The sequence below is a fragment of the Blennius ocellaris genome (genome assembly GCF_963422515.1).
Source record: "Blennius ocellaris genome assembly, contig: SCAFFOLD_110, whole genome shotgun sequence".
In the NCBI taxonomy this organism is placed as follows: Eukaryota; Metazoa; Chordata; class Actinopteri; order Blenniiformes; family Blenniidae; genus Blennius; species Blennius ocellaris.
The window spans coordinates 15,222-87,310 of record NW_027662203.1 but is presented as its reverse complement, the minus strand read 5'-3'; the positions used below and the strand labels follow the sequence as shown (position 1 = coordinate 87,310).

Below are 72,089 nucleotides of genomic sequence, written 5' to 3'. Positions count from 1 at the left end.
AGAACTTCAGACTCTCCTGAAGTTAAACCAGACGAAGCTCCACAGACACGTTCAGCCTGAAGAACTTCAGGTTCTCCTGAAGTGAAACCAGACGAAGCTCCACAGACACGTTCAGCCTGAAGAACTTCAGGTTCTCCTGAAGTTAAACCAGATGAAGCTCCACAGACACGTTGAGCCTGAAGAACTTCAGGCTCTCCTGAAGTCAAACCAGACGAAGCTCCACAGACACGTTCAGCCTGAAGAACTTCAGGTTCTCCTGAAGTCAAACCAGACGAAGCTCCACAGACACGTTCAGCCTGAAGAACTTCAGGTTCTCCTGAAGTTAAACCAGATGAAGCTCCACAGACACGTTTAGCCTGAAGAACTTCAGGTTCTCCTGAAGTTAAACCAGACGAAGCTCCACAGACACGTTCAGCCTGAAGAACTTCAGGTTCTCCTGAAGTCAAACCAGACGAAGCTCCACAGACACGTTCAGCCTGAAGAACTTCAGGTTCTCCTGAAGTTAAACCAGACGAAGCTCCACAGACACGTTCAGCCTGAAGAACTTCAGGTTCTCCTGAAGTTAAACCAGACGAAGCTCCACAGACACGTTCAGCCTGAAGAACTTCAGGTTCTCCTGAAGTTAAACCAGACGAAGCTCCACAGACACGTTCAGCCTGAAGAACTTCAGGTTCTCCTGAAGTTAAACCAGACGAAGCTCCACAGACACGTTCAGCCTGAAGAACTTCAGGTTCTCCTGAAGTTAAACCAGATGAAGCTCCACAGACACGTTGAGCCTGAAGAACTTCAGGCTCTCCTGAAGTTAAACCAGATGAAGCTCCACAGACACGTTGAGCCTGAAGAACTTCAGGCTCTCCTGAAGTCAAACCAGACGAAGCTCCACAGACACGTTCAGCCTGAAGAACTTCAGGTTCTCCTGAAGTTAAACCAGACGAAGCTCCACAGACACGTTCAGCCTGAAGAACTTCAGGTTCTCCTGAAGTTAAACCAGACGAAGCTCCACAGACACGTTCAGCCTGAAGAACTTCAGGTTCTCCTGAAGTTAAACCAGACGAAGCTCCACAGACACGTTCAGCCTGAAGAACTTCAGGTTCTCCTGAAGTCAAACCAGACGAAGCTCCACAGACACGTTCAGCCTGAAGAACTTCAGGTTCTCCTGAAGTTAAACCAGACGGATCACTGCCGTCGACATTCAGGGAACTAAAGCACTGGAAGCGTCCGGTTCACCTCACATAGCCAACTAGCTTTGCACACAGCTTAAAGCTAACTGTGAGAGCTAACGTTACTTCAGACAAACTTGCAGCCTCTAATAATATGAAATGTGGTTACAGCCAATCATAAAGTGACACGTCATGGGAAGGCAGGACACATCTGTCCTCTCGTCATACATGGGGGACGTAGCGGTGGAGTTGTGCCTCTCAGAACGATAACAGAATAATTTTCCCTCCATTATATGAATTTTAAGATTGTCTGGAGCCAATATCATAATCACACTTAAAATGTGATTGACTGAGCAGCCCTAGTACGAGGGTGAATCGTCACTCTCTCACTTTGATAAGTTGCCGGCCGGCGTGCAGTTCTTGTCCTCACCACTGAAGTGTGGGGGCGCTAGACTTCAACGTCACTTTAAATCACGAGTCAAACTCAAGGCCCGCCACGTTATTCTCCATGGCCTGCGAGGGCTTAAAGGCCTGAGTGTGTTCAAATAAATCCGGTATGCAGTGCACGCCATGGGGTGAGCGTTTATTAGGAACAATACCGTCATTACATGTGTCTTTGTCGACACGGAAGTCGTTCTGCACTTCAACATGTTCCCCTCCGACGGCGTGGAATCTTACCTTCCCCATGAAGACTGCAGTGGAGGAACATCGATGAATTTTCAACAAGTAGAATTGAGAAATACTAACGATCCCGAAACGTCCAGGAAGAGAAACATGGATGCAGAAGAAAAACTGCGACTTGACGAGAACGACGGGAAGGTGAAATCACGTTCGTGCTTCAAGGAGGAAAAAACGTTTGTCTGTTCTGTTAAGAGGCGTGTCGTTGTCAAAGAGACAATATAAGTCCACATTTTGACACCCAGTAGACCTAAATATGACAAAATTAGACTTCACAGAGCAACTAGCAAATATAGATTTTTATATCTCTGCATATGTAATATTTGTAATATGAATAAGTAATGAAGTCAGTTATTTAAAATTGAGAAGCAGTTACATTTATTTTACATTATATTTGTTAAAATGTAGTTACATTCATACTGTCTTATGGTTAATTTGGCCCTTTGAGGGCCGCCATGATGCTGATGTGGCCCTCGGTGAAATTCAAAACAGGGCAAGCTCGGAAATGTCAGATTTCCCAATGAAAATAATGTGGGGAATCTGAGGAGCAGCAACAGAAGCTGATCCAGGTCTGTTGATTAACTGTTATTAATATTCAGCACTGTGTTGTATCTGACTGGATCTCTGCTGGTCTGGAACATATATTCATTCTGATGGTCATGTGTGTTTGGTGGTTTGATGATACATGTTTAACGTATTTCAGAGGTTTTTTTGTGCCGTTAATTGGATTTGATTCCCGGTGGAGTCGCACTTTTCTTTCTTTTTCATTGACGCTCGTACGACTTTCAGAGCAGACATCAGGCAATGTCCAGGAAATTCATACAAAACTTTAGTTGTGGCGTTTTGTCTCGTGGGTAAAGTTAATTCTGGCTGCTTCAAGTGTCAGCAGTCAGTCAGGTTCAGGCAGTCCAGTCCTGCGATGCTGCTCTTACAGGACATTCACATGTAAAGTCCCTCCAGCGTCCAGCAGAGGCCTCAGGAGGACTGCCTGCTCTTTCACCATAATGCACCATCAGCCTTTACTGTGTCCAAGCTATGAAGCTGCAATATAGGATATCATGACATGTTCAACTAATATAAAGTGTTTCTGTTTAGAACTCCTAGATTTGAAAACCACAGCAACAACATTCTGATAAAAACAAAGTGATGCTCAAGGCTTTTATTGACTGACAATCTGATACCACAGAGATGATTTCAGAGTCAACGGTTACTTTTTCCTTTCTTTGGTGACGCTGTCAGAAATAGTGGTAAAAACATGATTAGCTGAATTGGTGGTGAACAATATTAATACTTTGCGTGATCTCTTAATGGGCGCTGTGTAAAGCTGTGCAGAAATATGGAGCCAGAAAAAGAAGTTCCCACATTAAAAGCAGTGTTTTCAAACTCTCCTCTTATTACTTGAACACGTCAGTCCTGTTAGATAATCAGACTCACAGAAGCACAAGCACGTGAAACTGACCAGAAAGTACTCAGTCCACAGAAGTTTCTCAACACATTTTCAATGTGAACGACACGAACATCTACAGCAGATCTGTGTGTTCAAGTCAATAAGTGAAGATTCAAGTGTCTGTATTGATGCGCTGGTCTGAAATGTTCAGTGTCGACAACCAAGACATTCCAGTCCAACACGTACATTGACCTGCTGTAAAGATCTGAACATGGTTTAACCTCAGTACACAACTCAACTAAACAATTCTACATCTCAAAGGTCCAATCAAAGCTTAGTTTGGCTGTAAAACACAGACAGAGAGAAGTACAGAGATACATTCTCAGAAAGATTCAACAGCTTCTTCGTCTTCTTCTTCAGACATTATTCATTCCTGAAAATAAATTGCAGCTTCAGTCTGAGTAGTTTGAGATGATATAGTTAAAACATCAGTCACATGGACATGAACTAAAACACACCACAACCAATCAGAATGAAGAGACTGATCACCATGGAGGACCTTCACCTTGGTGTGTCTCCGGTTCAACCTCACAGCTACTGTATGTCTTCTATTACACACCTTCACCTTGGTGTGTCTCCGGTTCAACCTCACAGCTACTGTATGTCTTCTATTACACACCTTCACCTTGGTTTGTCTCCAGTTCAACCTCACAGCTACTGTATGTCTTCTATTACACACCTTCACCTTGGTTTGTCCCCAGATCAACCTCACAGCTACTGTATGTCTTCTATTACACACCTTCACCTTGGTTTGTCTCCAGTTCAACCTCACAGCTACTGTATGTCTTCTATTACACACCTTCACCTTGGTTTGTCTCCAGTTCAACCTCACAGCTACTGTATGTCTTCTATTACACACCTTCACCTTGGTTTGTCCCCAGTTCAACCTCACAGCTACTGTATGTCTTCTATTACACACCTTCACCTTGGTTTGTCTCCAGTTCAACCTCACAGCTACTGTATGTCTTCTATTACACACCTTCACCTTGGTTTGTCCCCAGTTCAACCTCACAGCTACTGTATGTCTTCTATTACACACCTTCACCTTGGTTTGTCTCCAGTTCAACCTCACAGCTACTGTATGTCTTCTATTACACACCTTCACCTTGGTTTGTCCCCAGTTCAACCTCACAGCTACTGTATGTCTTCTATTACACACCTTCACCTTGGTTTGTCTCCAGTTCAACCTCACAGCTACTGTATGTCTTCTATTACACACCGTCACCAATAATACACTAAAACAGCATAAACACAAATCTGAGTCGTTACCTTCATTGTGTTATCACAACAAATCCTTGATTCCAGATTACAGAGAGGTCAGCAGCTCACCACCGAGGGAGAGAGGGAGAGAGTGAGAGAGGGAGAGAGAGAGAGAGAGAGAGATGAGAGAGTGAGAGAGGGAGAGAGGGAGAGAGAGTGAGAGAGTGAGAGAGAGAGGGAGAGAGAGAGAGAGTGAGAGAGGGAGAGTGAGATAGGGAGAGAGAGAGAGTGAGAGAGAGAGAGTGAGAGAGAGAGGGAGAGAGAGAGAGAGAGAGAGAGTGAGAGTGAGAGAGGGAGAGTGAGATACCGAGAGAGAGAGAGAGTGAGAGAGAGAGAGGGAGAGAGAGAGAGAGAGGGAGAGAGAGAGACTCACGTCTGCAGGTTAAAGAGCTGAGCAGCAAAGATTCCTGCTCTACATGTGGAATTAGAAGGATTTGGTGGCATTAGTGCACACACACACACACACACACACACACACACACACACACACACACACACACACACACACACACACACACACACACACACACACACACACCCCTTAAGGAATGTAAAGCTGCTCAGTACAAGGTGAATGTTGTGGACCTCCTGCTGTTACGACCAGAGAAGATCTGGACCTGCTGGTCCAGACATGAAGGTGAGTTACAGTTACAGTTACAGTTACAGTTACAGGTACAGTTACAGTTACAGTTACAGTTGGGTGGTTCCCACCATCGGACACCATTCAACCAGGGCAATGTATATTTTGTGATATATGTCAAAATGACTGTTTGTGAACACAACTCACATACAGAAACATCTCAGCAGAATAAACACTTAAAAAGCACAGAATGATATTTTAAGAACATTTATTGTGTAAAACTTGTTTAAAAACAACTGTAAGAAACGACTTCACATAACCATACAGCTGCAGCGTAATGGCATTTCTAACATCAAGCCACTGAGTCTTTTTGTCATGCCTTTAGAAAACGCTTGTAAAAGATCATTTTTACTGGTGTGTCGGGACTTTTGTCTTTCCACGTCACTGTTTGAGGACTGGACAGCGTTTGCCTGTCTTCATATTCCAAAATCTCCTTCACTGTGAGATCAGGACACTAATGTCTGGTATTTCCTCTCCGTTACCGTCGACCTGCATTTCTATACTTTGTGTTTCTCTGTTTAACCTCCGACTCCTTAAACCAGAACCTGGTCCTTATGACACACGGAGCACCAGTCTTCTTCTCCTTCTCCTCCTCCTCCTCTCCTCCTCCTCCTCTTCGTCCTCCTCCTCTTCCTCCTCTTCTTCCTCCTCTTCCTCCTCCTCTTCTTCCTCCTCTCCTCCTCCTCCTCTCCTCCTCCTCCTCTCCTCCTCCTCCTCTTCCTCCTCCTCTCCTCCTCCTCTTCCTCCTCCTCCTCCTCCTCCTCTTCCTCCTCCTCCTCCTCTCCTCCTCCTCTCCTCCTCCTCCTGTAAGCAGCCGCTGCCATGCTTTTGACCAAAACAGGCCCATCTTGATGACATCATCAACTATTGTGGTAGACCAGTATGGTCAACATCTCCACCGTGGGTCAAATTCCTATAGTTTCTATTGTACCGTTTATATTTCCCACCCCGACATTAAGCCTCCACACATTTCCCCAGAATATACGGTATTACTGCGACGGATTAAAAATCACTTTACTTCTACAACCATTTCCACATTCAAACATCCATCATCATCCATCCATCATCCACCCATCATCTCCCTCTTATCCAGGCCGGGTCACTGAGGCAGCAGTCTAGCAGAGTTGTCCAGACTCTTCCTCCCCCAGACGCTTCCTGCAGCTCTTCTGGTGAGACCCCAAGGTGTTCCCAGTCCATAGAGAGACATAGTCCCTCCAGGGTGTCCTAGGTCTGTCCTGAGACCTCCTACCAGAGGGACATAGTCCCTCCAGGTGTCCTAGGTCTGTCCTGAGACCTCCTACCAGAGAGACATAGTCCCTCCAGGGTGTCCTAGGTCTGTCCTGAGACCTCCTACCAGAGGGACATAGTCCCTCCAGGGTGTCCTAGGTCTGTCCTGAGACCTCCTACCAGAGGGACATAGTCCCTCCAGGTGTCCTAGGTCTGCCCCGAGGCCTCCCGAGGGACATGCCTGGAACCCCTCCCTGGGGAGGCGTCCAGCTCAAACAAATCCCCGAGCCTCCTCAGCTGGATCCTTTGGATGCTCCTCCCCCTATCTCTAAGGGTGACTGAGCTCCTCCTCCTATCTCTAAGGGTGACTGAGCTCCTCCCCCTATCTCTAAGGGTGACTGAGCTCCTCCTCCTATCTCTAAGAGTGACTGAGCTCCTCCCCCTATCTCTAAGGGTGACTGAGCTCCTCCCCCTATCTCTAAGGGTGACTGAGCTCCTCCCCCTATCTCTAAGGGTGACTGAGCTCCTCCCCCTATCTCTAAGGGTGACTGAGCTCCTCACCCTATATCTAAGCCCCTCCCCTATCTCTAAGCCCCTCCCCTATCTCTAAGCTCCTCCCCTATCTCTAAGGGTGCCTGAGATCCTCCCCTATCTCTAAGCTCCTCCCCTATCTCTAAGGGGGACTGAGCTCCTCCACTAGGAACATTCAAACATCAGTCTCCATTATAACAATATAAGTCATCACATATGAAAAGTGAGACATTTCACTATATAACACAATAAATACTGTATTGTTGTGTGGCTGTTGGTCTGTAACAGGTTGATGTCAGTTCAGTGATGAGACTCTGCTCTGATAGTCACAATTCTGCTTTTACAGTTCATGCTTCTGCTGCCAGCTGTGTGAAAACGCCTCACATCTTTGTCAAAAACTGCATCCATACAATTCCAAAAAATGTTTAAAGAAAGATTTTGAAGACTTTGATGACCACATTGTCTGTAAAGTATATTATTTGAAACAGATAAAGAGAATGTTTGTGCATAAGGCTAAAGGCTGGAGGACAAACTGAAAGGTGCATTGAAAACAAACGTATTCCTCTACTGGATGTCACTGCAAGAACACTTCAGAAATCACAGGTCCCTCTTTAGTCCAAGTCTTCAAGAAAACTCGAGGATCCACTGATGTAAATGATTGGAGACAAGAAATTCTCATGAAATATTCAGGAGGAACTCAAAACAATTGGACCAAAAGTACCTATAACTAAAGGTTCCAGAAACGTGTTTTCAAGAAATGAAAATGATTCCTGTGTTTCTTGTCGTCTGTCCAAGTCCAGGAAATATCATAGCAATGAAGTGGACAAAGGAAGGAGCAACTTAGATCAGTGAGATCCATTAAAGTTCCATCCTGACGACCAGAGGAACAAAGTCTGAGTCCGTTCACCTCCGGGGTTTGTGTGAATTACAGCAAATGATCTTACGGAGTTCTGAAAGTGTTTGTGGGCTGCAGGTCGTTTCATAAAGTGAAGAAGCCACTGCACTGTGGTTCCTGTCCAGCCGAGGCACAATGCAGTGGAACAAACTCAAACGTCATGAAACCAGCAGAGAGTTGAATCTGTGTAACATGACGGAGGTTCTACACCTGTTGGTCTTGATGGTGTTTGTTGCTTTGTGAACTGGTTCATACATCACAGTACAGAAAATACAGTACGGAGAGTCGTAGTCCAATCAGAAATGTTCAGCAGCATCACAAACTCTAGAAGAGTCGAAACCTTCCCTGAACTCACTGAATACAGAGCCTGGCTCCAGAGCTCCAGAGCCTGGCTCCAGAGCGTGGCTCCAGAGCGTGGCTCCAGAGCTCGGCTCCAGAGCATGGCTCCAGAGCCTGGCTCCAGAGCTCCAGAGCGTGGCTCCAGAGCTCCAGAGCGTGGCTCCAGAGCGTGGCTCCAGAGCATTCCAGATCATTTAGCCAGTGTGATACTACATCCTGGCTCACGGAGCTGCTTTGATTCTTCCATGTTGAAAATAGAAGAAAACAGTTTCTATGTCCAGGAAAGAAAAACAAGCATGGAGGAACATATGAGTTGTCCAAAACACAAACAGGTTCCTGAGGTGGGAATGGAACTTAACCTCTTCTAGTACTTTTAATCAACACTTAAAGTATAATTTGAGGATTTATAAACTAGCAGCCATATAAGAAGAAAAAAACAATTGTTCAAAATTGCCATTTTTCATTTTCACTGAATTAAAACTCCTCTAATTGAACAATTCCTCAGTGGCCCTCTGCTCCAGATATCCTCTATGGTCCACGACCACTGGAGCCTTCAAACCGACCATCTGGCCGAGGTGTGACTGGTTAGATGATGTGACTGGTTAGAATTACTGGTTTGGAAGAAACAGACACATTGCAGAAACTCCAGGTCTGCTCACAACACGAGTCCTTCTTCCAGAGCCAACCATCCCCTCCGTCTGCAGTCGACCTGCTCCTCATCTCCTGTAAAGTCATGACTAGTCGTACTTGTACTGGTGACGTGACGTCAGAGGTAGTTACCTGCAGAGCAGCAGTCAGGTGGTCCTGGACGTCCCAGCCTGAGCGCCGTGACGTGCGGCTCCTCCGCTCCTGAGCGCCACACGAACAAACCTCGCGTGGGGCTTCACGTGGACTGGACGAGGAACTGCAAAACTCCACACAGAGCACAAGACGCCACTTCCTCCGGGGCCAGCCGTCCTGTCCGCGTGCACGCGAAGCGTCCTGCCCACGTGCACGCGAACCGCGCTCCAATTCAGACGGAGCGCCGGTGGAACGACGGAAAACGACCGATGGACAAAACGATCTGCTCCACGTAAAGGCGTGAACTTTTTTTTTTTTTTTTTTTTAAACCAAAACTTTGTCTTCTGCTTAAAGTATTTAATTACACCACAATGGTTACGTTACATGGACAATACGGTCGATTAAATTGTTCTTAAAATGTTTTCAAATATATGGAAGCGTATTGCATTCACATGGAAACATTTAAATGACTCTGTTTGTTCTGAATTAATGATATAATTATCTCAGAATTATGACCTAAAATAAATTATGAAAAAAAAATTGGCTCTGTTTTTCTGAATTTAAGAGATACTGTTTTCTGTTTAACAAAATAAAAATCATCTCTGTTTTTACTACTGAGCTTCACCTGCTGATCCGGGATCACGTCTGCTGCTCATTCTGCGTGTGGAGTCAGAAGGACGGAAACAGGGAAGACACACTGGTTGCAGCAGGCGCACATAGACAGAATAAAGAGTAGATACCACATGGCACTGGCGAGCGGGGGCGCCGCCATCTTGGTCCGGTCGTCGCTCCGCTCAGTCTCGTCTGCTTGACAGGAGCAATGAAGTGTCAGAGACTTTAACCAATCAACTCGCTGGACACTGAACTGATCTTCTCTGCTTTTCTCTCCTGCAGCTTTATACAAGCAGGTCTGATGCTGGTTCATAGTGGAATTAACAATAATACAATGTTCTGATTTGTGATCTATGATAGGTCCTTTATAAAACACAACACACACACACACACACACACACACACACACACACACACACACACACACACACACACACACACACACACACACACACACACACACACACACACACACACACACACACACACACATAGAGAGAGAGTATATATCCATCCATTATGTCCGGGTTTCAGAGGCAGCAGGCAGAGGCAGAGGCAGAGTTGTCCAGACTACCCTCCCCCAGACTCTTCCTCCCCCAGACTCTTCCTCCAGCTCTTCTGGTGGCACCCCAAGGTGTTCCCAGGCCATAGAGAGACATAGTCCCTCCAGGTGTCCTAGGTCTGTCCTGACACCTCCTACCAGAGACATAGTCCCTCCAGGTGTCCTAGGTCTGTCCTGAGACCTCCTACCAGAGAGACATAGTCCCTCCAGGTGTCCTAGGTCTGTCCTGAGACCTCCTACCAGAGAGACATAGTCCCTCCAGGTGTCCTAGGTCTGTCCTGACACCTCCTACCAGAGACATAGTCCCTCCAGGTGTCCTAGGTCTGTCCTGACACCTCCTACCAGAGAGACATAGTCCCTCCAGGTGTCCTAGGTCTGTCCTGAGACCTCCTACCAGAGAGACATAGTCCCTCCAGTATGTCCTAGGTCTGTCCTGAGACCTCCTACCAGAGAGACATAGTCCCTCCAGGTGTCCTAGGTCTGTCCTGAGACCTCCTACCAGAGAGACATAGTCCCTCCAGTATGTCCTAGGTCTGTCCTGAGACCTCCTACCAGAGAGACATAGTCCCTCCAGTATGTCCTAGGTCTGTCCTGAGACCTCCTACCAGAGAGACATAGTCCCTCCAGGTGTCCTAGGTCTGTCCTGAGACCTCCTACCAGAGAGACATAGTCCCTCCAGTATGTTCTGGGTCCGCATAACTGCAGACGCTGCACCGATCCGCCTGTCGATCTCACGCTCCATCTTCCCCCACTCATGAACAAGACCCAGAGATTCTGGAACTCCTCCACCTGTGACAAGGGCACTCCACCGACCTGAAGGGGCAAGCCATGTTTTTCCAGTCGAGAACCATGGCCTCGGATTTAGAGGTGCTGATCTTCATCCCAGCTGCTTCACACTCGGCTATGAACCACACCAGTGCACGCTGAAGGTCCAGGTTTGATGAAGCCAACAGAACCACATCATCTGCAAAAAGCAGAGACAAAATCCACTGTGCACGAGATTCTTGAGTCAGCTGTAATCTTAGTCTGTATTGTGGTTCCTGTGCATGTTGGTATAACCGGGATTGAGAAGGCCGACAGGCTGGTTAACAAAGCAACAACCAAAACTATAAACATCATCCAATCCAACAACATGATGTAAATCTATAACAAGAAGGGAAGCACAAGAACATGGCAACAACAAAGGGACAAGGAGGAAATCTGTTCACTATTCAAAATAGAGTGGGAGGGAGGAGTGGAGGAGGAGGCAGGAGGGATTACGAGAGGAGGAGGCAGGAGGGAAGAGGAGAGGAGGAGGCAGGAGGGAAGAGGAGAGGAGGAGGCAGGAGGGATTACGAGAGGAGGAGGCAGGAGGGAAGAGGAGAGGAGGAGGCAGGAGGGAATACGAGAGGAGGAGGCAGGAGGGAAGAGGAGAGGAGGAGGCAGGAGGGAAGAGGAGAGGAGGAGGCAGGAGGGAGGAGGAGAGGAGGAGGCCGGAGGGAGGAGGAGAGGAGGAGGCAGGAGGGAAGAGAAGAGGAGGAGGCAGGAGGGAAGAGGAGAGGAGGAGGAGGAGGAAGAGGAGAGGAGGAGGAGGAAGAGGAGAGGAGGAGGCAGGAGGGAGGAGGAGGAGGAGGAGGAGGAGAGGAGGAGAGGAGGAGGGAAGAGGAGAGGAGGAGGAGGAGGGAGGAGGAGGAGGAGGAGGAGAGGAGGAGGGATGAGGAGGAGGAGGAGGAGGGAAGAGGAGAGGAGGAGGCAGGAGGGAGGAGGAGAGGAGGAGGGAGGAGGAGAGGAGGAGGGAGGAGGAGGGAGGAGGAGGGAGGAGGGAGGAGGAGGAGGAGAGGAGGGGAGGAGGAGGAAGAGGAGAGGAGGAGGCAGGAGGGAGGAGGAGGAGGAAGAGGAGAAGGAGAGGAGGAGGCAGGAGGGAAGAGGAGAGGAGGACGCAGGAGGGATGAGGAGAGGAGGAGGCAGGAAGAGGAGAGGAGGAGGCAGGATGGAGGAGGAGAGGAGGAGGCAGGAGGGATGAGGAGAGGAGGAGGCAGGAGGGAAGAGGAGAGGAGGAGGCAGGAGGGATGAGGAGAGGAGGAGGCAGGAGGGAAGAGGAGAGGAGGAGGCAGGAGGGATGAGGAGAGGAGGAGGAGGAGGGATGAGGAGAGGAGGAGGCAGGAGGGAAGAGGAGAGGAGGAGGCAGGAGGGAGGAGGAGGAGGAGGGAAGAGGAGAGGAGGAGGCAGGAGGGAAGAGGAGAGGAGGAAGGAGGAGGGAGGAGGAGGAGGAGGAGGAGAGGAGGAGGGAGGAGGAGGGAGGAGGGAGGAGGAGGAGGGAGGAGGAGAGGAGGAGGGAGGAGGAGGGAGGAGGGAGGAGGAGGAGGAGGAGGGAGGAGGAGGAGGAGAGGAGGAGGGAGGAGGAGACACATATACTAGATTAACAATGGACCAAACTTGGGGGGGGGGGGGAGAAGGAATAGGATGGAGGGGACTGAGGAGAGAAAGATAGAAAGAGGAGTGAAAAGAAGTGGAAGGAGCAGGGAATGTCTAAACAGATTCCTGAAATCAACGAGGTTATTGGGAAACATAGTGGAGGGAGGTGACATAGAGAGGTTCAACCAGCAGGGGGCGGTAGTGCAGCAGAGGGGGAGGAAAACTAACGGAAATCCACACAGAAGAAGAAGAAGGAGAAGAAGAAGAAGAAGAAGAAGAAGAAGGAGGAGGAGAAGAAGAAGAAGAACAAGGAGAAGAAGAAGAAGAAGAAGGAAGAGAAGAAGAAGAAGAAAAAGGAGAAGAAGGAGGAGGAGGAGAAGAAGAAGAAGAAGAAGAAGAGATGGAGGAAGAGACGCTGCGGGAGGCTTCATCTCACCAAAACATCTCTCTTTTTCTTCTCATCTCACGGTCTGTACTGAATCTACGTCTTTATCTGTGTGTGTGTGTGTGTGTGTGTGTGTGTGTGTGTGTGTGTGTGTGTGTGTGTGTGTGTGTGTGTGTGTGTGTGTGTGTGTGTGTGTGTGTGTGTGTGTGTGTGTGTGTGTCCATCCTGTCAGGCTGCTAGAACAACCTCATTCTACAATAACACTCAGAACGTCCTGGTTACAGTAAACTGTCAGCTCTTCAGCTTCTCAGCGTCTAAACGTGATCAGAGAATCACTAATGTCACATCCTTCATAACATCTGGCTGATCATGTCTGCAGGAGGATGGAGAGAATAAAGGAGGAGGATGGAGAGAATAAAGGAGGATGGAGAGAATAAAGGAGGATGGAGAGAATAAAGGAGGAGGATGGAGAGAATAACGGAGGATGGAGAGAATAAAGGAGGAGGATGGAGAGAATAAAGGAGGATGGAGAGAATAAAGGAGGAGGATGGAGCTTCACATGGACAATGTATTTCCTAAATCCCATTTCACCAAGTGTATAAACCAGTTCTTCTTATTGCAGCACCCACGTGACCCAGCAGTGGCTGAGATACGTGATTCAACATGATTCAATATGAAAGAAAGGTGGAAGTAATTTCTATATAAAAATATTAATAAAAAGCCTGTTCATTTAATCGTCATTTAATCAGCTGGTTACAATTTAAAATATAATGAAACTGGCAGCCCTGATTTATTTATTTCATAGTTTGTGGCCACAGAACAGAGAAACAAACATCCATTAAAATTAGTCTCATCCCTTTTTTTCTCACATTCATTATTTTTCATTTTCCTTGATATCCTTTATTATTTCTTTATTTATTTTATTATTTAGAGAGAGAGAGAGAGACATGGACATAGTTAGAGAAGGTCAGAGTCACTCAGCTGGTCTGAATTGTCCTTTATTTACTGTTAAAACACACATTTCTTTGTCCAGAGAATATTGAGAGCAGCTGATGAACATATTCAGAAACAATCAGTTTCACTAACATCCTGAAACGTCCTGCTTTAGTCGTTGTCGGTTGACAAAACCGCTATTAAATAAGCACAACTACATTATTGTTGGTGCAGCTGCTGCACGCTGGTCTAGTCATCACCGTACTTCAGATATACTTCATGAATTATATCACGTCTCTGACTGAAGAGCTTGTCCTTCATGTCAAATGTATTATCCGTATTTTAAAGAAAAAAAAATGCTTTAAGGTTTAAGGTTCACTTTAATGTTCCTGTCTGTGTTTGTGCTGCTGAAATAGGAATCCTGCATGTTTTTGTTTGTTTGTTTTTTAACGTATTTCATCCATTATCCTAATACCAGTCTCATAAGTTGTAGTGCTGTTGACGGTTGAATTCTTCTCTCATCTATGTCTCTCTCTCTTTTGCACTCCGTAGTAATGTGACGCTGTGAGAAGAGTCGTCTGCAGCTGGAAAACATGTAAATTGGACTGAATGCCACGTAAGTAAGACTCATTTTCACTGGATTCATTGATCTTCATGTGTTTTTTTCACATTTTGTGAGGAAAAGTGAAACTTAATGTTCAGAAAATCTCATTCTTTGGCAGCTTGTGCGTCATATATTATATGAGGGGTGTTTGTAGAGGAATCCGTGCTGGAGAGGAGGAACACGATGGTTTCTTTCCTGACCAGAGTGGGGGTGAGGTCTGTCACTGGTCCAGGTCCTCCAGGTCCTCCAGGTCCTCCAGGACCTTCGAGAAAGTAGAAAGTTGTGGTCCTGAGAGAAAACAGTTTGTTGTCCAGCAGCTGGTTGCCGCCATCTTGGATCCTGCACTGCCTCTTGGGAGTCGGAGTCACAGCATGAGTCCACCAACCAAAGTCTTTCTTGACAGATTAAGACCATTTGAAATCCTACTTTAACACAAGAATCGACTTTAAAGCGACTCTGAGAAAGGAACATTATGTTCTTGTGTGATCAGTCTAATTTCTGGAGATGAGTTTTGTCTTTATTGTTATTCGTTTGCATTTCCATTACATTTAGTTTCCTTGTGGTGAGGAGGACGAACATTCAACTGATTCTATCTGACGTCTGTTATGGAAACATCATCATGTGCTATAGAAGAATCTCTTCTTCTCTGTATCCTGCTGAACCGTTTTTATTGTAGTGTGTGTGACTCCGACCTTCTAGTCTCATTGACAGACTCAGTGGACATGAGGTCTCTTTGCTTCATGCAGCTGCAGCAGAACGCTGAGAACCAGAAAGGTTCCTCACCTACAGGTGTGAGAACCAGAAAGGTTTCAGGTGTGAGAACCAGAAAGGTTCCTCACCTACAGGTGTGAGAACCAGAAAGGTTCCTCACCTACAGGTGTGAGAACCAGAAATGTTTCTCACCTACAGAATGCTGAGAACCAGAAAGGTTTCTCACCTACAGGTGTGGAACTGCTTGTGGCTCCTCCCCCCTGTGGTTTCCTCCCCCCACCTCCCTCACATTGTTGTCTCCACGTGTCCAGAGGACTTGTGACGTCTGATTGTGTGTCTGTTGAAGCTTCACTAAAAATCCTTGACGAGTTTTTTTTTAAAACTCGTCTTAAAACCCATTTTTATTCTTTGGTTTTTACCTCAGCGTGAGACTCTGCTCTGGTTTTAGTGCCTTCGTTTTTTATTGTTTTAACTTTTTATGTTTTGTTTATTGTTTTAACCTCTTATTGTTTTTATTGTTTTAATGTTTTTGTTTTGCCTCTTATATTTTTATTTCAACGTACAGCACTTTGTCTCAGCTACGGCTGCTTAAAGTTCTTTATAAATAAAGTTGAGTTGAGTTGAAGAACTCTGTTTACCGCCTTTATTCCAAGAGCAGCTACAAGAAGAACCCCCCCCAGCAGTGGTTGTCTTGTCCCCTCCAGGATGTCCTCCAGCCACCGTCTGAGGGAGCAGCAGCGCCCCCTGCTGGAGGCGGAGGGAGGTGGTGAGGAGCGCCCCCAGCCTGAGGCCGGCCCCCTGTGGTTCATCCCGGACTGCTGCGGGATGGTGTGCGCCTCCTTCACCTGGCTCCTGGTGCTCTTTGCTAACTTCGTGGTGACCTTCGTGCTGCTGCTGCCCTCCAAGAGCTTCTCCCACGCCGTGCTGCACGGCGTGGGCTTCAACACCGTGGCGGCGCTGGCGCTGGCGTCGCACCTGCGCACCATGCTGACCGACCCGGTGAGGACTCAGGTCATACACACTCAGTGATGGGGGGGGCTCAGGTCATACACTCTCAGTGATGGGGGGGGCTCAGGTCATGCACACTCAGTGATGGGGGGGGCTCAGGTCATACACTCTCAGTGAGGGGGGGGGGGCTCAGGTCATGCACACTCAGTGATGGGGGGGGCTCAGGTCATACACTCTCAGTGAGGGGAGGGGGGGGGCTCAGGTCATACACACTCAGTGATGGGGGGGGCTCAGGTCATACACTCTCAGTGAGGGGAGGGGGGGGGCTCAGGTCATACACACTCAGTGAGGGGGGGGCTCAGGTCATACACACTCAGTGATGGGGGGGGCTCAGGTCATACACTCTCAGTGAGGGGAGGGGGGGGGCTCAGGTCATACACACTCAGTGATGGGGGGGCTCAGGTCATACACTCTCAGCGAGGGGGGGGGCTCAGGTCATACACACTCAGTGAGGGGGGCTCCGGTCATACACTCTCAGTGAGGGGGGGGCTCAGGTCATACACACTCAGTGAGGGGGGGGGGCTCAGGTCATACACACTCAGTGAGGGGGGCTCAGGTCATACACTCTCAGCGAGGGGGGGGGGGGGGCTCAGGTCATACACACTCAGTGAGGGGGGGCTCAGGTCATACACTCTCAGCGAGGGGGGGGGCTCAGGTCATACACACTCAGTGAGGGGGGCTCAGGTCATACACTCTCAGCGAGGGGGGGCTCAGGTCATACACACTCAGTGGGGGGGGGGCTCAGGTCATACACACTCAGTGAGGGGGGGGGGGGGGCTCAGGTCATACACTACGCTTCAGGTTCCTCTCTTTGCTTTACTTCTCGCTCAAATGTCACTGCTGGGAGTCAGGACTGGATTGTTTTAGCTGGCAGTCATTAAAGGGTTAAGGAGGGTTGGTCTGAAGCAGAGCTGAGTCAGCAGAGTGTAGCTGTGGTCCAGAGTCCTGGGGGAGGGGGGGGGGGGGTACCTCTCTCTCTCTGGACCTCTCTCTCTCTGGACCGCTCTCTCTCTGGACCTCTCTCTCTAGACCTCTCTCTCTGGACCTATCTCTCTCTGGACCTCTCTCTCTCTGGACCTCTCTCTCTCTCTGGACCACTCTCTCTCTGGACCTCTCTCTCTCTGGACCTCTCTCTCTAGACCTCTCTCTCTGGACCTATCTCTCTCTGGACCTCTCTCTCTCTCTCTGGACCTATCTCTCTCTGGACCTCTCTCTCTCTGGACCTCTCTCTCTCTCTGGACCTATCTCTCTCTGGACCGCTCTCTCTCTGGACCTCTCTCTCTCTCTCTGGACCTCTCTCTCTCTGGACCGCTCTCTCTCTGGACCTATCTCTCTCTGGACCTCTCTCTCTCTGGACCGCTCTCTCTCTGGACCTATCTCTCTCTGGACCTATCTCTCTCTGGACCTATCTCTCTCTGGACCTATCTCTCTCTGGACCTCTCTCTCTCTGGACCTATCTCTCTCTGGACCTATCTCTCTCTGGACCTCTCTCTCTGGACCTCTCTCTCTGGACCTATCTCTCTCTGGACCTCTCTCTCTGGACCTATCTCTCTCTGGACCTCTCTCTCTGGACCTATCTCTCTCTGGACCGACAAGGACGTTCCAGCTGAGCTCTGTGGCTGCAAACAATAAAAGTTAACTAAACAAGTTGTGCAAAGTGGAGGATGTAAACAACAACAACAACAACAACAACAACAACAACAACAACAACAACAGATGATTCATAAGATCCAGATCTGCTTCCAGGCTGAGACCACTGTTGTAACGTCACATATCTGAGGAGCTCTATGCCCCGCCTACTTTTTTACCCACTTCCTGCAGTGGAAACGGACACCAGGTTTGGCTCTAGTTACGCTTTGCCGTACGGCTCCGTATGGCTCTGTACGGCTCCGTGCGGCTCCGTGCGGCTCCGTATGGCTCTGCACTTTTTGTGCAGTGGAAACACACCAAAAGTGACATTAATGGCTCCGGTTCCAATAAGAACCAATACACGCTGACCGTGAACATGCGTTGAATTGGTCCATTACATTTTCTTCCACGTCGTCTCAAAAAGGTCTTAAAGTCTTAAATGTAACTTGTAGAAACATGTAGGAACTTGAAGGAACTTGTAGGAACCTGACGAAGGCAAGTCACCAACTGACTCCAGGCCTCGTTCACACTGCAGTGGAATGTTCCCCCATTCAGACCTTTTGATCACAGTGACTCTTATCTGACCTATTTTGTCTGAAACTCCATGTGTGTTTTTCACACCAGACCATAATACGAGCTACCAGTGTGTATATTTGTGGACACGTGACGGCCTGGTCATTGATGTGGATGGGTCAGCACTGGAGGATGAGGATCTTCCAAAACGTTAAACGCTGTGCTCTCCTTTTTCCTCATACTCCTTATTTCACTATTCAACTTTATTTATATAGCACCAGATACAGCTCAGTCATTTCTCTGTGACTTTAACAGAGAGAAACCCAACAAGTCGTCATTTTGTCCAGACGTCTAGGCTCGTATTTAACCACCACATGCTGACCGGGGTTGCCAGATATGGGGGTTTTCCCTCAATTGTGGAGGAAAGTTCTTTTACCTGTCACTTCTTTATTTGGTGCGTTTGTGTGTTTATGGCATCTTCTTTATGACACATACAATAGTTTGACGGTTTGAACATGATTTCTTCACAGGATTAGATTGAGGCTGGTTTTTATTGAGGTGTGGTTTATTGGGTTTTACGTTGTTTGGGATGGAAACAGTCTGAAACCGTCGGTACGATCACATGTCTGGTAGAGGCGCCTTTAAAATGTAATGTGAACGATCCATTAAAAAATTGGAATTGAGCATCAACCTTCAGATGAACATGGATCCAGAGGAGTATGAGGCCACGTTTACACGGACCCGGGTATTTTAAGATTGGAGATATGTCTTTTGTGTTTGGGCTGAAAAGTAGCTGCAAGTCACCACAAACCATGATTCCTGAAAACTCCGGCCACAGTGGCGATTGAGAAAAACTGTCCGGTTGCATCTAACAGTAGGTGGAGATTTATGTCACAATTCGTGACGTCCTGTTTTTTTTTTTCCAGGATTCTGATTGGCTATCAGGGCTTTATACTTCTCGCTGCACTGCCCCCTACAGGTCTGGCTGCTGATAGCAGCTCTGAACCAGGTGTCTGTGTCTATGAAGATGTTTTTTGGGGGGGGGAAAGGAGAGGGAAATATCTATTTTTGTAAAAACCTGAAGCCCAATGAAGTGATGTGGGTGGAATGAGCTCCTCCAGCATCGCAGATGAGTAGAATCAGACTATTATCCACCAGCCCGACACACCCACCAACTGAAGACAACGGGGGGGGGGGGGGGGGGGGCAGCTGAGGTGCAGCATGTGACATCAATTCCCCTTTCTTTCCTTTATTTTGTATTTATTTTTCTCGTTTCTCTTTTTCTTTACTTTCAATTTTTCTTTCCTTCATTTTTTCTTCTTTTCTACCTTCATTTTTCTGCACATGCAGAATGTTGTTTTAATGTTGCCGTCATGTTTTATTGTGAAGGGCGCCGTGCCCCGGGGAAATGCCACCAGGCAGCACATGGCCAGCCTGCAGCTGAAACCTGGTCAAGTCGTCTCCAAGTGTTCTAAGTGCTGCAGCATCAAACCCCACCGAGCCCACCACTGCAGGTCTCACACACACACACACACACACACACACACACACACACACACACACACACACACACACACACACACACACACACACACACACACACACACACACACACACACACACACACCAGTAACGTTCCCTGTGCTCCTGAGCAGCATCTGCCAGCGCTGCATCCGCAGGATGGACCACCACTGTCCCTGGGTCAACAACTGTGTGGGCGAGAAGAACCAGCGCTTCTTCGTCCTCTTCACCGTCAGTGTGAACGTCAAGTGCATGTAGAAGTGGCTGAACGACATTGTACCTGTGTCACCCACATGGAAAGAACCTATATAAACATATATATGTTACAAACAGATGTTTTAATATAGGTTTTGATATAGGTTTGGAATATATGTGACATATATAAAATTGGCCGTTTTCCTATGTGCATATGTGCATACATGCGCACATATATGTACATAACATATAGGAAAACGGCCAATTTTATATATGTCACATATATTCCAAACCTATAGTTGTGCTATATATATATAGGATATATATAATATATAGGTGTGCATATATGCGCATATATGCACACCTCTATGCGCATATATGTGCCCATGTTTGCACACATATATGTACAAAATATAGGAAAATGGCCAATTTTATATATGCCACATATATCCTAACCTTTATATAGGTTCTTTCCATGTGGGCCCACACTGGATGCTGTTATTTGCTCAGTGCCCCAAGCTGGAATCGAACCAGGGTCTCCCGTACACCAGTCCATTGCCTTGCCACCTGAGCTAGAGCTATCCAGCCACTATGTATATACCTATATCTATATCTATATATATATATATATATATATATAAAATATGTACCTATCTGTGCATATAGGTCCATATATGTGCATAAAATATAGGAAAACGGCCAATTTTATATATGTCACATATATTCAAAACTTATATCAAAACCTATGTTAAAACATATATGTTTATATAGGTTCTGTCCATGTTGGACTTTCCATATATGCAGCATATATGCTGCATATATATTCGCATATATATGCTGTCATATATGACAGTCATGTCATATATGTGCATATATGCAGCATTTCTGTGCATATATGCTGCATATATATGCGAATATATATGCAGCAAATATATTGTCATATATGCACATATATGCTGCATATAGGTTTCATATATGTGCATATATCCTCATATAGGTTCTTTTCATGTGGGATGGGTTATGTGGAAATAAAGAAGCAGTACAGGAGACCTATATGGCCTGTATATTCACATATATGCACCTCAATTTGGCCTATATGTGGCATATATATGCATAGATGTAGCATATATGTGCATATATGTGCATATATGCAGCATATATATTGGTCATATATATTCATTTATGTAGCATATATATTGTCATATATGTGGATATATGCAGCATATATATGCATATATGCAGCATATATTGTCATATATGTGCATATATGCAGCATATATATTGTCATATATGTGGATATATGCAGCATATATGTGCATATATGCAGCATATATTGTCAGATATGTGCATATATGCAGCCCATATATTGTCATATATGTGCATATATGCAGCATTTATGTGCCTATATGCAGCATATATATTGTCATATATGTGGATATATGCAGCATATATGCAGCATATATTGTCATATATGTGCATATATACAGCATATATAGTCATATATGTGCATATATGCTGCATATAGGTTTCATATATGTGCATATATCCTCATATAGGTTCTTTCCATGTGGGCACTGCTCACATACCTATTATAGGTGGAGGTGTGGGGCTGTTTTGTGAGCAGCTGCTTTACCTTTAGTTAATTAGCAGAGAAGAACTCATTAATCCTGAACTAACTAACTCCAGTTTAAGTAGCATTGGTCTCTCCAGTCGCTGTGATTAACATTAACCTGCAAACAATAGAGCATCTTCCTCCCACTGACAGCTTGTGGTTGTGTTGTGTCCAGATGTACACCTCCATCATGTCCGGCTATGCTCTGGCTCTGTGTGGCTACCACTTCATCTCCTGCATCAGAGTGCAGTGGACAGGTGAGCTGAGAGCCACGGTCACCTGCCTCCTCCCTCTGTTTCCTGCCTCCTCCCTCTGTTTCCTGCCTCCTCCCTCTGTTTCCTGCCTCCTCCCTCTGTTTCCTGACTCCTCCCTCTGTTTCCTGCCTCCTCCCTCTGTTTCCTGACTCCTCTCTCTGTTTCCTGCCTCCTCCCTCTGTTTCCTGCCTCCTCCCTCTGTTTCCTACCTCCTCCCTCTGTTTCCTACCTCCTCCCTCTGTTTCCTGCCTCCTCCCTCTGTTTCCTGACTCCTCCCTCTGTTTCCTACCTCCTCCCTCTGTTTCCTACCTCCTCCCTCTGTTTCCTACCTCCTCCCTCTGTTTCCTGCCTCCTCCCTCTGTTTCCTGACTCCCCCCTCTGTTTCCTGCCTCCTCCCTCTGTTTCCTGCCTCCTCCCTCTGTTTCCTCCCTCCTCCCTCTGTTTCCTACCTCCTCCCTCTGTTTCCTGCCTCCTCTCTCTGTTTCCTACCTCCTCCCTCTGTTTCCTGCCTCCTCCCTCTGTTTCCTGCCTCATCCCTCTGTTTCCTACCTCCTCCCTCTGTTTCCTACCTCCTCCCTCTGTTTCCTGCCTCCTCTCTCTGTTTCCTGCCTCCTCCCTCTGTTTCCTGCCTCCTCTCTCTGTTTCCTGCCTCCTCTCTCTGTTTCCTGCCTCCTCCCTCTGTTTCCTACCTCCTCCCTCTGTTTCCTGACTCCTCCCTCTGTTTCCTGCCTCCTCCCTCTGTTTCCTGACTCCCCCCTCTGTTTCCTACCTCCTCCCTCTGTTTCCTGACTCCTCTCTCTGTTTCCTGCCTCCTCCCTCTGTTTCCTGCCTCCTCCCTCTGTTTCCTACCTCCTCCCTCTGTTTCCTGCCTCCTCTCTCTGTTTCCTGCCTCCTCCCTCTGTTTCCTACCTCCTCCCTCTGTTTCCTGCCTCCTCTCTCTGTTTCCTGCCTCCTCTCTCTGTTTCCTGCCTCCTCCCTCTGTTTCCTACCTCCTCCCTCTGTTTCCTGACTCCTCCCTCTGTTTCCTGCCTCCTCCCTCTGTTTCCTGCCTCCTCCCTCTGTTTCCTGCCTCCTCCCTCTGTTTCCTACCTCCTCCCTCTGTTTCCTGCCTCCTCTCTCTGTTTCCTGCCTCCTCCCTCTGTTTCCTACCTCCTCCCTCTGTTTCCTGCCTCCTCTCTCTGTTTCCTGCCTCCCCTCTCTGTTTCCTGCCTCCTCCCTCTGTTTCCTACCTCCTCCCTCTGTTTCCTGACTCCTCCCTCTGTTTCCTGCCTCCTCCCTCTGTTTCCTGACTCCCCCCTCTGTTTCCTGCCTCCTCCCTCTGTTTCCTGACTCCCCCCTCTGTTTCCTGCCTCCTCCCTCTGTTTCCTGCCTCCTCCCTCTGTTTCCTCCCTCCTCCCTCTGTTTCCTGCCTCCTCCCTCTGTTTCCTGACTCCTTTCTCTGTTTCCTGCCTCCTCCCTCTGTTTCCTACCTCCTCCCTCTGTTTCCTGCCTCCTCTCTCTGTTTCCTGCCCCCTCTCTCTGTTTCCTGCCTCCTCTCTCTGTTTCCTGCCTCCTCCCTCTGTTTCCTACCTCCTCCCTCTGTTTCCTGACTCCTCCCTCTGTTTCCTGCCTCCTCCCTCTGTTTCCTGACTCCCCCCTCTGTTTCCTGCCTCCTCCCTCTGTTTCCTGACTCCCCCCTCTGTTTCCTGCCTCCTCCCTCTGTTTCCTGCCTCCTCCCTCTGTTTCCTCCCTCCTCCCTCTGTTTCCTGCCTCCTCCCTCTGTTTCCTGACTCCTTTCTCTGTTTCCTGCCTCCTCCCTCTGTTTCCTACCTCCTCCCTCTGTTTCCTGCCTCCTCTCTCTGTTTCCTGCCTCCTCCCTCTGTTTCCTACCTCCTCCCTCTGTTTCCTGACTCCTCTCTCTGTTTCCTGCCTCCTCTCTCTGTTTCCTGCCTCCTCCCTCTGTTTCCTACCTCCTCCCTCTGTTTCCTGACTCCTCCCTCTGTTTCCTGCCTCCTCCCTCTGTTTCCTGACTCCCCCCTCTGTTTCCTGCCTCCTCCCTCTGTTTCCTGACTCCCCCCTCTGTTTCCTGCCTCCTCCCTCTGTTTCCTGCCTCCTCCCTCTGTTTCCTCCCTCCTCCCTCTGTTTCCTGCCTCCTCCCTCTGTTTCCTGACTCCTTTCTCTGTTTCCTGCCTCCTCCCTCTGTTTCCTACCTCCTCCCTCTGTTTCCTGCCTCCTCTCTCTGTTTCCTACCTCCTCCCTCTGTTTCCTGCCTCCTCCCTCTGTTTCCTACCTCCTCCCTCTGTTTCCTGCCTCCTCTCTCTGTTTCCTACCTCCTCCCTCTGTTTCCTGCCTCCTCCCTCTGTTTCCTCCCTCCTCCCTCTGTTTCCTGCCTCCTCCCTCTGTTTCCTGACTCCTTTCTCTGTTTCCTGCCTCCTCCCTCTGTTTCCTACCTCCTCCCTCTGTTTCCTGCCTCCTCTCTCTGTTTCCTGCCTCCTCTCTCTGTTTCCTGCCTCCTCCCTCTGTTTCCTACCTCCTCCCTCTGTTTCCTGACTCCTCTCTCTGTTTCCTGCCTCCTCTCTCTGTTTCCTGCCTCCTCCCTCTGTTTCCTACCTCCTCCCTCTGTTTCCTACCTCCTCCCTCTGTTTCCTGCCTCCTCTCTCTGTTTCCTACCTCCTCCCTCTGTTTCCTACCTCCTCCCTCTGTTTCCTACCTCCTCCCTCTGTTTCCTGACTCCTCCCTCTGTTTCCTGCCTCCTCCCTCTGTTTCCTGACTCCCCCCTCTGTTTCCTGCCTCCTCCCTCTGTTTCCTGACTCCCCCCTCTGTTTCCTGCCTCCTCCCTCTGTTTCCTGCCTCCTCCCTCTGTTTCCTCCCTCCTCCCTCTGTTTCCTGCCTCCTCCCTCTGTTTCCTGACTCCTTTCTCTGTTTCCTGCCTCCTCCCTCTGTTTCCTACCTCCTCCCTCTGTTTCCTGCCTCCTCTCTCTGTTTCCTACCTCCTCCCTCTGTTTCCTGCCTCCTCCCTCTGTTTCCTACCTCCTCCCTCTGTTTCCTGCCTCCTCTCTCTGTTTCCTACCTCCTCCCTCTGTTTCCTGCCTCCTCTCTCTGTTTCCTACCTCCTCCCTCTGTTTCCTACCTCCTCCCTCTGTTTCCTACCTCCTCCCTCTGTTTCCTGACTCCTCCTCTGTTTCTGTCTTCAGAGTGCAGCGACTTCACTCCTCCGGTCACCATCCTCCTGATGATCTTCCTCTGCATGGAGAGCCTCCTCTTCCTCACCTTCACAGCCGTGATGTTCAGCACTCAGCTTCACTCCATCTGCAGCTCCAGCAGGGTGAGGAGCAGCAGGGGGCCGTCACTGTTCTCCTACTCACCTTCTGGAGGTTTACTTTTTAAACAAGGGTTAAAAACTCAGCTTTATCATCAGGCTTTTAACTGATTTCTATATATGTGTATGTTTTTTTATATTTATGTACATATGCAGATATGTATATTATCAATTTATTTATCTACTTGTATCTACTTTAGCCATGATCTAATTTTCTACTTTTATTAGCTTCTTAACTGAATTTATATATCCAGTGGTTCCTCTAGACCAGAGTTTCTCACCCTCTGGTGTTTCCTCCAGATCGTCAGCTGAGCCGTGGGAAATTATCACATTTCACATTCTTTTCTAAAAAACATTTGCTCTCACAGCGACAGTGTGTTGCAGAGTAATCATGTATAAATACTCTTCACCACTAGAGGGCAGCACAGAACTTTGCCGGTGAAATGTAAAGTGACAGACGTCAGTGTGGTTCATCTCCACCTCCTGCTACCATCTTGTATCAAAGTACTGTGTCAGTGACGGTGATGGAGAAGTTTTTGAAAACCAGGATCTCAGCTCTTCATCCATCAGGTCCAGGTTTCACACTGAGGGAGGCACTATTAAAAAAAGTCCTTGCTTTCTGGATTTACTGGATTCCTGTTGATCAAACTTTGATGAGAAAGACTTTATATTGTTAATAGAGGCTACAGAGGTTCACTTTTTAACATTTTCAGGTGGTGGTGGTGGTGGTGGTGGTGGTAGTGGTGGTGGAGGTGGAGGTGGAGGTGGAGGTGGTGGAGGTGTGACTCCAGATGTTTCCAAACAAAAAAGTGTGACTCGGCTCAAAAAGGTTGAAAAACACTGGTCTAGGGGGCGCTACACTGGTGGTGGCCTGGTTCCCCCCTGGTGGTTCCTCTAGGGGGCGCTACACTGGTGGTGGCCGGGTTCCCCTCTGGTGGTTCCTCTAGGGGGCGCTACACTGGTGGTGGCCTGGTTCCCCTCTGGTGGTTCCTCTAGGGGGCGCTACACTGGTGGTGGCCGGGTTCCCCCCTGGTGGTTCCTCTAGGGGGCGCTACACTGGTGGTGGCCTGGTTCCCCCCTGGTGGTTCCTCTAGGGGGCGCTACACTGGTGGTGGCCTGGTTCCCCCCTGGTGGTTCCTCTAGGGGGCGCTACACTGGTGGTGACCAGGTTCCCTCCTGGTGGTTCCTCTAGGGGGCGCTACACTGGTGGTGGCCAGGTTCCCCCCTGGTGGTTCCTCTAGGGGGCGCTACACTGGTGGTGGCCTGGTTCCCCCCTGGTGGTTCCTCTAGGGGGCGCTACACTGGTGGTGGCCTGGTTTCCCCCTGGTGGTTCCTCTAGGGGGCGCTGCACTGGTCGTGGCCTGGTTCCCCTGGTGGTTCCTCTAGGGGGCGCTACACTGGTGGTGGCCAGGTTCCCCCCTGGTGGTTCCGTCCCCTGGTCTCCCTGGCTGGTCCCCCACTATGTGGTGGGATTGGCTGGTCTGCCCTGAGGGGGGTCTGTGGGGTGGCGCCCCCTGTGGAGAGAAGTTCAGGCTTGTCTTTATTTATATGTGTGTGTGTGTGTGTGTGTGTGTGTGTGTGTGTGTGTGTGTGTGTGTGTGTGTGTGTGTGTGTGTGTGTGTGTGTGTGCAGGGGTCTGCGGGGGACGTTGACAGTGGGTGGGCGGGGCTTCGCTCGGTGTTTGGAGGCCCCCCCTCTCTGCTCTGGGTCAGCCCCTTCGCTGGACTCAAGCTGCCCACGTTTCCACGGAAACGGCCTCAGAGGGGCGGAGCCGAGTTCTCGGTGTGACGAGGCGTCGTGGGAACAGAACAGATTGTAGAAACATGCACATGACGAGTTTCTCACTTCTTTTGTTTCACACATTTTTCCTCCATTTCCCTGAATCTTTCCAACGTTTTCAGTTTGCACACGTCAGTCATGGAACAAAACACAACTATTTCTTCATTTAGCAGATCTTGTGCATTTTTTCTCTCTCCAGCTGTAATAATGACAACAATGGTCATATTCTAAACTTTAAAATGACTGACTGCTTTCCCTGAGGAGACATTGACGCTCCAGTTTGTGTCATTCTACTAACAGTGTCCAAAAAGAACATTTTCCAAACGTGACTGTAAAAACGCTTCATTAACTCCTTCTGTCACGTGATGTTAGATTCTTGTTGCTCAACAGAGAAACCCGGGGAAATGTCTTGGGAAAGGATCATTTTGCACATTCGTTTTGTCATGTTCCTTACTGTTCTCATGTTCCTTCCTGTTCTCATGTTCCTTCCTGTTCTCATGTTCCTTCCTGTTCTCATGTTCCTTACTGTTCTCATGTTCCTTACTGTTCTCATGTTCCTTCCTGTCCTCATGTTCCTTCCTGTCCTCATGTTCCTTCCTGTCCTCATGTTCCTTCCTGTCCTCATGTTCCTTCCTGTCCTCATGTTCCTTACTGTTCTCATGTTCCTTCCTGTCCTCATGTTCCTTCCTGTCCTCATGTTCCTTCCTGTTCTCATGTTCCTTACTGTTCTCATGTTCCTTCCTGTCCTCATGTTCCTTACTGTTCTCATGTTCCTTACTGTCCTCATGTTCCTTACTGTCCTCATGTTCCTTCCTGTCCTCATGTTCCTTCCTGTCCTCATGTTCCTTACTGTCCTCATGTTCCTTCCTGTCCTCATGTTCCTTCCTGTCCTCATGTTCCTTCCTGTTCTCATGTTCCTTCCTGTTCTCATGTTCCTTACTGTTCCCATGTTCCTTCCTGTCCTCATGTTCCTTACTGTTCCCATGTTCCTTACTGTCCTCATGTTCCTTCCTGTTCTCATGTTCCTTCCTGTTCTCATGTTCCTTCCTGTCCTCATGTTCCTTACTGTTCCCATGTTCCTTACTGTCCTCATGTTCCTTCCTGTTCTCATGTTCCTTCCTGTCCTCATGTTCCTTCCTGTTCTCATGTTCCTTCCTGTCCTCATGTTCCTTACTGTTCCCATGTTCCTTACTGTCCTCATGTTCCTTCCTGTCCTCATGTTCCTTCCTGTTCTCATGTTCCTTCCTGTCCTCATGTTCCTTACTGTTCCCATGTTCCTTCCTGTCCTCATGTTCCTTACTGTCCTCATGTTCCTTACTGTTCTCATGTTCCTTCCTGTCCTCATGTTCCTTACTGTTCCCATGTTCCTTCCTGTCCTCATGTTCCTTCCTGTCCTCATGTTCCTTCCTGTTCTCATGTTCCTTCCTGTCCTCATGTTCCTTACTGTTCCCATGTTCCTTCCTGTCCTCATGTTCCTTACTGTCCTCATGTTCCTTACTGTTCTCATGTTCCTTCCTGTCCTCATGTTCCTTCCTGTCCTCATGTTCCTTCCTGTTCTCATGTTCCTTCCTGTCCTCATGTTCCTTACTGTTCCCATGTTCCTTCCTGTCCTCATGTTCCTTACTGTCCTCATGTTCCTTACTGTTCTCATGTTCCTTCCTGTCCTCATGTTCCTTACTGTTCTCATGTTCCTTCCTGTCCTCATGTTCCTTCCTGTCCTCATGTTCCTTCCTGTCCTCATGTTCCTTACTGTCCTCATGTTCCTTACTGTTCTCATGTTCCTTCCTGTCCTCATGTTCCTTCCTGTCCTCATGTTCCTTCCTGTTCTCATGTTCCTTCCTGTCCTCATGTTCCTTACTGTTCCCATGTTCCTTCCTGTCCTCATGTTCCTTCCTGTCCTCATGTTCCTTCCTGTCCTCATGTTCCTTCCTGTTCTCATGTTCCTTACTGTTCTCATGTTCCTTCCTGTCCTCATGTTCCTTCCTGTCCTCATGTTCCTTCCTGTTCTCATGTTCCTTCCTGTCCTCATGTTCCTTACTGTTCTCATGTTCCTTCCTGTTCTCATGTTCCTTACTGTCCTCATGTTCCTTCCTGTCCTCATGTTCCTTCCTGTCCTCATGTTCCTTCCTGTTCTCATGTTCCTTCCTGTTCTCATGTTCCTTCCTGTCCTCATGTTCCTTCCTGTCCTCATGTTCCTTCCTGTTCTCATGTTCCTTCCTGTTCTCATGTTCCTTACTGTCCTCATGTTCCTTCCTGTTCTCATGTTCCTTACTGTTCTCATGTTCCTTCCTGTTCTCATGTTCCTTCCTGTTCTCATGTTCCTTACTGTTCTCATGTTCCTTCCTGTCCTCATGTTCCTTCCTGTTCTCATGTTCCTTCCTGTTCTCATGTTCCTTACTGTTCTCATGTTCCTTCCTGTTCTCATGTTCCTTCCTGTTCTCATGTTCCTTACTGTTCTCATGTTCCTTCCTGTCCTCATGTTCCTTCCTGTTCTCATGTTCCTTCCTGTTCTCATGTTCCTTCCTGTTCTCATGTTCCTTACTGTTCTCATGTTCCTTCCTGTCCTCATGTTCCTTACTGTTCTCATGTTCCTTACTGTTCTCATGTTCCTTCCTGTTCTCATGTTCCTTACTGTTCTCATGTTCCTTACTGTCCTCATGTTCCTTCCTGTTCTCATGTTCCTTCCTGTTCTCATGTTCCTTACTGTTCTCATGTTCCTTCCTGTCCTCATGTTCCTTCCTGTCCTCATGTTCCTTCCTGTCATGTTCCTTCCTGTCCTCATGTTCCTCACATGGGGGGGGGGTTAGGGGTTATCTGCCCCGGCTCGCTCCATCTGCCCCTGAGCCTCAGTTTTCCCACCGATGACGCAACCTTCCAGTGGTTAAACATTAGTGATCAGTCCACGCTGCCACAGCACTGCTCCTCCTGGAGAAGAAGAAGAAGAAGAAGAAGAAGAAGCAGAAGGTTCCACCTCCTCCAGACATGTACAAGTTGCTGTGTTTGTTCCTGGCGGTGTGGGGCCGGGCTGGGGGGGGGCCCCTGACCACCCTGCACCCCCACATGACGGACCAGGAGCTGTTCTGGGGCTCCGACCAGTACGAGTTCTCCGTGGTGCTTCCTGCTGCCGGCCTCCAGTGCTTCTGGCACTTCGCCCACCGTGGAGAGAAGTTCTACCTCAGCTACATGGTGAGCAGCAGCAGTAGAGCAGCAGAGCAGCAGAGCAGCAGCAGCAGAGCAGCAGAGCAGCAGAGCAGCAGAGCAGTAGAGCAGTAGAGCAGAGCAGCAGAGCAGTAGAGCAGTAGCAGCAGAGCAGAGCAGCAGAGCAGAGCAGCAGAGCAGCAGCAGCAGTAGAGCAGTAGCAGCAGAGCAGAGCAGTAGAGCAGAGCAGTAGAGCAGCAGAGCAGCAGAGCAGCAGAGCAGAGCAGCAGCAGCAGAGCAGTAGAGCAGCAGAGCAGTAGAGCAGTAGCAGCAGAGCAGCAGCCTCCCCAGGCGCTTCACCACACAAACAAAGACTCATGTTAGTTCTAAGATCTCCAGGTTCTGGTGATATTGAAGAACCACTGAGCTGTGAGGAACCCTGGAGAACGTCACTCTCTCAGCAGTTAGACAGTAGAAGTGAGTCTGGCCTGAGGCCGGTGGAGGAACATCAGGATCTTCTGCACCACTGATTGTGTTTTAATAGTCGTGTTCGGCAGATTCAAAATGACACAATCTGAAATGAAATTGTATTTAAAAAATGTAATAGCTTTTTATTTGAGCTTTGTACATATGATCGTAATTTGGGCTGTTTTTCTTTTATACTTTGTTGTTGTTGTTGTTTGTAGCGTTGCAGTGCTTTACACCCGGGTTTCCCTTCAGAAGGCAGACTGCTGTTTTTCCCATTTCAAGCAAGTTTGGGCTTGTTTTGAGTTGTTTTGTCATTTTACTCTTTACTTAGTAGTTCAAACCTAAACTCCTCCTCCTTTAGTAATCCCCCTGGAGAGATGACTTTTCTCTGGAGCTGCAGCCACATTACAGGATGGATTCTACGGTCTTGCTCAGGGACCCACTGCTGGGATTTGGACCTGTGACCTTTTGATTCTCTAACCTTCAGGCTTCACGTTTAACCATTTCATTTATTCTTTGAACTTTTCAGCTGTAATAGTTTACACCACTACAGCTATTAATAAGCTGTTTCATTTAATGTAGGTCATTGTTTGTTGGTTTTGTTTGAGCTATTTATAGCAATTGAAATGTGTTTGATTGCTATTTTAGCCATTTCTTCATAGTTTAGTCATTTTGTCTGTTTCACTAAACACAAAATTGTAATTACTTGGTAGCCTGAGTTATTTGGTGCCCTGAGGAGGAAACGGGTGACGGTGGGAAAGACACAATGGGATTTTTACAAGAAGACCCAACAAACCCAGAGAGGTGGAAAGTATTTAAGTCTCTTTAACTGTTTTTAGCTTTCGGGGCTTCACAGTTCTCCTTCTCTTCACCCCAACTTCCACTGCAGTAGTTGATTTTCCTTTTTAGCAATCAATTAAAACTCGTGAGAATAAAGTGAACCAACAAGGTGCAGGAAGCAGGAAGCCTGTCTTTTGTAAATGATGATCAATATGAAAGCCACCTGTTTACAGTGGTGTTGAGTTTGAGCTGTTTTCAGGCTCCTGCGGGCCGATGTTAATCTCATTGTTCTCAGTTCTCATCTCGCCACACTACGATCAGCTCTGGGCCACGGCCTTGTTGAGGTGTGCAGATGTGCACAACGACAACCAGCTGTGCAATAGTACCTGATTCTATACCTGATAACACAGTAACATCCTCAATATAAACATGAACGCAGTCATTGCTGTTGCAGCGTCTGTGTGTTTGGAGAGAAAGAAGAAAGTCGGAGATGTGGACCTGGTTGGGACTTTGGAAGAAGCCAACTTGAGATACTATTTACAATAACAACAATATCAGGACGACTAGCAACTACTAGCATTGCACATTAGCATTTACTGTCATGTTCCAACTTAACTGAGTGTAAACGTTCCAGATGTGTTGCAGCAGCAGTCACTGTCTACCAGAATCACCGTGTCAGCAGTTTAGTTAGACCTGATGACGGTGGTCTCTCTGGGCCAGGCAGGAACCGGTTCAAAGACCACAGTGGTCTCAGGGCCAGGCAGGAACCGGTTCAGAGACCACAGTGGTCTCTCTGGGCCAGGCAGGAACCGGTTCAGAGACCACAGTGGTCTCTCTGGGCCAGGCAGGAACCGGTTCAGAGACCACAGTGGTCTCTCTGGGCCAGGCAGGAACCGGTTCAGAGACCACAGTGGTCTCTCTCAGGGCCAGGCAGGAACCGGTTCAGAGACCACAGTGGTCTCTCTGGGCCAGGCAGGAACCGGTTCAGAGACCACAGTGGTCTCTCAGGGCCAGGCAGGAACCGGTTCAGAGACCACAGTGGTCTCAGGGCCAGGCAGGAACCGGTTCAGAGACCACAGTGGTCTCTCTGGGCCAGACAGGAACCGGTTCAGAGACCACAGTGGTCTCTCTGGGCCAGGCAGGAACCGGTTCAGAGACCACAGTGGTCTCAGGGCCAGGCAGGAACCGGTTCAGAGACCACAGTGGTCTCTCAGGGCCAGGCAGGAACCGGTTCAGAGACCACAGTGGTCTCTCAGGGCCAGGCAGGAACCGGTTCAGAGACCACAGTGGTCTCTGGGCCAGGCAGGAACCGGTTCAGAGACCACAGTGGTCTCAGGGCCAGGCAGGAACCGGTTCAGAGACCACAGTGGTCTCAGGGCCAGGCAGGAACCGGTTCAGAGACCACAGTGGTCTCTCTGGGCCAGGCAGGAACCGGTTCAGAGACCACAGTGGTCTCAGGGCCAGGCAGGAACCGGTTCAGAGACCACAGTGGTCTCTCAGGGCCAGGCAGGAACCGGTTCAGAGACCACAGTGGTCTCTCTGGGCCAGGCAGGAACCGGTTCAGAGACCACAGTGGTCTCTCTGGGCCAGGCAGGAACCGGTTCAGAGACCACAGTGGTCTCTCAGGGCCAGGCAGGAACCGGTTCAGAGACCACAGTGGTCTCTCTGGGCCAGGCAGGAACCGGTTCAGAGACCACAGTGGTCTCAGGGCCAGGCAGGAACCGGTTCAGAGACCACAGTGGTCTCTCTCTGGGCCAGGCAGGAACCGGTTCAGAGACCACAGTGGTCTCTCAGGGCCAGGCAGGAACCGGTTCAGAGACCACAGTGGTCTCTCAGGGCCAGGCAGGAACCGGTTCAGAGACCACAGTGGTCTCAGGGCCAGGCAGGAACCGGTTCAGAGACCACAGTGGTCTCTCAGGGCCAGGCAGGAACCGGTTCAGAGACCACAGTGGTCTCTCTGGGCCAGGCAGGAACCGGTTCAGAGACCACAGTGGTCTCTCAGGGCCAGGCAGGAACCGGTTCAGAGACCACAGTGGTCTCTCAGGGCCAGGCAGGAACCGGTTCAGAGACCACAGTGGTCTCAGGGCCAGGCAGGAACCGGTTCAGAGACCACAGTGGTCTCTCAGGGCCAGGCAGGAACCGGTTCAGAGACCACAGTGGTCTCTCTGGGCCAGGCAGGAACCGGTTCAGAGACCACAGTGGTCTCTCTCTGGGCCAGACAGGAACCGGTTCAGAGACCACAGTGGTCTCTCTGGGCCAGGCAGGAACCGGTTCAGAGACCACAGTGGTCTCAGGGCCAGGCAGGAACCGGTTCAGAGACCACAGTGGTCTCAGGGCCAGGCAGGAACCGGTTCAGAGACCACAGTGGTCTCAGGGCCAGGCAGGAACCGGTTCAGAGACCACAGTGGTCTCTCTGGGCCAGGCAGGAACCGGTTCAGAGACCACAGTGGTCTCAGGGCCAGGCAGGAACCGGTTCAGAGACCACAGTGGTCTCAGGGCCAGGCAGGAACCGGTTCAGAGACCACAGTGGTCTCTCTGGGCCAGGCAGGAACCGGTTCAGAGACCACAGTGGTCTCAGGGCCAGGCAGGAACCGGTTCAGAGACCACAGTGGTCTCTCTGGGCCAGGCAGGAACCGGTTCAGAGACCACAGTGGTCTCTGGGCCAGGCAGGAACCGGTTCAGAGACCACAGTGGTCTCTCTCAGGGCCAGGCAGGAACCGGTTCAGAGACCACAGTGGTCTCAGGGCCAGGCAGGAACCGGTTCAGAGACCACAGTGGTCTCTCTGGGCCAGACAGGAACCGGTTCAGAGACCACAGTGGTCTCTCTGGGCCAGGCAGGAACCGGTTCAGAGACCACAGTGGTCTCAGGGCCAGGCAGGAACCGGTTCAGAGACCACAGTGGTCTCTCAGGGCCAGGCAGGAACCGGTTCAGAGACCACAGTGGTCTCTCAGGGCCAGGCAGGAACCGGTTCAGAGACCACAGTGGTCTCTGGGCCAGGCAGGAACCGGTTCAGAGACCACAGTGGTCTCAGGGCCAGGCAGGAACCGGTTCAGAGACCACAGTGGTCTCTCTGGGCCAGGCAGGAACCGGTTCAGAGACCACAGTGGTCTCTCTGGGCCAGGCAGGAACCGGTTCAGAGACCACAGTGGTCTCTCTGGGCCAGGCAGGAACCGGTTCAGAGACCACAGTGGTCTCTCTGGGCCAGGCAGGAACCGGTTCAGAGACCACAGTGGTCTCTCTGGGCCAGGCAGGAACCGGTTCAGAGACCACAGTGGTCTCTCTGGGCCAGGCAGGAACCGGTTCAGAGACCACAGTGGTCTCAGGGCCAGGCAGGAACCGGTTCAGAGACCACAGTGGTCTCTCTGGGCCAGGCAGGAACCGGTTCAGAGACCACCGTGTGTGGTGGCTTTACACACTGGAGCTGAATGATCAATCACTCTCATGATTTGAGCTGAAAGTGTATTGATTGTTTGTTAGTAAAGTCCACATGCAGTAGAAGCAGCACAGTTAGCAGTGATCGAACTTCTCTGGTCTCAGACCAGTCCGTCTTCTCCCAGCAGTTACAATGTGAGACTGAAGGAGCCGCTGCAGAGGAACTGCTGAGCCACATGTGGCTGCACATCTGCACATCTGAGACTGTTACTGAAGTCAATCAATACAAGTCTTTTATCTATTAATTTACCGTTTTTATGTTGCTGTTTCCTGTTTCCTGTTTCCTGTGCTTCAAGCAACGTTGATCATTTTCTTCTGAATGACTGTATGAAGCCCTTTAGACCAGATCTACATATAGGACCATACAGGACCAGGTCTACATATAGGACCAGATCTACATATAGGACCAGATCACCCTCTACATATAGGACCAGATCTAAAAATAGGACCAGATCTCCCTCTACATATAGGACCAGATCACTACATATAGGACCATGCAGGACCAGGTCTACATATAGGACCATGCAGGACCAGGTCAGCCAGTGGGTGTAGGAGGAAACATGTAAAGACCCAGAAAGGTCCTGAGTGGATGTGAATCAGAGCGTCACAGTAGAAGAAGGCAGGAGCTGCACCCTGCTGAGTGACCCTCCAAACACTTTGATTCCTTTGATCTTTTATCTTTTAGATCAGTTTTAGATCCATTTATCACATATTAGCAGTTTCCTCATAGGGAACTTACAGGTCAACCTGCAGCGTCTTTCCAGATCCACTCATTTCTTCTTTTTGGACAAATGAGTGGAGTTAAATGTTGGAGTTAAACCTTGGAGTTAAACCTTGGAGTTGAACCTTGGAGTTAAACCTTGGAGTTAAACCTAGGAGTTCAACCTTGGAGTTAAACCTTGGAGTTCAACCTTGGAGTTAAACCTTGGAGTTCAACCTTGGAGTTAAACGTTGGAGTTAAACGTTGGAGTTAAACGAGTGTTACCTTCCAGAGACTTAACATTTATGTGGTTTTAGCTGCAGATCTATTGATATTTATAATTGAGGAGTTTCTTTGAAAGATCTTTTGCTTTGGCACAAAATTCTAATGAGATTTCAATGTTTATCTCGTTGTAATTTAGTGAACACTTCGTGGAGTCGCTCCAGAGGGGCTGTAGAGCCATGTGGACCGTCAAACGTTTGTTCATCCGCTGCAGTGTATTTCAAATTTAATAAATACACTAAGTGGATAACATGACATGTTCAGAAAGGAGAAGAAAGAAGCCAAAGCTTCTTTGATACTAACCATTGTCCGATCACTATCTCTGCTGTGTGGGGAAGTGCAGTAATGAGCCTGACGTGGTTGTGTAGGTCCAGTGGGTGACGGGCGTCGGCCATGACAGACACCTGTCCGTCACCATCAACGCCCCCAGTGGCCTGCTGGTCTCCAGCATCGATGATGCTCAGGGGCAGGACAACTTCCAGGCCTCAGAAACAGGTAGGCTTCATTCTACCGTCCAGTCACATGTTCCTCTTAAAGGGGCAGCGCAACATTCACCTTCTCAAGGGTTTCTAACAGCAACAACATCTCTACGCCTCCTACTGAAGCCTCCAGGACTGAAAACAAATCCGTTCATGTCTGTCACTTGCTTATTGCAGTTTTTAGTGGATGTCTGCTGCAGCTGGCCAATCACAAATTGTCTCCAGCAGGACGTCACAGGAGGCAGTGACCAATCACAGTCTCCCACAGGTGGTTGTGCAAAACACTGCAAATGCTCTTTCGTTTGCTGTATTAACAAGCAGAAAAGTCTGTTTTACCATCTACGTCTTCGACCATGAAGACCCAGTGCATCAACTTGATGGTTGGTGGAGATTTACCAACAAACTTCCTAAAGATTGTACGTGTTCAACATGAGCTTCCACTGAAACACTGGAGAACGCCTGGTGAGGGTCAGTAGCTGTTCCTCACTCAGTACAGATGTGAAGCTGTACGTTATTTAATCTAGTTTTGTTTCACTGCAGGGTTTGGCAATTAGGTTTGGCTTCAGGCCAAATTTTATCTGACCAACTCAATGGTGGGCTGAAATTACATTTTCAATAGGCAAACCTGTCTTTCCTACAACAAAACCTTGTTTTTCCTCAACTATGCTATTTCATATTGCACAGTAACGTCATTTAATGAAGTTGTTGATTCAGAATTAATGTATTTGCTGTAGGCCGTTATTACTGTTTCCACTTTGGCTCCACTGTTATAAACAGACCTGATGATAATAATGCTGCTGTTTTTAATCCCACACACATCATCTCAAAGACTTAACAGTGAAATAATTACCATTTTAAGTAATAGACACTTGTTTGAGCCTCACTGATGTATCATGTCAAGGACATCATGTGGCTGTATTCTCATCCTGGAACTGTTTTTATCCTGATGACACCGTCTGTCACCTCGTGACGGAGCAGAGCCTGAGCTCTTTCATGTTATTGCAGAAAACTCCGTAAATATTACAATTCTAGTTTGGGTTCATTGAAACCTGAATGAACACACTGAGACAGTAGCAATGGTTTACATAAGTAAAACAACGTCACTCGGAAATCAGAGTAAAAGTGAACAAATGTCTTACTTTAGTAAAACAATGATTATTTTCAACAATTAACGCAAAAACCCGGCGAAGCTGGCAGACGACAAGTTTATTACATCAAAAACACCCGCTGACTGCTTCTCTGAAGAACACACTGGTTCTCAAACCAGTGAAAGAAAACCATGAAAATACCTCCACCTGGAGCTGGAGCTGGAGCTGGAGCTGGAGGTGGAGGTGGAGATGTGGTGGTGGAGGTGGAGATGGCGCTGGAGATGTGATGGTGGAGGTGGAGATGGAGCTGGAGGTGGAGATGGGGGTGGAGCTGGAGGTGGAGGTGGAGGTGGAGATGGAGGTGGAGATGTGGTGGTGGAGGTGGAGGTGGAGATGGAGATGTGATGGTGGAGGTGGAGATGGAGCTGGAGATGTGATGGTGGAGATGGAGGTGGAGGTGGAGATGTGATGGTGGAGATGGAGGTGGAGGTGGAGATGTGATGGTGGAGATGGAGGTGGAGATGTGATGGTGGAGCTGGAGATGGAGGTGGAGGTGGAGGTGGAGATGGAGGTGGAGATGCAGCTGGAGATGGAGGTGCAGCTGGAGATTGAGGTGGAGGTGGCGGTGGAGATGGAGGTGGAGGTGGAGATGGAGATGTGATGGTGGAGGTGGAGCTGGAGGTGGAGATGTGGTGGTGGAGGTGGAGGTGGAGGTGGAGATGTGATGGTGGAGGTGGAGATGGAGGTGGAGGTGGAGCTGGAGGTGGAGGTGGCGATGTGATGGTGGAGGTGGAGCTGGAGATGTGATGGTGGAGGTGGAGATGTGATGGTGGAGGTGGAGGTGGAGCTGGAGGTGGAGATGGAGGTGGAGCTGGAGGTGGAGGTGAAGGTGGAGGTGGAGGTGGAGATGTGATGGTGGAGATGGAGATGGAGCTGGAGGTGGAGCTGGAGATGGAGGTGGAGATGGAGGTGGAGCTGGAGCTGGAGGTGGAGATGCAGCTGGAGATGGAGGTGGAGGTGGAGGTGGAGGTGGAGATGTGATGGTGGAGCTGGAGGTGGAGATGCAGCTGGAGATGGAGGTGGAGATGTGATGGTGGAGATGGAGATGGAGATGGAGCTGGAGGTGGAGGTGGAGGTGGAGGTGGAGGTGGAGTAGGGGGCAGGACGTAGGATGCAGGAGGAAGCTGGTGGTTCCAGAGGAACTCTGAGCCTCCTGAAGGTTCTGAGCTGTTTTCTGCTGGAAGTTCATGTGTGGTGGAGCTTTGTCTCACACCACCCTCTGGTTCTCCCAGCCTTCAGAAACACCACCCTCTGGTTCTCCCAGCCTTCAGAAACACCACCCTCTGATTCTCCCAGCCTTCAGAAACACCACCCTCTGGTTCTCCCAGCCTTCAGAAACAGAAACACCACCCTCTGGTTCTCCCAGTCTTCAGAAACAGAAACACCACCCTCTGGTTCTCCCAGTCTTCAGAAACAGAAACACCACCCTCTGGTTCTCTCACCCCACCTCCACCAGGGGCCACTCCATCCAGACCACAACCCCACCTCCACCAGGGGCCACTCCATCCAGACCACAACCCCACCTCCACCAGGGGCCACTCCATCCAGACCACAACCCCACCTCCACCAGGGGCCACTCCATCCAGACCACAACCCCACCTCCATCAGGGGCCACTCCATCCAGACCACAACCCCACCTCCACCAGGGGCCACTCCATCCAGACCACAACCCCACCTCCATCAGGGGCCACTCCATCCAGACCACAACCCCACCTCCACCAGGGGCCACTCCATCCAGACCACAACCCCACCTCCACCAGGGGCCACTCCATCCAGACCACAACCCCACCTCCATCAGGGGCCACTCCATCCAGACCACAACCCCACCTCCACCAGGGGCCACTCCATCCAGACCACAACCCCACCTCCACCAGGGGCCACTCCATCCAGACCACAACCCCACCTCCATCAGGGGCCACTCCATCCAGACCACAACCCCACCTCCACCAGGGGCCACTCCATCCAGACCACAACCCCACCTCCACCAGGGGCCACTCCATCCAGACCACAACCCCACCTCCATCAGGGGCCACTCCATCCAGACCACAACCCCACCTCCATCAGGGGCCACTCCATCCAGACCACAACCCCACCTCCATCAGGGGCCACTCCATCCAGACCACAACCCCACCTCCATCAGGGGCCACTCCATCCAGACCACAACCCCACCTCCATCAGGGGCCACTCCATCCAGACCACAACCCCACCTCCATCAGGGGCCACAGCTTCTGCCAACTGCACAAGAAGGAGCGTGCAATTAGCATGCTGGTGTATGTTATGGATATTATAAACACACACACACACACACACACACACACACACACAAACACACACACACAAACACACAAATTATAAAGATCAAAGGGGACTTGAGCAGCACCAAGTGCTGATCAGGATGAGACAATGACTTTGTGAACACATATTTACATTTTCTCCGATACATTCGCAAGGACAATGTAATTTTGGTCACTTTTACACTTTCCAACAGGTTTGTAGTCCATATAAATTATAGTTATTACTGCTTATTCTAATAGCATTATCACAAGTCCTACATGTGAATGAAAATGTCTTGAAATGAGTTTGAGATATTTCAGGTCTGAAAGGGTTAAAAGCGCTCCTGGAGCTGGTTAAAGGAACATGAATGAGGCTTTTGGACTGTGTGTGTTGGATCCTGCAGGTTTCTACCAGATGTGTTTCAACAACTTCCACAACCGCTTCGGCTCCCTGCAAGTCTTCCTGAGCTTCGGGGTTTATTATGACGAGCCCCAAGACCCCCCCCAAGAGAAGCAGGAGGGCCCCATGAGCAAAGAGCTCAATGAGTCCCTGAGCGTCATCGAGGTACACACACACACACACACACACACACACACACACACACACACACACACACACACACACACACACACACACACCCACACTTGCAATTTTTAGGACCAAAAGAAACTAATTTAAACATTTTACAACAAATGAAACTCATCTGGAACTGCATTTTTAGCAGTTTCACAGTTTTCTAAGCTTCTTCTAAATAGATTGATCAATGTATTGGTTAAAATGTGTTAGCAATCTTAGCAATTTTAGGATTTTTGTTTATTTTTTTTAAGCCATTGTAATGATTTCTATACTGTATACAGTATTCTAGTTACTTTGGCTGTTTTTCTTTTACACCTTTTTTTGTGGCTTTAATTGTTTTAAAAAAATTATTTTAAGCTGTTTTGCATGTTTTTCCCCCAAATTGTTCAGAATCAGAATCAGAATCAGAATCAGAATTCTTTTTATTGCCATTGCTTGTAAACAGGTTCACAAACTAGGAATTTTTCTTGGTGAGATGTGCAACATTAAACATAAAAACATATACACTTGGTTTAGATAGAAAAGGCTAAAAACTTTAAGCTATAAGGCTTTAGGAATATAAAAAGGAATATAAAAATAAATAAGCTAAAAATAAGGTAAAATATGGTACACGGCAACAACAGGAACAGAACAACAGGAACAGAACAACAGGATGGATTTACTTACGGTGCATAAGGTGATGGAGTGATAAAAAGTGATACAGTGATAAGTGGTGCAGTGGTGCAGTGGATCTAGTGCAATAGAGCAGGTTACAGTCTGTACCTGTAGTTAAACTGTTTTAATCAATTTAGCTATAATGTTTTTAATCATTTGTAGCAAATTTAATCTTGTAGGTTTTGTTTTTCTTCTGGCAGTTTTAACAATTTCTACCTCTTTATTTTGCATTTTGTCTGTTTTTTTTCCACACCTTTTCTCGTGGTTTTTAGCCACTTGAGCTGTTTTATGTGTTTATCCTATTAGTGTTTAGCCATTTTCTCACCTTTTAAGAAACCCATTGAAAAGCCCTAAAAAGAGTCTGATGGGAAAATAAAATAAAAGCATGACAAAATGTGTATTTAGATATCATTTAGTGTGCTGTTCGTTTCAGCCTTGTGACAGAGGAATGTGTTTGTGTGTTTGTGTTGTGCTGCAGACGGCCACCCACAGAGTGGAGCTGTCCGTCTTCCACATGTTTCGCTACTACAGCTTTGGGCGCATGAAGAAGAGCGCTGACTACTACATGCTGCTGTCCAACTCCAAGTACATCAGCTACTGGTCCATGGCGCTTTGCCTCCTCGTCGTCACGTCCGGCTTCCTGCAGCTCACCTTCCTCAAGAGCCTCTTCCACAGCGAGGCCTGCAGGACGGAGGGCCGGCCTCGCTGCTGAGAGGAAAGTCCGTCAGGAGACAATTCAGTCCCTCCTTTGTCTCCTGGGACCTACAAGGAAAGTTGAAGTTTCTAACAGCCTTGGGATGAGAAGATAATCCACCATACCAAAGGGGTCGACAGCCTCTGGTCTTCACATTCAGTCTATAGTTAGAGGATCAAAGAAGGAGTGATGTGTGAACATCTGGTTGTGGAGTGTGGTACTTGTTTTGCTGGTTTCCTGTGAGGCTCTCTTCCCTCTGCCACTCTGATCAACTTGTGTTTCAGGCTTGTGTTTGCTTGTTTTCTTTACACTACATGAATAAAAACAGAAAAAGTCGATCCAACGTGTTCAGTCTTTCTCACTGCGTTTATACATACAGCGCTCAGAAAATGTAAAAGTGGTGCAGAAAACTAACTTAAATACAGTGAAGCTCCATATTTCAAGACACTGTTGAACAAACTGTTGAAGCCTGGTGGTTCAATAAAGGGTTAAATATAGATTGTAGATCTACGTACAATATGTCTGGTGACTGTTGATCCGTTCCATGATTTCCATTGGTTTGTGTGGCTGTCTGTCCGCTGTTGTGATTGGCTGGGAAAACAGAATAAAAAGGGGGCGGGGCTACGGCTGTGTACCTGCAGACCAGAGAGACGGATGATTCTACAGCGAAAAAAGAGTCGATTGTAGATGGACTTTAATGGACAGATGGACTTTAATGGACAGGTGGACTTTAATGGACAGGTGGACTTTAATGGATAGATAGACTTTATGGGACAGATGGACTTTATTGGACAGATGGACCAAGTGCTGAAGGTGCAGCTTTGTGGACTTTCCAGGGGTTTCGCAGGAGACTTGGTGAACTATGGGGGAAAGGACGTGCTTGGAGGTTTCTGGTAGAAACCTGAGGAGGACACATGCTGAGGAGGACACATGCTGAGGGAGGAGGCATGATGAGGGAGGAGGCATGCTGAGGAGGACACATGCTGAGGGAGGAGGCATGCTGAGGGCGGATACATGTTGAGGGAGGATACATGTTGAGGAAGGGAGGATACATGCTGAGGGAAGATACATGTTGAGGGAGGGAGGATACATGTTGAGGGAGGGAGGATACATGCTGAGGGAAGATACATGTTGAGGGAGGGAGGATACATGTTGAGGGAGGGAGGATACATGTTGAGGGAGGGAGGATACATGTTGAGGGAGGGAGGATACATGTTGAGGGAGGGAGGATACATGTTGAGGGAGGGAGGATACATGTTGAGGGAGGATACATGTTGAGGGAGGGAGGATACATGTTGAGGGAGGATACATGCTGAGGGAGGATGCATGTTGAGGAAGGACACATGCTGAGGGAGGATACATGTTGAGGGAGGATACATGCTGAGGGAGGGAGGATACATGCTGAGGAAGGACACATGCTGAGGGAGGATACATGCTGAGGGAGGATGCATGTTGAGGAAGGACACATGTTGAGGGAGGATACATGCTGAGGGAGGGAGGATACATGTTGAGGGAGGGAGGATACATGTTGAGGGAGGACACATGTTGAGGGAGGATACATGTTGAGGAAGGATACATGCTGAGGGAGGATACATGTTGAGGGAGGGAGGATACATGTTGAGGGAGGGAGGATACATGTTGAGGGAGGACACATGTTGAGGGAGGATACATGTTGAGGGAGGATACATGCTGAGGGAGGGAGGATACATGCTGATGGAGGATACATGTGAAGGGAGGATACATGCTGAGGGAGGATACATGCTGAGGGAGGGAGGATACATGCTGAGGGAGGGAGGATACATGCTGATGGAGGATACATGTGAAGGGAGGATACATGCTGAGGGAGGACACATGTTGAGGGAGGATACATGTTGAGGGAGGGAGGATACATGCTGATGGAGGATACATGTTGAGGGAGGGAGGATACATGCTGATGGAGGATACATGTGAAGGGAGGATACATGCTGAGGGAGGATACATGCTGAGGGAGGATACATGTTGAGGGAGGATACATGCTGATGGAGGATACATGTGAAGGGAGGATACATGTTGAGGGAGTATACATGCTGAGGGAGGATACATGCTGAGCGAGGATACATGTTGAGGGAGGGAGGATACATGTTGAGGGAGGACACATGTTGAGGGAGGATACATGCTGAGGGAGGATACATGTTGAGGGAGGATACATGTTAAGGGCGGATACATGTTGAGGAAGGATACATGTTGAGGAAGGATACATGCTGAGGGAGGATACATGCTGAGGGAGGATACATGCTGAGGGAGGATGCATGTTGAGGAAGGACACATGCTGAGGGAGGATACATGTTGAGGGAGGATACATGTTGAGGAAGGGAGGATACATGCTGAGGGAAGATACATGTTGAGGGAGGGAGGATACATGTTGAGGGAGGATACATGTTGAGGGAGGATACATGTTGAGGGAGGATACATGTTGAGGGAGGGAGGATACATGCTGAGGGAAGATACATGTTGAGGGAGGGAGGATACATGTTGAGGGAGGGAGGATACATGTTGAGGGAGGGAGGATACATGTTGAGGGAGGATACATGTTGAGGGAGGGAGGATACATGTTGAGGGAGGATACATGCTGAGGGAGGATACATGTTGAGGGAGGATACATGTTGAGGGAGGGAGGATACATGCTGAGGGAAGATACATGTTGAGGGAGGGAGGATACATGTTGAGGGAGGGAGGATACATGTTGAGGGAGGGAGGATACATGTTGAGGGAGGATACATGTTGAGGGAGGGAGGATACATGTTGAGGGAGGGAGGATACATGTTGAGGGAGGATACATGCTGAGGGAGGATACATGTTGAGGGAGGATACATGTTGAGGGAGGGAGGATACATGCTGAGGGAAGATACATGTTGAGGGAGGGAGGATACATGTTGAGGGAGGGAGGATACATGTTGAGGGAGGGAGGATACATGTTGAGGGAGGATACATGTTGAGGGAGGGAGGATACATGTTGAGGGAGGATACATGCTGAGGGAGGATACATGCTGAGGGAGGATGCATGTTGAGGAAGGACACATGCTGAGGGAGGATACATGTTGAGGGAGGACACATGTTGAGGGAGGGAGGATACATGCTGAGGGAGGGAGGATACATGTTGAGGGAGGGAGGATACATGTTGAGGGAGGACACATGTTGAGGGAGGATACATGTTGAGGAAGGATACATGCTGAGGGAGGATACATGTTGAGGGAGGGAGGATACATGTTGAGGGAGGGAGGATACATGTGGAGGGAGGACACATGTTGAGGGAGGATACATGTTGAGGGAGGATACATGCTGATGGAGGATACATGCTGAGGGAGGATACATGTTGAGGGAGGATACATGCTGATGGAGGATACATGTGAAGGGAGGATACATGTTGAGGGAGGATACATGCTGATGGAGGATACATGCTGAGGGAGGATACATGTTGAGGGAGGATACATGCTGAGGGAGGATACATGTTGAGGGAGGATACATGTTGAGGGAGGATACATGTTGAGGGAGGATACATGTTATGGGAGGATACATGTTGAGGGAGGATACATGTTGAGGGAGGATACATGTTGAGGGAGGATACATGCTGAGGGAGGATACATGCTGAGGGAGGATACATGTTATGGGAGGATACATGTTGAGGGAGGATACATGTTGAGGGAGGATACATGTTGAGGGAGGATACATGCTGAGGGAGGATACATGCTGAGGGAGGATACATGCTGAGCGAGGATACATGTTGAGGGAGGGAGGATACATGTTGAGGGAGGACACATGTTGAGGGAGGATACATGCTGAGGGAGGATACATGTTGAGGGAGGATACATGTTAAGGGCGGATACATGTTGAGGAAGGATACATGTTGAGGAAGGATACATGCTGAGGGAGGATGCATGCTGAGGGAGGATGCATGTTGAGGAAGGACACATGCTGAGGGAGGATACATGTTGAGGGAGGATACATGCTGAGGGAGGATGCATGTTGAGGGAGGATACATGCTGAGGGAGGGAGGATACATGTTGAGGGAGGACACATGTTGAGGGAGGATACATGCTGAGGGAGGATACATGTTGAGGGAGGATACATGCTGAGGGAGGATACATGTTGAGGAAGGATACATGTTGAGGAAGGATACATGTTGAGGGAGGATACATGTTGAGGGAGGATACATGTTGAGGGAGGGAGGATACATGTTGAGGGAGGGAGGATACATGTTGAGGGAGGATACATGCTGAGGGAGGATACATGCTGAGGGAGGATACATGCTGAGGGAGGATACATGCTGAGGGAGGATACATGCTGAGGGAGGATACATGCTGAGGGAGGATGCATGTTGAGGGAGGATACATGTTGAGGAAGGATACATGCTGAGGGAAGATACATGTTGAGGGAGGATACATGTTGAGGAAGGATACATGCTGAGGGAAGATACATGTTGAGGGAGGATACATGTTGAGGGAGGATACATGCTGAGGGAGGATACATGTTGAGGGAGGATACATGCTGAGGGCGGATACATGTTGAGGAAGGATACATGTTGAGGAAGGATACATGTTGAGGGAGGATACATGTTGAGGGAGGATACATGTTGAGGGAGGGAGGATACATGTTGAGGGAGGGAGGATACATGTTGAGGGAGGATACATGCTGAGGGAGGATACATGCTGAGGGAGGATACATGCTGAGGGAGGATACATGCTGAGGGAGGATACATGCTGAGGGAGGATACATGCTGAGGGAGGATGCATGTTGAGGGAGGATACATGTTGAGGAAGGATACATGCTGAGGGAAGATACATGTTGAGGGAGGATACATGTTGAGGAAGGATACATGCTGAGGGAAGATACATGTTGAGGGAGGATACATGTTGAGGGAGGATACATGCTGAGGGAGGATACATGCTGAGGGAGGATACATGTTGAGGGAGGATACATGCTGAGGGAGGATACATGCTGAGGGAGGATACATGCTGAGGGAGGATGCATGTTGAGGGAGGATACATGCTGAGGGAGGATACATGCTGAGGGAGGATACATGCTGAGGGAGGATGCATGTTGAGGGAGGATACATGTTGAGGGAGGATACATGCTGAGGGAGGATACATACTGAGGGAGGATACATGTTGAGGGAGGATACATGTTGAGGAAGGACACATGCTGAGGGAGGATACATGCTGAGGGAGGATACATGCTGAGGGAGGATACATGCTGAGGGAGGATGCATGTTGAGGAAGGACACATGCTGAGGGAGGATACATGCTGAGGGAGGATACATGCTGAGGGAGGATGCATGTTGAGGGAGGATACATGTTGAGGGAGGATACATGTTGAGGGAGGATACATGCTGAGGGAGGATACATGCTGAGGGAGGATACATGCTGAGGGAGGATGCATGTTGAGGGAGGATACATGTTGAGGGAGGATACATGCTGAGGGAGGATACATACTGAGGGAGGATACATGTTGAGGGAGGATACATGCTGAGGGAGGATACATGCTGAGGGAGGATGCATGTTGAGGAAGGACACATGCTGAGGGAGGATACATGTTGAGGGAGGATACATGCTGAGGGAGGGAGGATACATGTTGAGGGAGGGAGGATACATGTTGAGGGAGGACACATGTTGAGGGAGGATACATGCTGAGGGAGGATACATGCTGAGGGAGGATGCATGTTGAGGAAGGATACATGCTGAGGGAGGATACATGCTGAGGGAGGATGCATGTTGAGGAAGGACACATGTTGAGGGAGGATACATGCTGAGGGAGGATACATGCTGAGGGAGGATGCATGTTGAGGAAGGATACATGCTGAGGGAGGATACATGTTGAGGGAGGGAGGATACATGTTAAGGGCGGATACATGTTGAGGAAGGATACATGTTGAGGAAGGATACATGCTGAGAGAAGATACATGTTGAGGGAGGATCCATGTTGAGGGAGGATACATGTTGAGGGAGGATACATGCTGAGGGAGGATACATGCTGAGGGAGGATACATGTTGAGGGAGGATACATGCTGAGGGAGGATACATGTTGAGGGAGGATACATGCTGAGGGAGGATACATGTTGAGGGAGGATACATGCTGAGGAAGGATACATGCTGAGGGAGGATACATGTTGAGGGAGGATACATGCTGAGGGAGGGAGGATACATGTTGAGGGAGGATACATGTTGAGGGAGGATACATGCTGAGGGAGGATACATGCTGAGGGAGGATACATGTTGAGGGAGGATACATGCTGAGGGAGGATACATGCTGAGGGAGGATACATGTTGAGGGAGGATACATGCTGAGGGAGGATACATGTTGAGGGAGGATACATGCTGAGGAAGGATACATGCTGAGGGAGGATACATGTTGAGGGAGGATACATGCTGAGGGAGGGAGGATACATGTTGAGGGAGGATACATGCTGAGGAAGGATACATGTTGAGGGAGGATACATGCTGAGGGAGGATACAAGCTGAGGGAGGATACATGCTGAGGGAGGATACATGTTGAGGGAGGATACATGCTGAGGAAGGATACATGCTGAGGGAGGATACATGCTGAGGGAAGATACATGTTGAGGGAGGGAGGATACATGTTGAGGGAGGGAGGATACATGTTGAGGGAGGGAGGATACATGTTGAGGGAGGATACATGTTGAGGGAGGGAGGATACATGTTGAGGGAGGATACATGCTGAGGGAGGATACATGCTGAGGGAGGATGCATGTTGAGGAAGGACACATGCTGAGGGAGGATACATGTTGAGGGAGGACACATGTTGAGGGAGGATACATGTTGAGGGAGGGAGGATACATGTTGAGGGAGGGAGGATACATGTTGAGGGAGGACACATGTTGAGGGAGGATACATGTTGAGGAAGGATACATGCTGAGGGAGGATACATGTTGAGGGAGGGAGGATACATGTTGAGGGAGGGAGGATACATGTGGAGGGAGGACACATGTTGAGGGAGGATACATGTTGAGGGAGGATACATGCTGATGGAGGATACATGCTGAGGGAGGATACATGTTGAGGGAGGATACATGCTGATGGAGGATACATGTGAAGGGAGGATACATGTTGAGGGAGGATACATGCTGATGGAGGATACATGCTGAGGGAGGATACATGTTGAGGGAGGATACATGCTGAGGGAGGATACATGTTGAGGGAGGATACATGTTGAGGGAGGATACATGTTGAGGGAGGATACATGTTATGGGAGGATACATGTTGAGGGAGGATACATGTTGAGGGAGGATACATGTTGAGGGAGGATACATGCTGAGGGAGGATACATGCTGAGGGAGGATACATGTTATGGGAGGATACATGTTGAGGGAGGATACATGTTGAGGGAGGATACATGTTGAGGGAGGATACATGCTGAGGGAGGATACATGCTGAGGGAGGATACATGCTGAGCGAGGATACATGTTGAGGGAGGGAGGATACATGTTGAGGGAGGACACATGTTGAGGGAGGATACATGCTGAGGGAGGATACATGTTGAGGGAGGATACATGTTAAGGGCGGATACATGTTGAGGAAGGATACATGTTGAGGAAGGATACATGCTGAGGGAGGATGCATGCTGAGGGAGGATGCATGTTGAGGAAGGACACATGCTGAGGGAGGATACATGTTGAGGGAGGATACATGCTGAGGGAGGATGCATGTTGAGGGAGGATACATGCTGAGGGAGGGAGGATACATGTTGAGGGAGGACACATGTTGAGGGAGGATACATGCTGAGGGAGGATACATGTTGAGGGAGGATACATGCTGAGGGAGGATACATGTTGAGGAAGGATACATGTTGAGGAAGGATACATGTTGAGGGAGGATACATGTTGAGGGAGGATACATGTTGAGGGAGGGAGGATACATGTTGAGGGAGGGAGGATACATGTTGAGGGAGGATACATGCTGAGGGAGGATACATGCTGAGGGAGGATACATGCTGAGGGAGGATACATGCTGAGGGAGGATACATGCTGAGGGAGGATACATGCTGAGGGAGGATGCATGTTGAGGGAGGATACATGTTGAGGAAGGATACATGCTGAGGGAAGATACATGTTGAGGGAGGATACATGTTGAGGAAGGATACATGCTGAGGGAAGATACATGTTGAGGGAGGATACATGTTGAGGGAGGATACATGCTGAGGGAGGATACATGTTGAGGGAGGATACATGCTGAGGGCGGATACATGTTGAGGAAGGATACATGTTGAGGAAGGATACATGTTGAGGGAGGATACATGTTGAGGGAGGATACATGTTGAGGGAGGGAGGATACATGTTGAGGGAGGGAGGATACATGTTGAGGGAGGATACATGCTGAGGGAGGATACATGCTGAGGGAGGATACATGCTGAGGGAGGATACATGCTGAGGGAGGATACATGCTGAGGGAGGATACATGCTGAGGGAGGATGCATGTTGAGGGAGGATACATGTTGAGGAAGGATACATGCTGAGGGAAGATACATGTTGAGGGAGGATACATGTTGAGGAAGGATACATGCTGAGGGAAGATACATGTTGAGGGAGGATACATGTTGAGGGAGGATACATGCTGAGGGAGGATACATGCTGAGGGAGGATACATGTTGAGGGAGGATACATGCTGAGGGAGGATACATGCTGAGGGAGGATACATGCTGAGGGAGGATGCATGTTGAGGGAGGATACATGCTGAGGGAGGATACATGCTGAGGGAGGATACATGCTGAGGGAGGATGCATGTTGAGGGAGGATACATGTTGAGGGAGGATACATGCTGAGGGAGGATACATGCTGAGGGAGGATACATGTTGAGGGAGGATACATGCTGAGGGAGGATACATGTTGAGGGAGGATACATGCTGAGGAAGGATACATGCTGAGGGAGGATACATGTTGAGGGAGGATACATGCTGAGGGAGGGAGGATACATGTTGAGGGAGGATACATGCTGAGGAAGGATACATGTTGAGGGAGGATACATGCTGAGGGAGGATACAAGCTGAGGGAGGATACATGCTGAGGAAGGATACATGCTGAGGGAGGATACATGCTGAGGGAGTATACATGCTGAGGAAGGATACATGCTGAGGGAGGATACATGCTGAGGAAGGATACATGTTGAGGGAGGATACATGCTGAGGAAGGATACATGCTGAGGAAGGATACATGCTGAGGGAGGATACATGCTGAGGGAGGATACCCCACATGGAAAGAACCTATATGAGGATATATGCACATATATGAAACCTATATGCAGCATATATGACCATATATATGCTGCATATATGCACATATATGCTGCATACATGCACATATATGACCATATATATGCTGCATATATGCACATATATGCACATATATGCTGCATATATATGGTCATATATGCACATAAATGCTGCATATATGCACATATATGACAATATATGGGCTGCATATATGCACATATATGACAATATATGCTGCATATATGCACATATATGACAATACATGCTGCATATATGCACATATATGCTGCATATATGCACATATATGACAATATATATGCTGCATATATGCACATATCCAGCATATATATTGTCATATATGTGCATATATGCAGCCCAGATATTGTCATATATGTGCATATATGCACATATATGACAATATATATGACAATATATATGCTGCATATATGGAAAGTCCCACACGGACAGAACCTATATAAACATATATGTTTTAATATAGGTTTTGAATATATGTGACATATATAAAATTGGCCATTTTCCTATGTTTTATACACATATATGGACCTATATGCACAGATAGGTACATATTTTTATATATATATATATATATAGCTCAGGTGGCAAGGCAACGGACTGGTGCACGGGAGACCCTGGTTCGATTCCCGCTAGGGTCACTGAGCAAAAAACGGCATCCAGTGTGGGCCCACATGGAAAGAACCTATATAAAGGTTAGGATATATGTGGCATATATAAAATTGGCCATTTTCCTATATTTTATGCACATATATGTACATATATGTGTGCATACATGGGCACATATAGGTGTGCATATATGCGCATATAGGTGTTCATATATGGGCACATATAGGTGCATATATGGGAACATATAGGTGCGCATATATGCGCATATATGGGCACATATAGGTGTGCATATATGGGCACATATAGGTTTGCATATATTGGAACATATAGGTGTGCGTATATGCGCATATAGGTTTGGAATATATGTGACATATATAAAATTGGCCGTTTTCCTATATGTTATGTACATATATGTGTGCATACATGCGCATATAGGTTTGGCATATATGTGACATATATAAAATTGGCCGTTTTCCTATATGTTATATACATATATGTACATATATGCGCGCATGTATGCACACATATATGTACATATATGTACATAACATATAGGAAAACGGCCAATTTTATATATGTCACATATATGCCAAACCTATATCAAAACCTATATTAAAACATATATGTTTATATAGGTTCTTTCCATGTGGGACATGTTGAGGAAGGATACATGCTGAGGGAGGATACATGTTGAGGGAGGATACATGTTGAGGAAGGATACATGCTGAGGGAAGATACATGTTGAGGGAGGATACATGTTGAGGGAGGATACATGCTGAGGGAGGATACATGTTGAGGGAGGATACATGCTGAGGGCGGATACATGTTGAGGAAGGATACATGTTGAGGAAGGATACATGTTGAGGGAGGATACATGTTGAGGGAGGATACATGTTGAGGGAGGGAGGATACATGTTGAGGGAGGGAGGATACATGTTGAGGGAGGATACATGCTGAGGGAGGATACATGCTGAGGGAGGATACATGCTGAGGGAGGATACATGCTGAGGGAGGATACATGCTGAGGGAGGATACATGCTGAGGGAGGATGCATGTTGAGGGAGGATACATGTTGAGGAAGGATACATGCTGAGGGAAGATACATGTTGAGGGAGGATACATGTTGAGGAAGGATACATGCTGAGGGAAGATACATGTTGAGGGAGGATACATGCTGAGGGAGGATACATGCTGAGGGAGGATGCATGTTGAGGGAGGATACATGCTGAGGGAGGATACATGCTGAGGGAGGATACATGCTGAGGGAGGATGCATGTTGAGGGAGGATACATGTTGAGGGAGGGAGGATACATGTTGAGGGAGGATACATGCTGAGGGAGGATACATGCTGAGGGAGGATACATGCTGAGGGAGGATACATGCTGAGGGAGGATACATGCTGAGGGAGGATACATGCTGAGGGAGGATGCATGTTGAGGGAGGATACATGTTGAGGAAGGATACATGCTGAGGGAAGATACATGCTGAGGGAGGATACATGCTGAGGGAGGATACATGTTGAGGGAGGATACATGCTGAGGGAGGATACATGCTGAGGGAGGATACATGCTGAGGGAGGATGCATGTTGAGGGAGGATACATGCTGAGGGAGGATACATGCTGAGGGAGGATACATGCTGAGGGAGGATGCATGTTGAGGGAGGATACATGTTGAGGGAGGATACATGCTGAGGGAGGATACATACTGAGGGAGGATACATGTTGAGGGAGGATACATGTTGAGGAAGGACACATGCTGAGGGAGGATACATGCTGAGGGAGGATACATGCTGAGGGAGGATACATGCTGAGGGAGGATGCATGTTGAGGAAGGACACATGCTGAGGGAGGATACATGCTGAGGGAGGATACATGCTGAGGGAGGATGCATGTTGAGGGAGGATACATGTTGAGGGAGGATACATGTTGAGGGAGGATACATGCTGAGGGAGGATACATGCTGAGGGAGGATACATGCTGAGGGAGGATGCATGTTGAGGGAGGATACATGTTGAGGGAGGATACATGCTGAGGGAGGATACATACTGAGGGAGGATACATGTTGAGGGAGGATACATGCTGAGGGAGGATACATGCTGAGGGAGGATGCATGTTGAGGAAGGACACATGCTGAGGGAGGATACATGTTGAGGGAGGATACATGCTGAGGGAGGGAGGATACATGTTGAGGGAGGGAGGATACATGTTGAGGGAGGACACATGTTGAGGGAGGATACATGCTGAGGGAGGATACATGCTGAGGGAGGATGCATGTTGAGGAAGGATACATGCTGAGGGAGGATACATGCTGAGGGAGGATGCATGTTGAGGAAGGACACATGTTGAGGGAGGATACATGCTGAGGGAGGATACATGCTGAGGGAGGATGCATGTTGAGGAAGGATACATGCTGAGGGAGGATACATGTTGAGGGAGGGAGGATACATGTTAAGGGCGGATACATGTTGAGGAAGGATACATGTTGAGGAAGGATACATGCTGAGAGAAGATACATGTTGAGGGAGGATCCATGTTGAGGGAGGATACATGTTGAGGGAGGATACATGCTGAGGGAGGATACATGCTGAGGGAGGATACATGTTGAGGGAGGATACATGCTGAGGGAGGATACATGTTGAGGGAGGATACATGCTGAGGGAGGATACATGTTGAGGGAGGATACATGCTGAGGAAGGATACATGCTGAGGGAGGATACATGTTGAGGGAGGATACATGCTGAGGGAGGGAGGATACATGTTGAGGGAGGATACATGTTGAGGGAGGATACATGCTGAGGGAGGATACATGCTGAGGGAGGATACATGTTGAGGGAGGATACATGCTGAGGGAGGATACATGCTGAGGGAGGATACATGTTGAGGGAGGATACATGCTGAGGGAGGATACATGTTGAGGGAGGATACATGCTGAGGAAGGATACATGCTGAGGGAGGATACATGTTGAGGGAGGATACATGCTGAGGGAGGGAGGATACATGTTGAGGGAGGATACATGCTGAGGAAGGATACATGTTGAGGGAGGATACATGCTGAGGGAGGATACAAGCTGAGGGAGGATACATGCTGAGGGAGGATACATGTTGAGGGAGGATACATGCTGAGGAAGGATACATGCTGAGGGAGGATACATGCTGAGGGAAGATACATGTTGAGGGAGGGAGGATACATGTTGAGGGAGGGAGGATACATGTTGAGGGAGGGAGGATACATGTTGAGGGAGGATACATGTTGAGGGAGGGAGGATACATGTTGAGGGAGGATACATGCTGAGGGAGGATACATGCTGAGGGAGGATGCATGTTGAGGAAGGACACATGCTGAGGGAGGATACATGTTGAGGGAGGACACATGTTGAGGGAGGATACATGTTGAGGGAGGGAGGATACATGTTGAGGGAGGGAGGATACATGTTGAGGGAGGACACATGTTGAGGGAGGATACATGTTGAGGAAGGATACATGCTGAGGGAGGATACATGTTGAGGGAGGGAGGATACATGTTGAGGGAGGGAGGATACATGTGGAGGGAGGACACATGTTGAGGGAGGATACATGTTGAGGGAGGATACATGCTGATGGAGGATACATGCTGAGGGAGGATACATGTTGAGGGAGGATACATGCTGATGGAGGATACATGTGAAGGGAGGATACATGTTGAGGGAGGATACATGCTGATGGAGGATACATGCTGAGGGAGGATACATGTTGAGGGAGGATACATGCTGAGGGAGGATACATGTTGAGGGAGGATACATGTTGAGGGAGGATACATGTTGAGGGAGGATACATGTTATGGGAGGATACATGTTGAGGGAGGATACATGTTGAGGGAGGATACATGTTGAGGGAGGATACATGCTGAGGGAGGATACATGCTGAGGGAGGATACATGTTATGGGAGGATACATGTTGAGGGAGGATACATGTTGAGGGAGGATACATGTTGAGGGAGGATACATGCTGAGGGAGGATACATGCTGAGGGAGGATACATGCTGAGCGAGGATACATGTTGAGGGAGGGAGGATACATGTTGAGGGAGGACACATGTTGAGGGAGGATACATGCTGAGGGAGGATACATGTTGAGGGAGGATACATGTTAAGGGCGGATACATGTTGAGGAAGGATACATGTTGAGGAAGGATACATGCTGAGGGAGGATGCATGCTGAGGGAGGATGCATGTTGAGGAAGGACACATGCTGAGGGAGGATACATGTTGAGGGAGGATACATGCTGAGGGAGGATGCATGTTGAGGGAGGATACATGCTGAGGGAGGGAGGATACATGTTGAGGGAGGACACATGTTGAGGGAGGATACATGCTGAGGGAGGATACATGTTGAGGGAGGATACATGCTGAGGGAGGATACATGTTGAGGAAGGATACATGTTGAGGAAGGATACATGTTGAGGGAGGATACATGTTGAGGGAGGATACATGTTGAGGGAGGGAGGATACATGTTGAGGGAGGGAGGATACATGTTGAGGGAGGATACATGCTGAGGGAGGATACATGCTGAGGGAGGATACATGCTGAGGGAGGATACATGCTGAGGGAGGATACATGCTGAGGGAGGATACATGCTGAGGGAGGATGCATGTTGAGGGAGGATACATGTTGAGGAAGGATACATGCTGAGGGAAGATACATGTTGAGGGAGGATACATGTTGAGGAAGGATACATGCTGAGGGAAGATACATGTTGAGGGAGGATACATGTTGAGGGAGGATACATGCTGAGGGAGGATACATGTTGAGGGAGGATACATGCTGAGGGCGGATACATGTTGAGGAAGGATACATGTTGAGGAAGGATACATGTTGAGGGAGGATACATGTTGAGGGAGGATACATGTTGAGGGAGGGAGGATACATGTTGAGGGAGGGAGGATACATGTTGAGGGAGGATACATGCTGAGGGAGGATACATGCTGAGGGAGGATACATGCTGAGGGAGGATACATGCTGAGGGAGGATACATGCTGAGGGAGGATACATGCTGAGGGAGGATGCATGTTGAGGGAGGATACATGTTGAGGAAGGATACATGCTGAGGGAAGATACATGTTGAGGGAGGATACATGTTGAGGAAGGATACATGCTGAGGGAAGATACATGTTGAGGGAGGATACATGTTGAGGGAGGATACATGCTGAGGGAGGATACATGCTGAGGGAGGATACATGTTGAGGGAGGATACATGCTGAGGGAGGATACATGCTGAGGGAGGATACATGCTGAGGGAGGATGCATGTTGAGGGAGGATACATGCTGAGGGAGGATACATGCTGAGGGAGGATACATGCTGAGGGAGGATGCATGTTGAGGGAGGATACATGTTGAGGGAGGATACATGCTGAGGGAGGATACATGCTGAGGGAGGATACATGTTGAGGGAGGATACATGCTGAGGGAGGATACATGTTGAGGGAGGATACATGCTGAGGAAGGATACATGCTGAGGGAGGATACATGTTGAGGGAGGATACATGCTGAGGGAGGGAGGATACATGTTGAGGGAGGATACATGCTGAGGAAGGATACATGTTGAGGGAGGATACATGCTGAGGGAGGATACAAGCTGAGGGAGGATACATGCTGAGGAAGGATACATGCTGAGGGAGGATACATGCTGAGGGAGTATACATGCTGAGGAAGGATACATGCTGAGGGAGGATACATGCTGAGGAAGGATACATGTTGAGGGAGGATACATGCTGAGGAAGGATACATGCTGAGGAAGGATACATGCTGAGGGAGGATACATGCTGAGGGAGGATACCCCACATGGAAAGAACCTATATGAGGATATATGCACATATATGAAACCTATATGCAGCATATATGACCATATATATGCTGCATATATGCACATATATGCTGCATACATGCACATATATGACCATATATATGCTGCATATATGCACATATATGCACATATATGCTGCATATATATGGTCATATATGCACATAAATGCTGCATATATGCACATATATGACAATATATGGGCTGCATATATGCACATATATGACAATATATGCTGCATATATGCACATATATGACAATACATGCTGCATATATGCACATATATGCTGCATATATGCACATATATGACAATATATATGCTGCATATATGCACATATCCAGCATATATATTGTCATATATGTGCATATATGCAGCCCAGATATTGTCATATATGTGCATATATGCACATATATGACAATATATATGACAATATATATGCTGCATATATGGAAAGTCCCACACGGACAGAACCTATATAAACATATATGTTTTAATATAGGTTTTGAATATATGTGACATATATAAAATTGGCCATTTTCCTATGTTTTATACACATATATGGACCTATATGCACAGATAGGTACATATTTTTATATATATATATATATATAGCTCAGGTGGCAAGGCAACGGACTGGTGCACGGGAGACCCTGGTTCGATTCCCGCTAGGGTCACTGAGCAAAAAACGGCATCCAGTGTGGGCCCACATGGAAAGAACCTATATAAAGGTTAGGATATATGTGGCATATATAAAATTGGCCATTTTCCTATATTTTATGCACATATATGTACATATATGTGTGCATACATGGGCACATATAGGTGTGCATATATGCGCATATAGGTGTTCATATATGGGCACATATAGGTGCATATATGGGAACATATAGGTGCGCATATATGCGCATATATGGGCACATATAGGTGTGCATATATGGGCACATATAGGTTTGCATATATTGGAACATATAGGTGTGCGTATATGCGCATATAGGTTTGGAATATATGTGACATATATAAAATTGGCCGTTTTCCTATATGTTATGTACATATATGTGTGCATACATGCGCATATAGGTTTGGCATATATGTGACATATATAAAATTGGCCGTTTTCCTATATGTTATATACATATATGTACATATATGCGCGCATGTATGCACACATATATGTACATATATGTACATAACATATAGGAAAACGGCCAATTTTATATATGTCACATATATGCCAAACCTATATCAAAACCTATATTAAAACATATATGTTTATATAGGTTCTTTCCATGTGGGACATGTTGAGGAAGGATACATGCTGAGGGAGGATACATGTTGAGGGAGGATACATGTTGAGGAAGGATACATGCTGAGGGAAGATACATGTTGAGGGAGGATACATGTTGAGGGAGGATACATGCTGAGGGAGGATACATGTTGAGGGAGGATACATGCTGAGGGCGGATACATGTTGAGGAAGGATACATGTTGAGGAAGGATACATGTTGAGGGAGGATACATGTTGAGGGAGGATACATGTTGAGGGAGGGAGGATACATGTTGAGGGAGGGAGGATACATGTTGAGGGAGGATACATGCTGAGGGAGGATACATGCTGAGGGAGGATACATGCTGAGGGAGGATACATGCTGAGGGAGGATACATGCTGAGGGAGGATACATGCTGAGGGAGGATGCATGTTGAGGGAGGATACATGTTGAGGAAGGATACATGCTGAGGGAAGATACATGTTGAGGGAGGATACATGTTGAGGAAGGATACATGCTGAGGGAAGATACATGTTGAGGGAGGATACATGTTGAGGGAGGATACATGCTGAGGGAGGATACATGTTGAGGGAGGATACATGCTGAGGGAGGATACATGCTGAGGGAGGATACATGCTGAGGGAGGATGCATGTTGAGGGAGGATACATGTTGAGGGAGGATACATGCTGAGGGAGGATACATACTGAGGGAGGATACATGTTGAGGGAGGATACATGCTGAGGGAGGATACATGCTGAGGGAGGACACATGTTGAGGGAGGATACATGTTGAGGGAGGATACATGCTGAGGGAGGGAGGATACATGCTGATGGAGGATACATGTGAAGGGAGGATACATGCTGAGGGAGGATACATGCTGAGGGAGGGAGGATACATGCTGAGGGAGGGAGGATACATGCTGATGGAGGATACATGTGAAGGGAGGATACATGCTGAGGGAGGACACATGTTGAGGGAGGATACATGTTGAGGGAGGGAGGATACATGCTGATGGAGGATACATGTTGAGGGAGGGAGGATACATGCTGATGGAGGATACATGTGAAGGGAGGATACATGCTGAGGGAGGATACATGCTGAGGGAGGATACATGTTGAGGGAGGATACATGCTGATGGAGGATACATGTGAAGGGAGGATACATGTTGAGGGAGTATACATGCTGAGGGAGGATACATGCTGAGCGAGGATACATGTTGAGGGAGGGAGGATACATGTTGAGGGAGGACACATGTTGAGGGAGGATACATGCTGAGGGAGGATACATGTTGAGGGAGGATACATGTTAAGGGCGGATACATGTTGAGGAAGGATACATGTTGAGGAAGGATACATGCTGAGGGAGGATACATGCTGAGGGAGGATACATGCTGAGGGAGGATGCATGTTGAGGAAGGACACATGCTGAGGGAGGATACATGTTGAGGGAGGATACATGTTGAGGAAGGGAGGATACATGCTGAGGGAAGATACATGTTGAGGGAGGGAGGATACATGTTGAGGGAGGATACATGTTGAGGGAGGATACATGTTGAGGGAGGATACATGTTGAGGGAGGGAGGATACATGCTGAGGGAAGATACATGTTGAGGGAGGGAGGATACATGTTGAGGGAGGGAGGATACATGTTGAGGGAGGGAGGATACATGTTGAGGGAGGATACATGTTGAGGGAGGGAGGATACATGTTGAGGGAGGATACATGCTGAGGGAGGATACATGTTGAGGGAGGATACATGTTGAGGGAGGGAGGATACATGCTGAGGGAAGATACATGTTGAGGGAGGGAGGATACATGTTGAGGGAGGGAGGATACATGTTGAGGGAGGGAGGATACATGTTGAGGGAGGATACATGTTGAGGGAGGGAGGATACATGTTGAGGGAGGGAGGATACATGTTGAGGGAGGATACATGCTGAGGGAGGATACATGTTGAGGGAGGATACATGTTGAGGGAGGGAGGATACATGCTGAGGGAAGATACATGTTGAGGGAGGGAGGATACATGTTGAGGGAGGGAGGATACATGTTGAGGGAGGGAGGATACATGTTGAGGGAGGATACATGTTGAGGGAGGGAGGATACATGTTGAGGGAGGATACATGCTGAGGGAGGATACATGCTGAGGGAGGATGCATGTTGAGGAAGGACACATGCTGAGGGAGGATACATGTTGAGGGAGGACACATGTTGAGGGAGGGAGGATACATGCTGAGGGAGGGAGGATACATGTTGAGGGAGGGAGGATACATGTTGAGGGAGGACACATGTTGAGGGAGGATACATGTTGAGGAAGGATACATGCTGAGGGAGGATACATGTTGAGGGAGGGAGGATACATGTTGAGGGAGGGAGGATACATGTGGAGGGAGGACACATGTTGAGGGAGGATACATGTTGAGGGAGGATACATGCTGATGGAGGATACATGCTGAGGGAGGATACATGTTGAGGGAGGATACATGCTGATGGAGGATACATGTGAAGGGAGGATACATGTTGAGGGAGGATACATGCTGATGGAGGATACATGCTGAGGGAGGATACATGTTGAGGGAGGATACATGCTGAGGGAGGATACATGTTGAGGGAGGATACATGTTGAGGGAGGATACATGTTGAGGGAGGATACATGTTATGGGAGGATACATGTTGAGGGAGGATACATGTTGAGGGAGGATACATGTTGAGGGAGGATACATGCTGAGGGAGGATACATGCTGAGGGAGGATACATGTTATGGGAGGATACATGTTGAGGGAGGATACATGTTGAGGGAGGATACATGTTGAGGGAGGATACATGCTGAGGGAGGATACATGCTGAGGGAGGATACATGCTGAGCGAGGATACATGTTGAGGGAGGGAGGATACATGTTGAGGGAGGACACATGTTGAGGGAGGATACATGCTGAGGGAGGATACATGTTGAGGGAGGATACATGTTAAGGGCGGATACATGTTGAGGAAGGATACATGTTGAGGAAGGATACATGCTGAGGGAGGATGCATGCTGAGGGAGGATGCATGTTGAGGAAGGACACATGCTGAGGGAGGATACATGTTGAGGGAGGATACATGCTGAGGGAGGATGCATGTTGAGGGAGGATACATGCTGAGGGAGGGAGGATACATGTTGAGGGAGGACACATGTTGAGGGAGGATACATGCTGAGGGAGGATACATGTTGAGGGAGGATACATGCTGAGGGAGGATACATGTTGAGGAAGGATACATGTTGAGGAAGGATACATGTTGAGGGAGGATACATGTTGAGGGAGGATACATGTTGAGGGAGGGAGGATACATGTTGAGGGAGGGAGGATACATGTTGAGGGAGGATACATGCTGAGGGAGGATACATGCTGAGGGAGGATACATGCTGAGGGAGGATACATGCTGAGGGAGGATACATGCTGAGGGAGGATACATGCTGAGGGAGGATGCATGTTGAGGGAGGATACATGTTGAGGAAGGATACATGCTGAGGGAAGATACATGTTGAGGGAGGATACATGTTGAGGAAGGATACATGCTGAGGGAAGATACATGTTGAGGGAGGATACATGTTGAGGGAGGATACATGCTGAGGGAGGATACATGTTGAGGGAGGATACATGCTGAGGGCGGATACATGTTGAGGAAGGATACATGTTGAGGAAGGATACATGTTGAGGGAGGATACATGTTGAGGGAGGATACATGTTGAGGGAGGGAGGATACATGTTGAGGGAGGGAGGATACATGTTGAGGGAGGATACATGCTGAGGGAGGATACATGCTGAGGGAGGATACATGCTGAGGGAGGATACATGCTGAGGGAGGATACATGCTGAGGGAGGATACATGCTGAGGGAGGATGCATGTTGAGGGAGGATACATGTTGAGGAAGGATACATGCTGAGGGAAGATACATGTTGAGGGAGGATACATGTTGAGGAAGGATACATGCTGAGGGAAGATACATGTTGAGGGAGGATACATGTTGAGGGAGGATACATGCTGAGGGAGGATACATGCTGAGGGAGGATACATGTTGAGGGAGGATACATGCTGAGGGAGGATACATGCTGAGGGAGGATACATGCTGAGGGAGGATGCATGTTGAGGGAGGATACATGCTGAGGGAGGATACATGCTGAGGGAGGATACATGCTGAGGGAGGATGCATGTTGAGGGAGGATACATGTTGAGGGAGGATACATGCTGAGGGAGGATACATACTGAGGGAGGATACATGTTGAGGGAGGATACATGTTGAGGAAGGACACATGCTGAGGGAGGATACATGCTGAGGGAGGATACATGCTGAGGGAGGATACATGCTGAGGGAGGATGCATGTTGAGGAAGGACACATGCTGAGGGAGGATACATGCTGAGGGAGGATACATGCTGAGGGAGGATGCATGTTGAGGGAGGATACATGTTGAGGGAGGATACATGTTGAGGGAGGATACATGCTGAGGGAGGATACATGCTGAGGGAGGATACATGCTGAGGGAGGATGCATGTTGAGGGAGGATACATGTTGAGGGAGGATACATGCTGAGGGAGGATACATACTGAGGGAGGATACATGTTGAGGGAGGATACATGCTGAGGGAGGATACATGCTGAGGGAGGATGCATGTTGAGGAAGGACACATGCTGAGGGAGGATACATGTTGAGGGAGGATACATGCTGAGGGAGGGAGGATACATGTTGAGGGAGGGAGGATACATGTTGAGGGAGGACACATGTTGAGGGAGGATACATGCTGAGGGAGGATACATGCTGAGGGAGGATGCATGTTGAGGAAGGATACATGCTGAGGGAGGATACATGCTGAGGGAGGATGCATGTTGAGGAAGGACACATGTTGAGGGAGGATACATGCTGAGGGAGGATACATGCTGAGGGAGGATGCATGTTGAGGAAGGATACATGCTGAGGGAGGATACATGTTGAGGGAGGGAGGATACATGTTAAGGGCGGATACATGTTGAGGAAGGATACATGTTGAGGAAGGATACATGCTGAGAGAAGATACATGTTGAGGGAGGATCCATGTTGAGGGAGGATACATGTTGAGGGAGGATACATGCTGAGGGAGGATACATGCTGAGGGAGGATACATGTTGAGGGAGGATACATGCTGAGGGAGGATACATGTTGAGGGAGGATACATGCTGAGGGAGGATACATGTTGAGGGAGGATACATGCTGAGGAAGGATACATGCTGAGGGAGGATACATGTTGAGGGAGGATACATGCTGAGGGAGGGAGGATACATGTTGAGGGAGGATACATGTTGAGGGAGGATACATGCTGAGGGAGGATACATGCTGAGGGAGGATACATGTTGAGGGAGGATACATGCTGAGGGAGGATACATGCTGAGGGAGGATACATGTTGAGGGAGGATACATGCTGAGGGAGGATACATGTTGAGGGAGGATACATGCTGAGGAAGGATACATGCTGAGGGAGGATACATGTTGAGGGAGGATACATGCTGAGGGAGGGAGGATACATGTTGAGGGAGGATACATGCTGAGGAAGGATACATGTTGAGGGAGGATACATGCTGAGGGAGGATACAAGCTGAGGGAGGATACATGCTGAGGGAGGATACATGTTGAGGGAGGATACATGCTGAGGAAGGATACATGCTGAGGGAGGATACATGCTGAGGGAAGATACATGTTGAGGGAGGGAGGATACATGTTGAGGGAGGGAGGATACATGTTGAGGGAGGGAGGATACATGTTGAGGGAGGATACATGTTGAGGGAGGGAGGATACATGTTGAGGGAGGATACATGCTGAGGGAGGATACATGCTGAGGGAGGATGCATGTTGAGGAAGGACACATGCTGAGGGAGGATACATGTTGAGGGAGGACACATGTTGAGGGAGGATACATGTTGAGGGAGGGAGGATACATGTTGAGGGAGGGAGGATACATGTTGAGGGAGGACACATGTTGAGGGAGGATACATGTTGAGGAAGGATACATGCTGAGGGAGGATACATGTTGAGGGAGGGAGGATACATGTTGAGGGAGGGAGGATACATGTGGAGGGAGGACACATGTTGAGGGAGGATACATGTTGAGGGAGGATACATGCTGATGGAGGATACATGCTGAGGGAGGATACATGTTGAGGGAGGATACATGCTGATGGAGGATACATGTGAAGGGAGGATACATGTTGAGGGAGGATACATGCTGATGGAGGATACATGCTGAGGGAGGATACATGTTGAGGGAGGATACATGCTGAGGGAGGATACATGTTGAGGGAGGATACATGTTGAGGGAGGATACATGTTGAGGGAGGATACATGTTATGGGAGGATACATGTTGAGGGAGGATACATGTTGAGGGAGGATACATGTTGAGGGAGGATACATGCTGAGGGAGGATACATGCTGAGGGAGGATACATGTTATGGGAGGATACATGTTGAGGGAGGATACATGTTGAGGGAGGATACATGTTGAGGGAGGATACATGCTGAGGGAGGATACATGCTGAGGGAGGATACATGCTGAGCGAGGATACATGTTGAGGGAGGGAGGATACATGTTGAGGGAGGACACATGTTGAGGGAGGATACATGCTGAGGGAGGATACATGTTGAGGGAGGATACATGTTAAGGGCGGATACATGTTGAGGAAGGATACATGTTGAGGAAGGATACATGCTGAGGGAGGATGCATGCTGAGGGAGGATGCATGTTGAGGAAGGACACATGCTGAGGGAGGATACATGTTGAGGGAGGATACATGCTGAGGGAGGATGCATGTTGAGGGAGGATACATGCTGAGGGAGGGAGGATACATGTTGAGGGAGGACACATGTTGAGGGAGGATACATGCTGAGGGAGGATACATGTTGAGGGAGGATACATGCTGAGGGAGGATACATGTTGAGGAAGGATACATGTTGAGGAAGGATACATGTTGAGGGAGGATACATGTTGAGGGAGGATACATGTTGAGGGAGGGAGGATACATGTTGAGGGAGGGAGGATACATGTTGAGGGAGGATACATGCTGAGGGAGGATACATGCTGAGGGAGGATACATGCTGAGGGAGGATACATGCTGAGGGAGGATACATGCTGAGGGAGGATACATGCTGAGGGAGGATGCATGTTGAGGGAGGATACATGTTGAGGAAGGATACATGCTGAGGGAAGATACATGTTGAGGGAGGATACATGTTGAGGAAGGATACATGCTGAGGGAAGATACATGTTGAGGGAGGATACATGTTGAGGGAGGATACATGCTGAGGGAGGATACATGTTGAGGGAGGATACATGCTGAGGGCGGATACATGTTGAGGAAGGATACATGTTGAGGAAGGATACATGTTGAGGGAGGATACATGTTGAGGGAGGATACATGTTGAGGGAGGGAGGATACATGTTGAGGGAGGGAGGATACATGTTGAGGGAGGATACATGCTGAGGGAGGATACATGCTGAGGGAGGATACATGCTGAGGGAGGATACATGCTGAGGGAGGATACATGCTGAGGGAGGATACATGCTGAGGGAGGATGCATGTTGAGGGAGGATACATGTTGAGGAAGGATACATGCTGAGGGAAGATACATGTTGAGGGAGGATACATGTTGAGGAAGGATACATGCTGAGGGAAGATACATGTTGAGGGAGGATACATGTTGAGGGAGGATACATGCTGAGGGAGGATACATGCTGAGGGAGGATACATGTTGAGGGAGGATACATGCTGAGGGAGGATACATGCTGAGGGAGGATACATGCTGAGGGAGGATGCATGTTGAGGGAGGATACATGCTGAGGGAGGATACATGCTGAGGGAGGATACATGCTGAGGGAGGATGCATGTTGAGGGAGGATACATGTTGAGGGAGGATACATGCTGAGGGAGGATACATGCTGAGGGAGGATACATGTTGAGGGAGGATACATGCTGAGGGAGGATACATGTTGAGGGAGGATACATGCTGAGGAAGGATACATGCTGAGGGAGGATACATGTTGAGGGAGGATACATGCTGAGGGAGGGAGGATACATGTTGAGGGAGGATACATGCTGAGGAAGGATACATGTTGAGGGAGGATACATGCTGAGGGAGGATACAAGCTGAGGGAGGATACATGCTGAGGAAGGATACATGCTGAGGGAGGATACATGCTGAGGGAGTATACATGCTGAGGAAGGATACATGCTGAGGGAGGATACATGCTGAGGAAGGATACATGTTGAGGGAGGATACATGCTGAGGAAGGATACATGCTGAGGAAGGATACATGCTGAGGGAGGATACATGCTGAGGGAGGATACCCCACATGGAAAGAACCTATATGAGGATATATGCACATATATGAAACCTATATGCAGCATATATGACCATATATATGCTGCATATATGCACATATATGCTGCATACATGCACATATATGACCATATATATGCTGCATATATGCACATATATGCACATATATGCTGCATATATATGGTCATATATGCACATAAATGCTGCATATATGCACATATATGACAATATATGGGCTGCATATATGCACATATATGACAATATATGCTGCATATATGCACATATATGACAATACATGCTGCATATATGCACATATATGCTGCATATATGCACATATATGACAATATATATGCTGCATATATGCACATATCCAGCATATATATTGTCATATATGTGCATATATGCAGCCCAGATATTGTCATATATGTGCATATATGCACATATATGACAATATATATGACAATATATATGCTGCATATATGGAAAGTCCCACACGGACAGAACCTATATAAACATATATGTTTTAATATAGGTTTTGAATATATGTGACATATATAAAATTGGCCATTTTCCTATGTTTTATACACATATATGGACCTATATGCACAGATAGGTACATATTTTTATATATATATATATATATAGCTCAGGTGGCAAGGCAACGGACTGGTGCACGGGAGACCCTGGTTCGATTCCCGCTAGGGTCACTGAGCAAAAAACGGCATCCAGTGTGGGCCCACATGGAAAGAACCTATATAAAGGTTAGGATATATGTGGCATATATAAAATTGGCCATTTTCCTATATTTTATGCACATATATGTACATATATGTGTGCATACATGGGCACATATAGGTGTGCATATATGCGCATATAGGTGTTCATATATGGGCACATATAGGTGCATATATGGGAACATATAGGTGCGCATATATGCGCATATATGGGCACATATAGGTGTGCATATATGGGCACATATAGGTTTGCATATATTGGAACATATAGGTGTGCGTATATGCGCATATAGGTTTGGAATATATGTGACATATATAAAATTGGCCGTTTTCCTATATGTTATGTACATATATGTGTGCATACATGCGCATATAGGTTTGGCATATATGTGACATATATAAAATTGGCCGTTTTCCTATATGTTATATACATATATGTACATATATGCGCGCATGTATGCACACATATATGTACATATATGTACATAACATATAGGAAAACGGCCAATTTTATATATGTCACATATATGCCAAACCTATATCAAAACCTATATTAAAACATATATGTTTATATAGGTTCTTTCCATGTGGGACATGTTGAGGAAGGATACATGCTGAGGGAGGATACATGTTGAGGGAGGATACATGTTGAGGAAGGATACATGCTGAGGGAAGATACATGTTGAGGGAGGATACATGTTGAGGGAGGATACATGCTGAGGGAGGATACATGTTGAGGGAGGATACATGCTGAGGGCGGATACATGTTGAGGAAGGATACATGTTGAGGAAGGATACATGTTGAGGGAGGATACATGTTGAGGGAGGATACATGTTGAGGGAGGGAGGATACATGTTGAGGGAGGGAGGATACATGTTGAGGGAGGATACATGCTGAGGGAGGATACATGCTGAGGGAGGATACATGCTGAGGGAGGATACATGCTGAGGGAGGATACATGCTGAGGGAGGATACATGCTGAGGGAGGATGCATGTTGAGGGAGGATACATGTTGAGGAAGGATACATGCTGAGGGAAGATACATGTTGAGGGAGGATACATGTTGAGGAAGGATACATGCTGAGGGAAGATACATGTTGAGGGAGGATACATGTTGAGGGAGGATACATGCTGAGGGAGGATACATGTTGAGGGAGGATACATGCTGAGGGAGGATACATGCTGAGGGAGGATACATGCTGAGGGAGGATGCATGTTGAGGGAGGATACATGTTGAGGGAGGATACATGCTGAGGGAGGATACATACTGAGGGAGGATACATGTTGAGGGAGGATACATGCTGAGGGAGGATACATGCTGAGGGAGGATGCATGTTGAGGAAGGACACATGCTGAGGGAGGATACATGTTGAGGGAGGATACATGCTGAGGGAGGGAGGATACATGTTGAGGGAGGGAGGATACATGTTGAGGGAGGACACATGTTGAGGGAGGATACATGCTGAGGGAGGATACATGCTGAGGGAGGATGCATGTTGAGGAAGGATACATGCTGAGGGAGGATACATGCTGAGGGAGGATGCATGTTGAGGAAGGACACATGTTGAGGGAGGATACATGCTGAGGGAGGATACATGCTGAGGGAGGATGCATGTTGAGGAAGGATACATGCTGAGGGAGGATACATGTTGAGGGAGGGAGGATACATGTTAAGGGCGGATACATGTTGAGGAAGGATACATGTTGAGGAAGGATACATGCTGAGAGAAGATACATGTTGAGGGAGGATCCATGTTGAGGGAGGATACATGTTGAGGGAGGATACATGCTGAGGGAGGATACATGCTGAGGGAGGATACATGTTGAGGGAGGATACATGCTGAGGGAGGATACATGTTGAGGGAGGATACATGTTGAGGGAGGATACATGCTGAGGGAGGATACATGCTGAGGGAGGATACATGTTGAGGGAGGATACATGCTGAGGGAGGATACATGTTGAGGGAGGATACATGCTGAGGAAGGATACATGCTGAGGGAGGATACATGTTGAGGGAGGATACATGCTGAGGGAGGGAGGATACATGTTGAGGGAGGATACATGTTGAGGGAGGATACATGCTGAGGGAGGATACATGCTGAGGGAGGATACATGTTGAGGGAGGATACATGCTGAGGGAGGATACATGCTGAGGGAGGATACATGTTGAGGGAGGATACATGCTGAGGGAGGATACATGTTGAGGGAGGATACATGCTGAGGAAGGATACATGCTGAGGGAGGATACATGTTGAGGGAGGATACATGCTGAGGGAGGGAGGATACATGTTGAGGGAGGATACATGCTGAGGAAGGATACATGTTGAGGGAGGATACATGCTGAGGGAGGATACATGCTGAGGGAGGATACATGCTGAGGAAGGATACATGCTGAGGGAGGATACATGCTGAGGGAGTATACATGCTGAGGAAGGATACATGCTGAGGGAGGATACATGCTGAGGAAGGATACATGTTGAGGGAGGATACATGCTGAGGAAGGATACATGCTGAGGAAGGATACATGCTGAGGGAGGATACATGCTGAGGGAGGATACCCCACATGGAAAGAACCTATATGAGGATATATGCACATATATGAAACCTATATGCAGCATATATGACCATATATATGCTGCATATATGCACATATATGCTGCATACATGCACATATATGACCATATATATGCTGCATATATGCACATATATGCACATATATGCTGCATATATATGGTCATATATGCACATAAATGCTGCATATATGCACATATATGACAATATATGGGCTGCATATATGCACATATATGACAATATATGCTGCATATATGCACATATATGACAATACATGCTGCATATATGCACATATATGCTGCATATATGCACATATATGACAATATATATGCTGCATATATGCACATATCCAGCATATATATTGTCATATATGTGCATATATGCAGCCCAGATATTGTCATATATGTGCATATATGCACATATATGACAATATATATGACAATATATATGCTGCATATATGGAAAGTCCCACACGGACAGAACCTATATAAACATATATGTTTTAATATAGGTTTTGAATATATGTGACATATATAAAATTGGCCATTTTCCTATGTTTTATACACATATATGGACCTATATGCACAGATAGGTACATATTTTTATATATATATATATATATAGCTCAGGTGGCAAGGCAACGGACTGGTGCACGGGAGACCCTGGTTCGATTCCCGCTAGGGTCACTGAGCAAAAAACGGCATCCAGTGTGGGCCCACATGGAAAGAACCTATATAAAGGTTAGGATATATGTGGCATATATAAAATTGGCCATTTTCCTATATTTTATGCACATATATGTACATATATGTGTGCATACATGGGCACATATAGGTGTGCATATATGCGCATATAGGTGTTCATATATGGGCACATATAGGTGCATATATGGGAACATATAGGTGCGCATATATGCGCATATATGGGCACATATAGGTGTGCATATATGGGCACATATAGGTTTGCATATATTGGAACATATAGGTGTGCGTATATGCGCATATAGGTTTGGAATATATGTGACATATATAAAATTGGCCGTTTTCCTATATGTTATGTACATATATGTGTGCATACATGCGCATATAGGTTTGGCATATATGTGACATATATAAAATTGGCCGTTTTCCTATATGTTATATACATATATGTACATATATGCGCGCATGTATGCACACATATATGTACATATATGTACATAACGTATAGGAAAACGGCCAATTTTATATATGTCACATATATGCCAAACCTATATCAAAACCTATATTAAAACATATATGTTTATATAGGTTCTTTCCATGTGGGACATGTTGAGGAAGGATACATGCTGAGGGAGGATACATGCTGAGGGAGGATACATGTTGAGGGAGGGAGGATACATGTTGAGGGAGGATACATGTTGAGGGAGGGAGGATACATGTTGAGGGAGGGAGGACACATGTTGAGGGAGTATACATGCTGAGGGAGGATACATGCTGAGGGAGGATACATGTTGAGGAAGGATACATGTTGAGGGAGCATACATGCTGAGGGAGGATACATGTTGAGGAAGGATACATGTTGAGGGAGGATACATGCTGAGGGAGGATACATGTTGAGGAAGGATACATGTTGAGGGAGGATACATGCTGAGGGAGGATACATGCTGAGGGAGGATACATGTTGAGGAAGGATACATGCTGAGGGAGGATACATGCTGAGGGAGGATACATGTTGAGGGAGGATACATGCTGAGGGAGGATACATGCTGAGGGAGGATACATGTTGAGGGAGGATACATGTTGAGGGAGGGAGGATACATGTTGAGGGAGGATACATGCTGAGGGAGGATACATGTTGAGGGAGG

The 72,089-nt window shown here is 48.0% G+C and overlaps 1 protein-coding gene across 1 annotated transcript; it reads left to right on the top strand.

The window, feature by feature from the left end:
- Window positions 1–12,802: 12,802 nt before the first annotated feature.
- Window positions 12,803–41,887, top strand: LOC308148124 (palmitoyltransferase ZDHHC7-like). The gene is made up of 10 exons (XM_080521558.1): window positions 12,803–12,993; window positions 14,396–14,459; window positions 15,863–16,157; window positions 19,698–19,822; window positions 19,964–20,060; window positions 21,812–21,893; window positions 25,064–25,194; window positions 36,137–36,263; window positions 40,073–40,233; window positions 41,378–41,887. The coding sequence occupies exons 3-10, from the start codon at window positions 15,864–15,866 to the stop codon at window positions 41,609–41,611; spliced, it is 1,251 nt and encodes a 416-aa protein (XP_080377684.1). The 5' UTR covers window positions 12,803–12,993; window positions 14,396–14,459; window position 15,863; the 3' UTR covers window positions 41,612–41,887.
- Window positions 41,888–72,089: the final 30,202 nt, after the last annotated feature.

What these genes read in the sequence shown, in the direction of transcription:
- LOC308148124 (XM_080521558.1), top strand. Translation starts at nt 15,864, where the DNA reads ATGTCCTCCAGCCACCGTCTGAGGGAGCAGCAGCGCCCCCTGCTGGAG. An exon ending in GCTTCTTCGTCCTCTTCACC is followed by an intron (nt 20,061 to 21,811) that starts GTCAGTGTGAAC and finishes TGTTGTGTCCAG; the next exon opens with ATGTACACCTCCATCATGTC. An exon ending in CTTCCAGGCCTCAGAAACAG is followed by an intron (nt 36,264 to 40,072) that starts GTAGGCTTCATT and finishes TGGATCCTGCAG; the next exon opens with GTTTCTACCAGATGTGTTTC.